Source organism: Mustelus asterias, chromosome 20 (genome assembly GCF_964213995.1).
Source record: "Mustelus asterias chromosome 20, sMusAst1.hap1.1, whole genome shotgun sequence".
NCBI lineage: Eukaryota > Metazoa > Chordata > Chondrichthyes > Carcharhiniformes > Triakidae > Mustelus > Mustelus asterias.
In genome coordinates this window covers 220,430-282,471 of record NC_135820.1, presented here as the reverse complement: position 1 = coordinate 282,471, position 62,042 = coordinate 220,430, and the positions used below count along the sequence as shown (strand labels likewise).

At 48.9% G+C, this 62,042-nt stretch overlaps 2 protein-coding genes across 2 annotated transcripts in view; both read right to left on the bottom strand.

Annotated features, from left to right (window-relative positions):
* Positions 1–11,043, bottom strand: part of LOC144508703 (uncharacterized) — a 66,700-nt gene extending 55,657 nt beyond the window's left edge. Inside the window, exons 1-5 of the mRNA XM_078237013.1 lie at positions 10,960–11,043; positions 7,274–7,364; positions 6,190–6,290; positions 1,951–2,183; positions 1,674–1,695 (exon numbers count right to left, since the gene is read on the bottom strand). Of these exons, the coding sequence (XP_078093139.1) occupies positions 1,674–1,695; positions 1,951–2,183; positions 6,190–6,290; positions 7,274–7,364; positions 10,960–11,043 (531 nt within the window). The remainder of the gene's footprint in view (positions 1–1,673; positions 1,696–1,950; positions 2,184–6,189; positions 6,291–7,273; positions 7,365–10,959) is intronic.
* Positions 11,044–23,038: 11,995 nt separating this feature from the next.
* On the bottom strand, positions 23,039–44,983 carry LOC144508348 (myeloid cell surface antigen CD33-like). Its single transcript, XM_078236188.1, has 7 exons — positions 44,944–44,983; positions 39,212–39,577; positions 37,771–38,064; positions 34,656–34,752; positions 34,394–34,466; positions 26,590–26,700; positions 23,039–23,371 (listed from the first exon to the last, which is right to left on the bottom strand). The coding sequence occupies exons 1-7, from the start codon at positions 44,981–44,983 to the stop codon at positions 23,039–23,041; spliced, it is 1,314 nt and encodes a 437-aa protein (XP_078092314.1).
* Between the last annotated feature and the right edge of the window lie 17,059 nt (positions 44,984–62,042).

Here is a 62,042-nt window from a genome sequence, read left to right as displayed (position 1 = left end):
CCCATCCCCATCCCCCCCGCCCCCCCCACCCCCCATCCCCGGACCCCCCCCCCTCTCCCCCCTCCCCACCCCCGCCCCCATCCCCCCCCCATCCCCCCCGCCCCACCCCCATCCCCCCGCCCCAGCCCCACCCCGCCCCCATCCCCCCCCCGCCCCACCCCCACCGCCCCCATCCCCCACCCCCATCCCCTCCGCCCCCCCACCCCCATCCCCCTCCCCCCCCCCCATCCCCCCCGCCCCACCCCATCCCCCCGCCCCACCCCCACCGCCCCGCCCCCCGCCCCCATCCCCACCCCCCCCCCGCCCACCCATCCCACCCCCATCCTCCCCCCCCCCCCCCCCGCACCCCCATCCCACCCCCATCCCTCCCCCCCCCCCCCCCCCCCCCCCCGCAGCAGTCTCCCATCTCCTTCTATTCCACTCTCCCTCATGTGTTTATCCAGCTTCCCCTTGAACACATCGATACTGTTCACCTCAACCACTCTCCGTGGGAGCGACTTCCACATTCTCCCCACTCCCCGTGGGAGTGAGTCCCACATTCTCCCCACATTCTCCCCACTCCCCGTGGGAGCGAGTCCCACATTCTCCCCACTCCCCGTGGGAGCGACTTCCACATCTTCCCCACTCCCCGCGGGAGTGAGTCCCACATTCTCCCCACTTCCGTGGGAGTGAGTCCCACATTCTCCCCCACTCCCCGTGGGAGCGAGTCCCACATTCTCCCCCACTCCCTGTGGGAGCGAGTCCCACATTCTTCCCACTCCCCTTGGGAGCGAGTCCCACATTCACCCCACTCCCCGTGGGAGTGAGTCCCACATTCTCCCCACTTCCCGTGGGAGTGAGTCCCACATTCTCCCCACTTCCCCGTGGGAGCGAGTCCCACATTCTCCCCACTCCCTGTGGGAGCGAGTCCCACATTCTCCCCACTCCCCTTGGGAGCGAGTCCCACATTCACCCCACTCCCCGTGGGAGCGAGTCCCACATTCTCCCCACTCCCCGTGGGAGCGAGTCCCACATTCTCCCCACTCCCCGTGGGAGGGAGTCCCACATTCTCCCCACTCCCCGTGGGAGTGAGTCCCACATTCTCCCCACTCCCCATGGGAGCGAGTCCCACATTCTCCCCACTCCCCGTGGGAGCGAGTCCCACATTCTCCCCACTCCCCGCGGGAGCGAGTCCCACATTCTTCCCCACTCCCCGCGGGAGCGAGTCCCACATTCTCCCCCACTCCCCGCGGGAGTGAGTCCCACATTCTTCCCACTCCCTGTGGGAGAGAGTCCCCACATTCTCCCCACTCCCCGTGGGAGCGAGTCCCACATTTCCCCCACTCCCCTTGGGAGCGAGTCCCACATTCTCCCCACTCCCCGTGGGAGAGAGTCCCACATTCTCCCCACTCCCCGTGGGAGCGAGTCCCACATTCACCCCACTCCCCGTGGGAGTGAGTCCCACATTCTCCCCACTCCCTGTGGGAGCGAGTCCCACATTCTCTCCACTCCCCGTGGGAGCGAATCCCACATTCTCCCCACTCCCTGTGGGAGCGAGTCCCACATTCTCCCCACTCCCCGTGGGAGCGAGTCCCACATTCTCCCCACTCCCTGGGTAAAGAAGTTTCTCCTGAATCCCCGGTTGGATTGATTAGTGAGTGTCACATATCGATGGTTCCAAGTTCTGCTCTGACGTCTGGATCTGGGTTTCGCTTCCTACGTTAGAGCAATCACGATGCCCCGTGGCTGCTCAGAAGCATTTTGGGAAACCCTTCGGTGCCAGTAGGCGCTAGAGTAATGCAGATCTATCTTTATATTGAACGTCTCGAAGCGGCGTCCCGATCCTCAGCCGGAGCGGTGGGTGGATTTGGCCTTCAGAAAACAGTCCCACACGGACACAACCCCCTGCCCCCGCCGCACGGCCCCGATGTCTCCTGCACCTGCTCGCGCTGCTCAGTGTGCCATACTCACAGCCTCAGCTCTGCCTTGACCGGGTTGGGGACTCGCTGGTAACACACGCTGAAGAGGCCGCACGCCGATGTCCGCGAGGTGAACCAGTCGCCGCTGGCCAAGCGCTTCACCAGCGGCACAAAGTGTCGCTCCAGGTCGGGTGCCGAGTGCTCCTTGGAGATGGCACGCAGTGACTCCACCGCCTTCTCCCTCACCACTGTCTCCTCCACCGTGGCCAGACTTTCCAGCGGAGGCTGATTCCGGGAGGTGGGGGGAGGGTGGGAAATACAGCCGGTTACACAGAAACATTGCCGCAGCGCATCCGACAATTCCACTGTCTGAACGGTGCAGAGACAAACCCGAGGGGGGCTGAATGGGGCCTCCTCCTGTTCCTGTGTAACAGGCTCGAGGGGCTGAATGGCCTCCTCCTGTTCCTGTGTAACAGGCTCGAGGGGCTGAATGGGGTCTCCTCCTGTTCCTGTGTAACAGGCTCGAGGGGGGCTGAATGGGGCCTCCTCCTGTTCCTGTGTCACAGGCTCGAGGGGCTGAATGGCCTCCTCCTGTTCCTGTGTAACAGGCTCGAGGGGCTGAATGGGGTCTCCTCCTGTTCCTGTGTAACAGGCTCGAGGGGGGCTGAATGGGGCCTCCTCCTGTTCCTGTGTCACAGGCTCAAGGGGCTGAAGGGCCTCCTCCTGTTCCTGTGTAACAGGCTCGAGGGGGGCTGAATGGGGCCTCCTCCTGTTCCTGTGTCACAGGCTCGAGGGGGCTGAATGGGGCCTCCTCCTGTTCCTGTGTAACAGGCTCGAGGGGCTGAATAGGGCCTCCTCCTGTTCCTGTGTAACAGGCTCAAGGGGCTGAATGGGGCCTCCTCCTATTCCTGTGTAACAGGCTCAAGGGCCTGAATGGGGCCTCCTCCTGTTCCTGTGTAACAGGCTCGAGGGGGCTGAATGGGGCCTCCTCCTGTTCCTGTGTAACAGGCTCGAGGGGGCTGAATGGGGCCTCCTCCTATTCCTGTGTAACAGGCTCAAGGGGCTGAATGGGGCCTCCTCCTATTCCTGTGTAACAGGCTCGAGGGGCTGAATGGGGCCTCCTCCTGTTCCTGTGTAACAGGCTCGAGGGGGCTGAATGGGGCCTCCTCCTATTCCTGTGTAACAGGCTCGAGGGGGCTGAATGGGGCCTCCTCCTATTCCTGTGTAACAGGCTCGAGGGGGCTGAATGGGGCCTCCTCCTATTCCTGTGTAACAGGCTCGAGGGGGCTGAATGGGGACTCCTCCTGTTCCTGTGTAGCTTTTGAAAAGCATCAAGTTAGATAAGTCACCAGGACCGGATGGGATGTACCCCAGGTTACTGTGGGAGGCGAGGGAGGAAATTGCTGAGCCTCTGGCGATGATCTTTGCATCATCAATGGAGATGGGAGAGGTTCCGGAGGATTGGAGATGTTGTTCCCTTATTCAAGAAAGGGAGTAGAGATCGCCCTGGAAATTATAGACCAGTGAGTCTAACCTCAGTGGTTGGTAAGTTGATGGAGAAGATCCTGAGAGGCAGGATTTATGAACATTTGGAGAGGTATAATATGATTAAGAATAGTCAGCATGGCTTTGTCAAAGGCAGATCATGCATTACGAGCCTGATTGAATTTTTTGAGGATGTGACTAAACACATTGATGAAGGAAGAGCAGTAGATGTAGTATATATGGACTTCAGCAAGGCATTTGATAAGGTGCCCCATGCAAGACTTATTGAGAAAGTGAGGGGGCATGGGATCCAAGGGGACATTGCTTTGTGAATCCAGAACTGGTTTGCCCACAGAAGGCAAAGAGTGGTTATAGATGGGTCATATTCTGCATGGAGGTCGGTCACCAGTGGAGTGCCCCAGGGATCTGTACTGGGACCCTTACTCTTTGTGATTTTTATAAATGACCTGGATGAGGAAGAGGAGGGATGGGTTGGTAAGTTTGCCGATGACACAAAAGTTGGAGGTGTTGTGGGTAGTGTGGAGGGATGTCAGAAGTTGCAGCGAGACATTGATAGGATGCAAGACTGGGCGGAGAAGTGGCAGATGGAGTTCAACCCAAATAAGTGTGAGGTGGTTCATTTTGGCAGGTCAAATAGGATGGCGGAACATAATATTAATGGTAGGACTCTTGGCAGACTGGAAGATCAGAAGGATCTTGGGGTCCGAGTTCATAGGACACTCAAAGCAGCTGTGCAGGTTGAGGCTGTGGTTAAGAAGGCGTATGGTGTACTGGCCTTCATCAGTCGAGGAATTAAGTTTCGGAGTCGTGAGATAATGTTGCAGCTATATAGGACCCTGGTCAGACCCCACTTGGAGTACTGTGCTCAGTTCTGGTCGCCTCATTACAGGAAGGATGTGGAAGCCATAGAAAGGGTGCAGAGGAGATTTACAAGGATGTTGCCTGGGTTGAGGAGCATGCCTTATGAGGATAGGTTGAGTGAGCTCGGCCTTTTCTCCTTGGAGTGACGAAGGATGAGGGGTGACCTGATAGAGGTGTATAAGATGTTGAGAGGTATTGATCGAGTGGATACTCAGAGGCTTTTTCCCAGGGCTGAAATGGTTGCCACAGGAGGACACAGGTTTAAGGTGCTGGGGAGTAGGTACAGAGGAGATGTCAGGGATAAGTTTTTCACTCAGAGGGTGGTGGGTGTGTGGAATGGGCTGCCAGCAACGGTGGTGGAGGCGGATTCGATAGGTTCTTTTAAGAAACTTTTAGATAAGTACATGGAACTTAGTAAGATAGAGGGTTATAGGTAAGCCGAGTAATCGCTAAGGTAGGGACATGTTCGGCACAACTTTGTGGGCTGAAGGGCCTGTATTGTGCTGTAGTTTTTCTATGTTTCTATGTAACAGGCTCGAGGTGCTGAATGGGGCCTCCTCCTGTTCCTGTGTAGCAGGCTCGAGGGGCTGAATGGGGCCTCCTCCTGTTCCTGTGTAACAGGCTCGAGGAGCTGAATGGGGCCTCCTCCTGTTCCTGTGTAACAGGCTCAAGAGGAGCTGAATGGCCTCCTCCTGTTCCTGTGTAACAGGCACAAGGGGCTGAATGGACCTCCTCCTGTTCCTGTGTAACAGGCTCAAGGGGCTGAATGGGGCCTCCTCCTGTTCCTGTGTAGCAGGCTCGAGGGGCTGAATGGGGCCTCCTCCTGTTCCTGTGTAGCAGGCTCGAGGGGCTGAATGGCCTCCACCTGTTCCTGTGTAACAGGCTCAAGAGGAGCTGAATGGCCTCCTCCTGTTCCTGTGTAACAGGCTCGAGGGGGCTGAATGGGGCCTCCTCCTGTTCCTGTGTAACAGGCTCGAGGGGGCTGAATGGCCTCCTCCTGTTCCTGTGTAACAGACTCGAGGGGGCTGAATGGGGCCTCCTCCTGTTCCTGTGTAACAGGCTCGAGGAGGCTGAATGGGGCCTCCTCCTGTTCCTGTGTAACAGGCTCGAGGGGGCTGAATGGCCTCCTCCTGTTCCTGTGTAACAGACTCGAGGGGGGGCTGAATGGGGCCTCCTCCTGTTCCTGTGTAACAGGCTCGAGGGGGGGCTGAATGGGGCCTCCTCCTGTTCCTGTGTAACAGGCTCGTATATAAGATTTTGAAGGGTATAGATAGAGTGAATGCAAGCAGGCTTTTTCCGCTGAGGCTAGGGAAGAAAAAAACCAGAGGGCATGGGTTAAGGGTGAAAGGAGAAAAGTTTAAAGGGAATATTAGGGGGGGCTTCTTCACGCAGAAAGTGGTGGGAGTGTGGAATGAGCTGCCGGATAAAGTGGTAAATGCGGGGTCACTTTTAACATTTAAGAAAAACTTGGACGGGTTCATGGATGAGAGGGGTGTGGAGGGATATGGTCCAAGTGCAGGTCAGTGGGACGAGGCATAAAATGGTTCGGCACAGACAAGAAGGGCCAAAAGGCCTGTTTCTGAGCTGTAATTTTCTATGGTTCTATGGTTCTATGGGGGCTGAATGGGGCCTCCTCCTGTTCCTGTGTAACAGGCTCGAGGGGAATCCTTCCTGTCTAGATGGCTCTGAACAAAGTGCAGTAGAATTGAAGCATTTCTTGTACGGGATTGGAACCCAGCCTGCTCGAGATAAGGGCCAACATTCCAATAGACTTTGAGTAAAAGTTTGTGTTGTATTGTCCACCTGGGTTTAGCAATCTGGCTGAGTTTTCTGCAGTTCTACCCCACACTGATTCATTCAAACCAGACAGGGAACGTCACCCACTCCCTGAGCCCCGTACCGCACAGCAGAGATCTCAACTCACCAGCAAACAGTTTACAAAGGCTGGGCCTCCCACCAGGGCTGTGAATGATCCCAGCTGTTCAGCCAGGGCCAGCAGCACCTCATCTTCATCGTATATCGTGTCTGCAACATAAAAAGACACAAAAACCCACCCAGCATGAAAATCGAGCACTGGCATCTGTTTCTACGGGAAACTGATTCAAACCTTATCGGACCACACTCGGAGCACTGTGCACAGTTCCAGTCTCCATATCACTCGGCGAGACCACACTCGGAGCACTGTGCACAGTTCCAGTCTCCATATCCCTCGGTTAGACCCACACTCGGAGCACTGTGCACAGTTCCGGTCTCCATATCCCTCGGTTAGACCACACTGGGAGCACTGCGCACAGTTCCGGTCTCCATATCCCTCGGTTAGACCACACTTGGAGCACTGTGCACAGTTCCGGTCTCCATATCCCTCGGTTAGACCCACACACGGAGCACTGTGCACAGTTCCAGTCTCCGTATCCCTCGGTTAGACCCACACTCGGAACACTGTGCACAGTTCCAGTCTCCATATCCCTCGGTTAGACCCACACTCGGCGTACTGTGCACAGTTCCAGTCTCCATATCCCTTGGTTAGACCACACTTGGAGCACTGTGCACAGTTCCGGTCTCCGTATCACTTGGTTAGACCACACTGGGAGAACTGTGCACAGTTCCGGTCTCCATATCACTTGGTTAGACCACACTGGGAGCACTGTGCACAGTTCCGGTCTCCGTATCCCTTGGTTAGACCACACTGGGAGCATTGTGCAGTCTTGGTCTTGTAAAATGTAGAAATAGAGGCACTTGAGAAGGTGCAAAAATTATTTTAAAAGATGATTCCCGTATTGCAGACTGATTTTAGGCTGCGGTTTATTCCTCGTGAAAGGAGAAGGCTTAGGGGTTGACCTGATAGGGGTCTTAAAAATGATGAGAGGGTTTCATTTGGGTCGATGTCGAGAAGATGTTTCCATAAGATGGAGTACTGAAGTAGCAGCGATCAAATAAGATCATCACAAATGAATCCATCAGGGAATTCGGGAGAAACGTTTTTCTCTCTCTTTCTGCCTCGCACTCACCTGTTAGGAACGGGAGGAGCTCAGTGCGAGTCCGTTCCACACCTAGAGCCAGAGCAATGGTGCTCAGCTTCTTGATGCTGTTGAGCCGGAGCTGGAACAGAGACAGAAAGGTTAAGGAACAGCGCCGACTCTGAACAATTTAATGACAACACGTCTCAGTCATGAGGGAAGAGGAGACCTGTCTCTGTGAAACCTCTCCTCAAAACCTCACCCAGTTTTAATCCTGCTATCATTCTCAGGAAGACTGCTGCCCCCACTTCCCCCAGGGCAATACATTCAGCACGCTGTGTAACATCTTTCACACACATCTGTCCTCGCCATTACCCACCAACTCGCCATGAACAACATCAGAACCAGGAGGAGGCCGTTCAGCCCCTCAACCCTCTTCCCCCATTCATCAAGATGGCGGCAAATCCGCTTCATAGAATCCCCGTATCGCCCGCATTGACCCCTCACTGACTCGTCCCCTCACTGACCCACCCCTTCACTGACCCCTCCCCCACATTGACCTCTCCCCAGGCCCCACTCACTGAACCCCCCTCACTGACCCCTCCCCCTCACTGACCCCTCCTCTCACTGACCCCTCCCCCTCACTGACCCCTCCTCTCACTGACCCCTCCCCCTCACTGACCCCTCCCCCTCACTGACCCCTCCCTGCCCCCTCCCCCTCACTGACCCCTCCCCCTCACTGATCCCTCCCCCTCACTGACCCCTCCCCCTCACTGACCCCTCCCTGCCCCCTCCCCCTCACTGACCCCTCCCCCTCACTGACCCCTCCCCCTCACTGATCACTCCCCCTCACTGACCCCTCCCCCACATTGACCACTCCCCCTCACTGACCCTGCCCCCTCACTGAATCCTCCCCCTCACTAACTCCTCCCCACACTGACCCCCCCTCACTGACACCTCCCCCTCACTGACACCTCCACCTCACTGACCCCTCCCCCTCACTGACCCCTCCCCCTCATTGACCCCGCCCCATCACTGACCCCTCCCCCTAACTGACCCCTCCCCCTCATTGACTCCTCCCCTCACTGACCTCGCTCCCTCACTGACCCCTCCCCCTCACTGACCCCGCTCACTCACTGACCCCTCCCCCTCACTGACCCCTCCCCCTCACTGACCCTGCCCCCTCACTGACCCCTCCCCCTCACTGACCCCTCCCCCACACTGACCCCTCCCACTCACTGACCCCTCGCCCTCACTGAGCCCTCCCCCTCATTGACACCTCCACCTCACTGACCCCTCCCCCTCACTGACCCCGCCCCCTCACTGACCCCTCCCCCTCGCTGACCCCTCCCCCTCACTGACTCCTCCCCCACACTGAACCCTCCCCCTCACTGACCCCTCCCCCTCACTGACACCTCCCCCACACTGACCCCTCCCCCTCACTGACCCCTCCCCCTCACTGACTCCTCCCCCTCACTGACTCCTCCCCTCACTGACCCCTCCCCCTCACTGACCCCCCCTCACTGACCCCTCCCCCTCACTGACCCCTCCCCTCACTGACCCATTCCCCTCACTGACCCCTCCTCTCACTGACCCCTCCCTCTCTCTGACCGATCCCCTCACTGTCCCCGCCCCCTCACTGACACCTCCACCTCACTGACCCCTCCCCCTCACTGACCCCTCCCCCTCACTGACCACTCCCCCTCACTGACCCCTCCCCCTCACTGACACCCCACCCTCACTGACCCCTCCCCCTCACTGACCCCTCCCCCTCACTGACCCCTTCCCCTCGCTGACCCCTCCCCCTCACTGACCCCTCCCCCTCACTGACACCCCACCCTCACTGACCCCTCCCCTCACTGACACCTCCCCCTCACTGACCCCTCCCCCTCACTGACCCCTCCCCCTCACTGACCCCTCCCCCTCACTGACACCTCCCCCTCACTGACCCCTCCCCATCACTGACACCTCTCACACACTGACCCCTCCCCCTCACTGACCCCGCACCCTCAGTGGCCCCTCCCCTCACTGACCCCTCCCCCTCACTGACCCCTCCCCCTCACTGTCCCCTCCCCCTCACTGACACCTCCCCCTCACTGTCCCCTCCCCTCACTTTCCCATACCCCTCACAGACCCCTCCCCCTCACTGAACCCCTCACTGACCTCTCCCCCTTACTGACCCCTCCCCCACACTGACCTCTCTCCCTCACTGACCCCTCCCCCTCACTGACCCCTCCCCCTCACTGAACCACTCACTGACCCCTCCCCCTCACTGACCCCTACCGCTCACTGACCCCTCTCCCACACTGACCCCTCCCCCTCACTGACCTCTCCCCCTTACTGACCCCTCCCCCACACTGACCTCTCTACCTCACTGACCCCTCTCCCACACTGACCCCTCCCCCTCACTGACCCCTCCCCCTCAGTGACCCCTGCCCCACACTGACCTCTCTCCCTCACTGACCCCTCCCCTCCTTGACTCATCCCCACCCGACTCCTCCCCCTCACTGACTCCTCCCCCTCACTGACTACTCCCCCTCACTGACCTTCCCCCTCACTGATGCCCCTCACTGACCCTCCCCCTCACTGACCCTCCCCCTCACTGACCATCCCCCTCACTGACTCCTCCCCCTCATTGACCCCTCCCCCACACCGACCCTCCCCCTCAGACTCCTCCCCCTCACTGACCCCTCCCACTCCCCCTCACTGACTCTTCCCCTCACTGACCCCTGCCCCTCACTGACACCTCCCCATCACTGACCCTCCCACTCACTGACCCCACCCCTCATCGACACTGTGTCTCACTGACCCCTTCCCCTCATTCCCCACCCCCTCACTGACCCCGCCCCCTGACTGACCCCACCCACTGACTGACCCCGCCCCCTGACTGACACCGCCCCAACTGACCCCACCCGCTGACTGGCCCCGCCCCCTGACTGACACCGCCCCGACTGACCCCGCCCCCTGACTGACCCCACCCCCTCACTGACCCCACCCGCTGACTGACCCCGCCCCGACTGACACCGCCCTGACTGACACCACCCGCTGACTGACCCCGCCCCCTGACTGACACCACCCCAACTGACCCCACCCGCTGACTGGCCCCGCCCCCTGACTGACACCGCCCCGACTGGCCCCGCCCCCTGACTGACCCCGCCCCCTGAGTGACCCCACCTGCTGACTGACCCCGCCCCCTGACTGACCCTACCCCCTGACTGACCCCGCCCCCTGACTGACACCGCCCCCTCACTGACGCCGACTCCTCACTGACATCACCCCCTCACTGTTACTGTCCTCTGGCTGACACCACCCCCACTGACCCCTCCGCCTCACTGACCCCTCCCCCACTGATCCCTCCCCCTCACTGACCCCACCCCCTCACTGACCCTTCCCCCTCACTGACCCCTCCCCCTCACTGACCCCTCCCCTCACTGACCCCTCCCCCTCACTGACTCCTCCCCCCACTGACCTCTCCCCCTCACTGACCCATCCCCTCACTGACCCCTCCCCTCACTGAACCCTCCCCTCACTGACCCCTCCCCCTCACTGACCTCTCCCCTCACTGATCCCTCCCCCTCACTGATCCCTCCCCCTCACAGACCCCTCCCCCTCACTGACCCCTCCCTCTGCAGGCCCCTCCCTCTCTGAGTGGGTCAATGATGATTATTTTGTGTATTTGATGTTTATTTGTGGATTTATTTGAGGTTCTGATGTGTTTATTTCTCTCTCCCGCTCACCTGCACATCTTCATTCCGCAGCTCGTCGATCAGCACGGCGATGGGGTAGAGAGACTCATCACCAACCGCCGAGGAGGCGGCCATGGCGAGGGTGGGGCTTGGAGAGGGGCGGGGCCTGGGCAGGGGGCGGGGCCTGGAGAGGGGTGGGGTCTGGGCAGGGGGCGGAGCTTGGGGTGGGGCTGGTCCTGGAGAGGGGCGGGGCCTGGAGAAGGCGGGGCCTGGGCAGGGGCGGGGCCGGGACCTGGAGAGGGACTTGACCTGGACAGGGGGCGGGGCTTGGGGTGGGTCTTGCCCTGGAGGGGGGCGGGGCCTGGAGAGGGGCGGGGCTTGGGGTGGGGCGTGTCCTGGGCAGAGGGCGTGACCTGAAGAGGGGGCGGAACCGAGTGCCGGGCCTGCAGTGAATGGGCGGGGACTGGAGAGAAGGGGCGTGGTCTGGAGAGAGGGGCGAGGCTTCGAAGAAGGAGGCGGGACCTGGAGAGTTGCGGAGCGTGGAGAAAGGGGGCGGAGCGTGGAGAGAAGGGGCGGGGCTTGGGGGCCAGCGGGAGCGAGGTGTCAATCATGGACAGGGGCGGCTCTTCACGCAGCGGCCATGGCCCCACCCCCTCCCTGTCCTGCCGCGTCTGCGCATTTGCTCCGCGCAGAAGCACGTGCTGTCTCCTCGTGCCGCTTCACCGGCGACGTGCGCATGCGCGCGTCAGGCTCGTGCGTCTCGCGGGACAGCCGTTGGGGTGGTTTGTTGTCGGCGCGTGCGCACTCGGGGCTGAACCGTCCGGATGGTGAACCGTTCCCGCCCAAACTGGTTGCCAACCCTCCCGGAATCTCCACTGGCACCGATTGCAACTGGAATTTCCTGAGCCAAACCCTGACTGGGCTCAACCCAACTCCACAAAAAAGGCAAACATGTCCCTTCAACACTCTCCTTTTGTCAATTATCAATGTACTGGAGGCGCCCAGATGTTGACCAGCAGGTGGGCAGCGTCCAGTGGTCATGGCCTGGCCTCCCTGAGGGCACTCACCTCCAGTGACCACAATAATCTCTCCCTCAATGTCAACAAAACGAAGGAGATTGTCATCGACTTCAGGAAGCGTAGAGGAGAACATGCCTCTGTCTACATCAATAGGGATGCAGTAGAAAGGGTCGAGAGCTTCAAGTTTTTAAGTGTCCAGATCACCAACAACCTGTCCTGGTCCCCCCATGCCGACACTATAGTTAAGAAAGCCCCACCAATGCCTCTACTTTCTCAGAAGACTAAGGAAATTTGGCATGTCAGCTACGACCCTCACCAACTTTTACAGATGCTCCATAGAAAGCAATCTTTCTGGCTGTATCACAGCTTGGTATGGCTCCTGCTCTGCCCAAAACTGCAAGAAACTGCAAAAGGTTGTGAATGTAGCCCAATCCATAACGCAAACCAGCCTCCCATCCATTGACTCTGTCTACACTTCCCGCTGCCTCAGGAAAAGTAGTTAGCATAATTAAGGACCCCACACACCCCGGACATTCTCTCTTCCACCTTCTTCCGTCAGGAAAAAGATACAAAAGTCTGAGGTCACGTACCAACCGACTCAAGAACAGCTTCTTCCCTGCTGCTGTCAGACTTTTGAATGGACCTACCTCGCATTAAGTTGATCTTTCTCTAAACCCTAGCTATGACTCTAACACTACATTCTGCACCCTCTCCTTTCCTACTCCCTCATGTACTCTATGAACAGTATGCTTTGTATAGCGTGCAAGAAACAATATTTTTTACTGTATCCCAAAACATGACAATAATAGATTAAATCAAAAGGAGGAGAGCTGGGGGATCGGGGGAGCTGGTGGTTCAGGACGCAAAGTTTGGATGTATCAGCTCCAGGAATGTGGCCAACTGGAGTTGGCAACATGATTCACTCAGAACAGGGTGGTCCATGGGACTATTTTGTCATTTAGATCAAAGTCTAAATGAGTCAGTGAGGAAGACCGGGGGAGTGGGGGGGAGGATGGATGGGGGGGGGGGGTGCGGGGTGCAGGGTGATAGGAAGTCTGCTGTTGTCTGAGGGAGACTTGAAGACGTTTGTGGCAGGAAAATTGACCAGATTCAATTTTTGAAGTTTCGAAAAAGAATGGGGATGGAGAAAATAGCGGGATGGAAGCAGGCTCGAGAGTCAGAATGGAATACTCCTGCACCATTTCACAACACCGCAATCGCTTTGTGTTGCCGCTTCTCGTTGGGTTGACGTTCAGGCCCCCAATGATGTCATTCTGAATCAAGCTCGCGTAGAGGAGTTCCATTCGATTCGATGGTTTCTTCGTTCAAAAGCTCTGAAACAAGCTCTTCTGAGAAGAATATCCAAAACGGATAGGAATTTTGTAAATTGTTTCCAGGAGGAAGTTGAAGGTGATGCTGCCCGTGAAGGAAAGACTCCGTTTCTTGACTCAGCGAGCTGATTTGAGGCCCGCCTGCTGGATGTGTGGCTTTACATTGGGTGAGGCAGGGGTAGGCCATTTTAAAGTCTCTGAGAGAGAGAGAGATGCAACTGCTGTATTGTGGACAGGTAACATCGCTCACCTTGTCTCAGATGACTATAATACAAAATCTCCTTCATCACATCCTCAAAGCATCCCTGAAGAGATCATGCCTCTCCACCAACTCCTGAGGGTCAAAAATGGGAGAAGATTTTTACGATCCCAGTTGATGTGAATACTGGGTAGTCAAATCCCAGAATGTAACCCTGGCTCGATGGACAGTAAAATTTCTTTGTTTTGTTTAGAGACATGGATGAAGAGAGTCACAAGACTGCCAATTAATTTCTAACAAAAGAATAAAACTTGTATTCTAGTCATCTTTTCATGTTTAAAGAAGGCTCCTTCATCCCATCTATATCTTCACAGATGTACACAGATTTTTAATGTTCTCAGTAAGTACACAGTCTGTGTAAACCAACAGGGTAACTGTGGTCTGATCACACTCTGAAATCAAGTGGCAAGTGCCACTCAATATATCTTCTCATCAAATCCCCACAGCTGGACTCACTGGAACTCCGACTTCAACACGTGTGTTTCCAAATACCATCCTCAAAAATTTTCCTTAAACTCTGTTTGTTTTTACATCGTAAACCCTTTCATTACCATGTCGGCACAGTTTAAAATGAAACGAAAGCCCACAGATATGTTTAACATGAGCTAACTGAAGTTTTAACCCTTCCTTATACAGAATCACAAGATAAAACTTACTTAGAGCCATACCTTGATTCCAATACCCACTAATACAAATTACTTAAAATTACCCCTTTGATTGCTGAGAAGGTTTACCTGGGAAGTCACCAAGCCAGAGAGAGACTTCACTGGGAACAAGCAGAGGCAAAGTCAGAGAGAGTGCAAACAAACTCTCCCAACCCTCCAAACACCTCCTGCCCCCCCCACGGGACAGAGTCTGCAGATGATGCATTGGACTGAAGCAGCTATCCCGGAATCCATCCAACAGGAGTGGAAACAAGTCACCCTCGATCCCGAGGAACTGCCTGAGAAGACCAGAGACTGGTGCGTGTTACCGATTCTGAATTGATATAGTATTTATTTTATATTTGCTGGTGTATTTTATATTGCAGGTTATTGCAGCTGGGATTACACAGAGCTGCACGTGTATGGTACAGTGTTTCAATGTGAACGTTGTATTTTCCGGTGAGAAACGTCTGCAGGAACAGACTCTGGTTTTAACACAGATTCCTGCGGGAACCCATGATTCACTTAAAGTTGTTTCACTTAAAGTCACCATTTTCAGGAATGTGACCGCAACTTTATGTGAGGACTTACTTTACCTGTGATCAGTTCTGGACCTTGAACCATAGGAAGGATTCAGCAGAATGATCCCGAGGCTAAAAGGGTTAAATTCAGAGGACAGGTTAGGTGGGAGAGCTGCCAAAACGTGTACGGATTCAGGGTCCATGGTAACGTTGAGGGCAGTCATTCTGCTGCACCACACCCGGAGCACCCGGAGGAGAGCTCTGTTTACAATGTCAGGGCCACATAGCAACTGGAAAATGTTCTCTCCTGCACTTTACTCTCCATGTGATTAGATGTGTATCCATTCCCAGTGTCTGCCGCAGTAGCCATTCTATTTCTGTGTCAATCGTAGTTAATGTTAGTATTCTCCAGCCCTTCAGGCAGTGATTGATACTGGGGTCTAGTTGAACAGCTGCAGCATCGTACATGGCCTGTCCCATTCTTGGCTGTGCCTGTGGACAAGCATGGGGGTACCACACCTGAACACAATTTAGTCCTGAGACAACCCTTGCTTCAGAAACTGGGCGGGGGTGGGGGGGGTGGCGGAGGGGGGGGGGGAGGGGGGGGAGTGGATCCAGCAAGAGTTGAAGGGCAGTAATTTACGTTCCCAATCCATAACCCAAGAGTTTGGGGAAATCTTTCAACCCAATACAGACCAGGATCAATATCCGTGTATGGTGTAGCACAGTTCCACCTCAACCCTCAGCCATCAGGGCAAATGGGAATTGAACATCCAACCAATGAAAGGTTGTGAATTCTCACTGTAATTCACTCTATTATCAAAGCTTTTTCATCCTGCTATGACACACAAAACATCCGCAAGCAAACTGTTATAAAGGGGAGGTTGATTTCCCCCCCCCCCCCCCACTGGGAACTAACACCTAACCACTCAACGAGGAGTACCTCGCCCGATAATCTGTTAAAGTGAGTGTGAGAAATAGTGCGATCTGCTCTTCAGCAACTTTTTGTGGTTAATCAAATAAAACTACCTGAGACTCTCTCTTTAAAATCAACAAGTAACACTTTATTTATCTAAATAACAGTGAACAGATTAATTAAACTATTAACAAACCAAATAAAACATGATTCTAATGGAATGCTGTTTAGATAAATACAATTCCCACTCATTAACAACAAAAATAGAATTTTTAATCTCTCTAAATTACAACTAGGTTTTACCTTCTGGAATCTTCTGTCTTCTTTCTTCTGTCTGGAATCTCTGTCTTCTTTTGGGACCTTTGCTATTCAGACGAGACTTTGCGCTAAAAACTATTAGCTGTAGCGGAGAGCAGTTGCGGAGTCTCTCTGGAGCTGACTGCTGTCCCTCTCTAAAGCTGTGAGCTGAAGCAGGTGCTCTTCTCTCGTTTGTGCCCCCTTCTCTTATACCCCTGATGACATACCAACATCCCCACAATAGGATTGGTTCTCAGGTTACCAAAACATCAAATTTAAATCTAATAGGCTGCTGGTAGTTAAGTGCCAAGTTTAAACTGATTGGCTAAATTCAAAAGCAGCCTGTTATCTTGGTAACACGACTGTTTGGCCTTTAATACAATGTTTCAGTCTGTGTACTCCATATGCACCTGCATCCTTTTTAAAAAACTCTAAGTACAGGAAAAGCACTACCTTTTTAACGGACAGTTTTACACTCACCAACTTCATAAAAAACATTCCCAGCATAACTTGCAGTGGTCACCATGACATTGAATCGCCTTTTTATCAATCAACCCCTGACCAGGCTGTACATTCTTTTGCACCTCTTTAGCTTCAGTTGGGCTTTCCTTTACCACTTTAACAAACCCCACTGGCTTATCCTGTTTTACCATGTCAGTGCTTTTCTTAAACCACCAACACTGCGACTTTGTGTGTCCTACTTTATTACAGTGAAAACACCTTCCACCATCATGGGCGTCCTTTTTAACCTGAGGTAAACAATCTTTACCATCTCCAACCAGAACGCCTTTGCCCCTTCCACTTGAGTATTTTCTTTTCCCCAGTTCCTACCCCTCACAGGCTGAAACCTGATGTTGGAAACCAAACTTTTGATTCATGAACTAACTCATAATCATCTCCCGTTTCTGCTGTTAATCTCACAGTTTTAATTCTTTACTCTTCCACCTGAGTTTTCACTACATTGGGAAGTGAATTTTTAAACTCCTCCAAAATAACCGCTTCCCTAAGAGTGTCTTACGCCTGATCTATTCTCATTGATCTTATCCACCTGTACAAGTTACTCTGACCCTTTCAAATTCTGTGTATGGAGTCATTATCATACAGATTAACAGCATAGAAACAGGCCCTTCGGCTCAACTTGTCCATGCCGCCCTTTTTTTAAACCCCTAAGCTAGTCCCAATTGCCCGCATTTGCCCATATTCCTCTATACCCATCTTACCCATGTAACTGTCTAAATGCTTTTTAAAAGACAAATTGTACCCCCTCTACTATTACCTCTGGCAGCTCGTTCCAGACACTCACCACCCTCTGTGTGAAAAAGTTGCCCCTCTGGACACTTTTGTATCTCTCCCCGCTCACCTTAAACCTATGCCCTCTAGTTTTAGACTCCCCTACCTCTGGGAAAAGATGTTGACTATCTAGCTGATCTGTGCCCCTCATTATTTTATAGACCTCTATAAGATCATCCCTCAACCTGCTACGCTCAGAGAAAAAAGCCCCAGTCTATCCAGCCTCTCCTTATAGAAACATAGAAAACTACAGCACAAAACAGGCCCTTCGACCCCACAAGTTGTGCCAAACATATCCCTACCTTTTAGGCCTACCTATAACCCTCCATCCTATTAAGTCCCATGTACTCATCCAGGAGTCTCTTAAAAGACCCTATTGAGTTTGCCTCCACCACCACTGACGGCAGCCGATTCCACTGGCCCACCACCCTCTGTGTGAAAAACTTACCCCTAACATTTCCCCTGTACCTACACCCCAGCACCTTAAACCTGTGTCCTCTTGTAGCAGCCATTTCCACCCTGGGAAAAAGCCTCTGAGAGTCCACCCGATCTATGCCTCTCAACATCTTATATACCTCTATTGGGTCTCCTCTCATCCTACGTCTGTCCAAGGAGAAAAGACCGAGCTCCCTCAGCTTATCCTCACAAGGCATGCCACTCAATCCAGGCAACATCCTTGTAAATCACCTCTGCACTCTTTCAATCTTTTCCACATCCTTCCTGTAATGAGGCGACCAGAACTGAGCACAGTACTCCAAGTGGGGTCTGACGAGGGTCTTATATAGCTGTATCATTATCCCCGGACTCCTAAACTCAATCCCTCGATTGATAAAGGCCAGCACACCATACGCCTTCTTAACCACCTCCTCCACCTGCAGGGCCGATTTTTGAGTCCTATAGACCCGGACCCCAAGGTCCTTCTGATCCTCGACAGTACTAAGAGTCTTTCCCTTTATATTGTACTCCTTCATCCCATTTGACCTGCCAAAATGGACCACTACACATTTATCTGGGTTGAAGTCCATCTGCCACTTCTCCGCCCAGTCTTGCATCCTATCTATGTCCCTCTGTAACTTCTGACATCCCCCCAGACTATCCACAACCCCACCAACCTTCGTGTCGTCGGCAAACTTACCAACCCATCCCTCCACTTCCTCATCCAGGTCATTCATGAAAATGACAAACAGCAAGGGTCCCAGAACAGATCCCTAGGGCACACCACTGGTGACCGACCTCCATTTAGAAAAAGACCCATCTATACCCACTCTCTGCCTCCTTTGGGCAAGCCAGTTCTGGATCCACAGGGCAGCAGATCCTTGGATCCCATGCCCTCTCACTTTTTCTAGAAGCCTTGCATGGGGCACCTTATCGAACGCCTTGCTCAAATCCATATCAACCACATCTACCACCTTCCCTTCGTCAATGTGTTTGGTCACATTTTCGAAGAACTCCACCAGGCTCATAAGGCACGATCTGCCTTTGACAAAGCCATTCTTGAGCATATTAAACCTCTCTAAATGCTCATAAATCTTGTCCCTCAGGATCTTCTCCATCAGCTTACCAACCACTGTGGTTAGACTCACCGGTCGGTAATTTCCTGGGCTATCCCTATTCCCCTTCTTGAAAATAGGAAAATAGATCAAGTACAGCCTCTCCTCTTGTAGGCTTGTCCACATGCTGTGTCAGGAAACCCTCCTGAACACACCTAACGAACTCCTCCCCATCCAATCCCTTTACCCTCGGGATATTCCAATCTATGTTTGGGAAAGTAAAGTCTCCCATCACAACAACTCTGCTATTATTGCAACTCTCCAGGATCTGTTTCCCTATCCGCTCCTCTATCTCCCTGTCACTATTGGGCGACCAATAGAAAACTCCCAGCAAAGTGATCGACCCCTTCCCACTCCGAACTTCCACCCACAGAGACTCTGTAGACAATCCCTCCACAGCATACACCTTCTCTACAGCTGTGACACTATTCCTGATCAGCAGTGCCACTCCACCCCCTCTCTTGCCTCCCTCCCTGTCCTTCCTGAAACATCTGAATCCCGGCACCTTTTATGTATTTGGAGAAGCTCTTTGGATTCTCCTTTGCTTTATCTGCCAAAACAATCTCATGTCCCTTTTTTGCCCTCTGATTTCTCTCTTAACTCTACTCCTACACCCTCTATACTCTTCAAGGGATTCACTTGGTCCCAGCTGCCTATGCAGGTCATGTGCCTCCTTCTTCTTCTTAACCAGGGCCTCAATATCCCGAGTCATCCAGGGTTCCCTACTTCTACCAGCCTTGCCCTTCACTCTAAGAGGTGCTTGCCCTGAACCCTGGTTAACACAGTTTTGAAAGCGTGCCACTTACCAGACGTCCCTTTGCCTTCCCACAGACTCCCCCAATTAACTTTTGAAAGTTCCTGCCTGATACCATCAAAATTGGCCCCAATTTAGAATTTTAACGTTTGAGCCAAACCTATCATTCTCCATAGCTATCTTAAAACTAATAGAATTATGGTCACTGGTCCCAAAGTGATCCCTCACTAACACTTCTGTCATCTGCCCTTCCTTATTTCCCAAGAGGAGGTTGAGTTTTGCCCCCCCTCTAGTCGGGCCATCCACATATTGAATGAGAAATTCCTCCTGAATACACTCAACAAATTTCTCTCCATACAACCCTCTGTCAAATGTTTGACCAGTTTTCTTCCTTAGATTTCTAAACCATTGTCTGTAGGTTTCTGGCACTAGTTCATATGCACCAAAGATTATTTTTTTCCTCATGACTGCACCATAATCCACAGATACCTCCTCTGATAGTGACGCAAACACCTCACTATCTCTACCTACTAACTTTTTTTGAATCAGTAATATCCAAATGATCTGTGGATATTTCATTTGTTGAGCTACTTTCTCAAATAAAATGAAAAATACTTCTACATCCTTCTCATCAAATATTGGCAGTGCTTAAGTTTAAGTTGATTTATTAGTCACAAGTAGGTTAACACTACAATGAAGTTACTGTGAAAACCCCCGAGTCGCCACACTCCGGCGCCTGTTCGAGTACACTGAGGGAGAATTGAGTATGGCCAATGAACCTAACCAGCGTGTCTTGCGATCTTGCATTTAGGGATCCTCTTGGAAGAAGCAACCACATTATGGTTGAATTTAAATTACAGATGGAGCGTGAGAAGGTAAAATCCAAGACCAGCGTCTTGTGCTTAAACAAAAGAGACTATAAAGGGATGAGGGACGACTTGGCTAAGGTAGACTGGGAGCAAAAGCTTTATGGTGGGACAATTGAGGAACAGTGGAGGACTTTCAAAGCGACTTTTCACAGTGCTCAGCAAAAGTATTTAACAGTGATAAGGAAGGACTGTAGAAAAAGAGATAATCAGCCATGGATATCTAAGGAAATAAAGGAGGGGATCAAATTGAAAGAAAATGCATACAAAGTGGCAAAGATTGGTGGGAAACTAGAGGATTGGGAAATCTTTAAAGGTCAGCAGAAAGCCAGGAAAAAAGCTATAAAGAAAAGTAAGATGGATTATGAGAGTAAACTCGCTCAGAATATAAAAACAGATCGCAAAAGTTTCTACAAATATATAAAACGAAAAAGAGTGGCTAAAGTAAACATTGGTCCTTTAGAGGATGAGAAAGGGGATGTAATAACTGGAAAGGAGAAAATGGCTGAGGCATTGAACGGGTATTTTGTGTCGGTCTTCACAGTGGAAGACACAAATAACATGCCAAAAATTGATGACAGGAAGGCTATGGCAGGTGACGACCTAGAAACTATCATTATCATGAAAGAGGGAGTGTTGGGCAAGTTAATGGGGCTAAAGGTAGACAAGTCTCCAGGCCCTGATGGAATGCATCCCAGGGTACTAAAAGAGATGGTGGGAGAAATAGCAAATGCACTGGTGGTAATTTACCAAAATTCGCTGGACTCTGGGGTGGTTCCCGCAAATTGGAAAATAGCAAATGTGACTCCACTGTTTAAAAAAGGAAATAGACAAAAGGCGGGTAACTATAGGCCGGTTAGCTTAACTTCTGTACTGGGGAAAATGCTTGAATCTATCATCAAGGAAGAAATAATGAGACATCTGGATATAAATTGTCCCATTGGTAAGACGCAGCATGGATTCATGAAGGACAGGTCATGTTTGACTAATTTGGTGGAATTCTTTGAGAACATTACATGTGCAGTGAACAATGGGGAACCTGTGGATGTGGTGTATCTGGATTTCCAGAAGGCATTTGACAAGGTGCTGCACCAAAGACTGCTACATAAGATAAAGGTGTACGGTGTTACAGGTAATGTATTAGCATGGATAGAGGATTAGTTATCCAACAGAAAGCAAAGAGTGGGGGTAAATGGGTGTTTTTCTGGTTGGCGATCATTGACTAGTGGTGTGCCTCAGGGACCAGTGTTGGGACCGCAATTGTTTACGATTTACATAGATGATTTGGAGTTGGGGACCAAGTGTAGTGTGTCAAAATTCGCAGATGACACTAAGATGGGTGAAAGAGCAAAGTGTGCAGAGGACGCTGAAAGTCTGCAAAGGGATATAGATAGTCTAAGTGAGTGGGCAAGGGTCTGGCAGATGGAGTACAATGTTGGTAAATGTGAGGTCATCAGTTTTGGTAGGAATAACAGCAAAATGGACTATTATTTAAATGGTAAAAAATTGCAGCATGCTGCTGTGCAGAGGGACCTGGGTGTCCTTGTGCAGGAATCTCAAGGAGTTGGTTTGCAGGTACAGCAGGTAATTAAGAAGGCAAATGGAATTTTGTCCTTCATTGCTGGAGGGATGGAGTTTAAAAACAGCGAGGTTATGTTGCAGCTGTATAAGGTGCTGGTGAGGCCACACCTGGAGTACTGTGTACAGTTTTGGTCACCTTGAGAAAGGATATACTGGCACTGGAGGGGGTGCAGAGGAGATTCACTGGGTTGATTCTGGAGTTGAGAAGGTTGGCTGAAAGGAGAGACTGAGTAGACTGGGCTATACTCATTGGAATTCAGAAGAATGAGGGGAGATCTTATAGAAACATATAAGATTATGAAGGGAATAGATAAGACAGAAGCAGGGAAGTTGTTTCCACTGGCGGGAGAAACTAGAACTAGGGGGCATGGCCTCAAAATAAGGGGAAGCAGATTGAGGACTGAGTTGAGGAGGAACTTCTTCACACAAAGGGTCGTGAATCTGTGGAACTCCCTGCCCAGTGAAGCAGGTGAGGCTGCCTCATTGAATGTTTTTAAGGCAAGGATAGATAAATTTTTGAACAGTAAAGGAATTAAGGGTTATGGTGAGCAGGCGGGTAAGTGGAGCTGAGTCCACAAAAAGATCAGCCATGATCTTATTGAATGGCAGAGCAAGCTCGAGGGGCCAGATGGCCTACTCCTGCTCCTAGTTCTTATGTTCTTATGTCTTTCATGTGTGGGAGGAAACCGGAGCACCCGGAGGAAACCCATGCAGAAATGGGGAGAATGTACAAACTCCACACAGACAGTGACCCAAGCTGGGAATCAAACCCGGGTCCCTGGCGCTGTGAGGTAGCAGTGCTAACCACTGTGCCACCGTGCCACCCCAAAGACATGTTTAAACAGATTCCTACCAGTCCTTTGAGTCTCAGGTGTTCACTCTTCCTCACTGTCCTCATCACTGCTCCCAACTTTTACCTTTACCTTTGTCATTTTAAGTAGACGTTCACTTTTCAGTTCCAGTTTCCGAAGTTCAAATTCTCTCTCTTTTTCCCTTTCCTCTCTCTCTTTCACTTTTTGTTCTGCCACGGCTCCCCTTTCTTTTTCCATTGACTGTAGCTCAAGCAGTTTTATTTCTTTTTCTTGTTGCAATTCCAACTGTTTCAGTTCTCTTGCTCTTTGTTCTGCTGCAATTGTCTCTCTCTCTTTTGCTTCTCTCTTTCTTTTGCTTCTAATTCAATCTTTTTCTTTCGTAACTGAATCCGAGCCATTTCTAATGATTCTGACTGTGTCGAATGCTGAGCTATCGCTGCAATTATCTTTCTCTTCCGTCCCCCTTCAGGTAATGTCAAATGCACCTTATTTGCCGATTCCAAAATTTTTGCTTTAACCACCTTTTGTAGACCACCCCGAGTGACTTCCACATCCAGGAAGCTTTTGGCCACTGAAAGAGCCATTATTCCACAAGGCACATTTAAACTAACCGAATGCAACACCTGAAAAGAAAACACAAATACTCACCACTCACTGTCTTTGAGTCCAATAACCTTAATCCCAACAGGGAATTATACATTTTAATCCCACAGAAGCTCCCAATTTGTTAGGGACATGATCAGAAACTCCAAGGTACATTATGAAGTTAGCCTCGACCCCAACTCTTTTATGATTTGGCATTAGTGTGAGGATCAGGTGTTTCACTCCAGCTATGATTCAATTGACCCACGAGGAAGCTTTTACTCAAACAAACTTCATTAAACAAAACAGTTAAAATATAATGAAAATAGTTAAGATAACTTTTACCAATTGAAATACTTCAACATGATGAGGTACAATTCTTTACTGCTAACTATCTCTATAGTTCCAATTTAAGCAATATCCCCACAAATATAAATCACTCATCAGAATCAGTTAGCACAAACATTTAGGCTTACGTTGATGTGAGACTTCTAGCCTTTTAACACCTTTGGACAGAGATGCAGAATGACACATCTCTTCTGACGCCTATCTGACAGCCATCATGGAAAGATCTATCTTCTAACAGCAGATCTTCAGAGAAAGAGACCTATTTTCCGGCAGGTCCTAGACTCCAATCGCCAGAGAGAGAAAGAGAGAGACAGAGAGCTATTTCTCTCTGAAGATCCCAAGTAGCAAATGTGCTTATTTCTCTCTTAGAGCCTCGCCTTGCCCAGTCACATTATTTTTCCTGTCAATTAACCTAATCAAACCCCACTCTGAAAAACCCCAGGGGAAATTACTAAAATAGGAACATTGCATTAACCCAGATTCAAACAAACCCTCCAGCAATTAGGATCAATTATGCTTCTAAAGTATCAACATGTGGGTTGTTGGTTATAGACAAAGCGGCACCGGGCCAATCAACCTGCCTTCCAGATAGAACTCTGCACAGGAAACATAACACAAATACATTTGCGAAAGGCAAAGTATCGATGCATAAACAAGACTGAGAATTAGGGATCAAAAGTATTTTATGAAAAATTGGAGCAACACATGATAAAATGTAAAATGGTGAGGAAATTGTTTCGACCTGGACTAATTATGCTCCAAGCATGCTTTCCCTGAACTCTATAACGTGCAAGGATCTTTCTGTAAATATTCACTTTGAATGACAGAGTAAGAATTGACTCAAGTACGCAGACAGCAACATGAAAATTTTTATTTAATATCTGAGCATTGTAAAACATCAAAAGAGGCTTCAAAGACACAGGATAAAGAAAACTTAATTAATGCTGACAGTCAGTACTGAGGGAGTGCTGCTCGGCCAGAGGGTCAGTACTGAGGGAGTGCCGCACTGTCAGAGGGTCAGTACTGAGGGAGTGCCATACTGTCAGAGGGTCAGTACTGAGGGAGTGCCGCACTGTCAGAGGGTCAGTACTGGGGGAGTGCTGCTCGGTCAGAGGGTCAGTACTGAGGGAATGCCGCACTGTCAGAGGGTCAGGACTGTGGGAGTGCCGCACTATCACAGGGGCAGTACTGGGGGAGTTCTGCACTGTCAGTGAGTCAATACTGAGTGAGTGCTACACTGTAAGAGCATTAGTAATGAGGGAGTGCTGCACTATCAGAGGGTCAGTACTGAGGGAGTGCTGCACTGTCAGAGGGTCAGTACTGAGGGAGGGCTACACGTCAGAGGATTATAATTGAGGGAGTGCTGCATTGTCAGAGGGTCAGTGCTGAGGGAGCACCCCACTGTCAGAGGGTCAGTACTGAGGGAGTGCCGCACTGTCAGTGGGTCAGTACTGAGGGAGTGCCGCACTGTCAGTGGGTCAGTGCTGAGGAGTGCCGCACTGTAAGTGGGTCAGTACTGAGGGAGTGCCGCACTGTCAGAGGGTCAGTACTGAGGGAGTGCCGCATTGTCAGAGGGTCAGTGCTGAGGGAGCACCCCACTGTCAGAGGGTCAGTACTGGGGGAGTGCCGCACTGTCAGAGGGTCAGTACTGAGGGAGTGCCGCACTGTCAGAGGGTCAGTACTGAGGGAGTGCCGCACTGTCAGAGGGTCAGTACTGGGGGAGTACCGCACTGTCAGAGGGTCAGTACTGAGGGAGTGCCGCACTGTCAGAGGGTCAGTACTGGGGGAGTACCGCACTGTCAGAGGGTCAGTACTGAGGGAGTGCTGCACTGTCAGAGGGTCAGTACTGAGGGAGTGCCGCACTGTCAGAGGGTCAGTACTGAGGGAGTGCCGCACTGTCAGAGGGTCAGTACTGGGGGAGTGCCGCACTGTCAGAGGGTCAGTACTGAGGGAGTGCCGCACTGTCAGAGGGTCAGTGCTGCGGGAGTGCTGCACTGTCAGAGGGTCAGTACTGAGATAGTTCTGTACTCTCAGAGGGTCACAGCGACCACAATTCACGAGCCCTTCATTGGCTGTGAAGCACTTTGGGATGTACTGAGGTGGTGGAAAAGGCGAGGAAGATGCAAATCTTGCTTTTTTATAAATCAGGCAACTGAATGTGTTCTAAGAGCAAATGCCCTAAAATTCAGTCAAAGAGGGAGGTTCCCAAGGAGCCTCTGAATGGAAGGGGGAAGTGAGAGAGGTTCAGGGTGTAAAGGTTTTTTTTGAGGGGAGGATCGATGAAAGTTGATCTGAAAGAGAGAGGGATGACACGCAAAGAGAAAGAGAGTGCCTTTAACAATATCGGCTGACTTGGAAACCAGGAGGCGAAGTTGTGCAGTCAACAGTTTACTGGGAAAAGGGTGGAGGGAACAGGAGTCGGCCCTCATGGACAAGCTGTGTTCAGAGAGCGAATGGAGTTGGCCTTCATGGACAAGCTGTGTTCAGAGAGTGAATGAGAGGAGATTGGAGAGAGGTTGTGGAAAGATGAGAGTTCAGGGCTCGGGCCGGGGTGGGGTGGGGAGGGGGAGGTTTAGCCCAGTGGGCTCGTGAATGGGAGGGAATGGAATTGAATTTGTCCGTTCTGTCCTGGTGGATCATCGATCAATACCGAAAGACATTTCCAATCAGAATAGAGAGAAGGAGTTTTCCAGCAGTGAGGGACAACCTGAAGGAGGGGGGACAAACTGAAAGACAGAGAATCATCTCAGAGAGATCATTTCAAAGATATCAGATTATAACAAGAGCTTTAAAGCTGGTTCATGGGACTGAGACCCTGTGGAGTTTTGGAAAGTAAATGGGAGTTTTGAATGATTCTCACGCTCTGTGTTCTCCCCACACTGCGGGTGTCTCTTTCTCGCTCAGTTTATACATTCCCATAAATAGCATCCTCAGAAAAGTCACAGTTTGCATAAAGATCACCTTCTGGATCAGGATTGAGGCCGTGTTTAGATTCCATTTCCAGAACCTTCCCATCTTTCTTCTGTAATAGAAACAGAAATGATCAGAGAGATAATCAGAGTGATCTGTGTTTAGTATAATTGATCCAAATTGAAACTTCCACCCACACAAGACATTAATTATTGATACTGATCGGAGTTTGATTATTGACACTGAACGGGGTTTGATTATTGATACTGAACGGGGTTTGATTATTGACACTGAATGGAATTTGATTATTGATACTGAACAGGGTTTGATTATTGACACTGAACGGGGTTTGATAATTGATACTGAATGGAGTTTGATTATTGATACTGAACGGGGTTTGATTATTGATACTGAACAGGGTTTGATTATTGATACTGAACGGTGTTTCATTTTTGATACTGAACGGGGTTTGATTATTGACACTGAACGGGGTTTGATTATTGATACTGAATGGAGTTTGATTATTGATACTGAATGGAGTTTGATTATTGATACTGAATGGAGTTTGATTATTGATACTGAATGGAGTTTGATTATTGATACTGAACCGGGTTTGATTATTGATACTGAACGGGGTTTGATTATTGACACTGAACGGGGTTTGATTATTGACACTGAACCGGGATTGATTATTGATACTGAACGGAGTTTGATTATTGATACTGAACGGAGTTTGATTATTGATACTGAACGGGGTTTGATTATTGATACTGAATGGGGTTTGATTATTGATACTGAGTGGGGTTTGATTATCGATACTGATCAGGGTTTGATTTATGATGTTAGTGTACCTTTAAGAGGTTTTTTTTAACTCATGGTCACAGCTTTAAGTGATGTCACTGCTGGAAGAAAAATACACTTTGGGCAGGTCAGGTGTTAGGAGTTTTTTCAGCTTTCAGTTTGAGTTCTGGGCTGCAGGGTTAGAAGCATAGCTGAACGAAGTCTCTCTGTTGTTATTGTGAAGATTTTACCAGTTAGCTGAAAGCACAGCTTATTGTCATCATGGAGTAAAGAATCTGTGTTTTCGTGTTTTGGGGAGCTGATCTAACTGCAAACTGCTCTGAGTTTTCAAGATCATTTGAAATCAGCTTTCAACCCATGAGACTGAATTCCAGTATCATGTGAGCCTGAGCCTGTGCAGGGATAAATCTGTTTAAAGGGTTGAGTAGATTGGATCTTGGTTTTGATTGGAACATCTGATATATATTATTTTGGATTATACATTGGTGTGATTGTTTTGTTTTTGTTTGTAACTGATTAAAGTTATTGCTCATTTTCTTACTGTACTGTTAACTATATTCTTAAATAGATTTTGTTTGATAAATGCTCCCTCGTGGGTCTTTGACAGTGCTGCACCGTCAGAGGGTCAGTACTGAGGCAGTGCCGCACTGTCAGAGGGTTAATACTGGGGAGTGCAGCAATATCAGAGAGTCAGTGCTGAGTGAGTGCCGCACTGTCAGAGGGTCAGTGCTGAGGGAGTGCCGCACTGTCAGAGGATCAGTACTGAGGGAATGCCGCACTGTCAAAGGGTCAGTACTGAGGAAGTGCTGCACTGTCAGAGGGTCAGTAGTGAGGGAGTGCCGCACTGTCAGAGGGTAAATTCTGAGGGAGTGCCGCACTGTTGGAGGGTCAGTACTGAGGGAGTGCCGCACTGTCAGAGGGTCAGTACTGAGGGAGTGCCGCACTGTTGGTGGGTCAGTACTGAGGGAGTGCCGCACTGTCAAAGGGTCAGTACTGAGGAAGTGCTGCACTGTCAAAGGGTCAGTACTGAGGAAGTGCTGCACTGTCAGAGGTTCAGTACTGAGGGAGTGCCGCACTGTCAAAGGGTCAGTACTGAGGAAGTGCTGCACTGTCAGAGGGTCAGTACTGAGGGAGTGCCACACTATCAGAGAGTCAGTGCTGAGTGAGTGCCGCACTGTCAGAGGGTCAGTACTGAGGGAGTGCCGCACTGTCAGAGGGTAAATTCTGAGGGAATGCCGCACTGTCAGAGGGTCAGTGCTGAGGGAGTGTCGCACTGTCAGAGGGTCAGTACTGAGGGAGTGCCGCACTGTCAAAGGGTCAGTACTGAGGAAGTGCTGCACTGTCAGCGGGTCAGTACTGAGGGAGGGCCGCACTGTCAGAGGGTCAGTACTGAGGGAGGGCCGCACTGTCAGAGGGTCAGTACTGAGGGAGTGCCGCACTGTCAGGGGGGTCAGTACTGTGGGAGTGCCGCACTGTCAGAGGGTCAGTGCTGAGGGAGTGCCGCACTGTCAGAGGGTCAGTGCTGAGGGAGTGCCGCACTGTCAGAGGGTCAGTATTGAGGGAGTGCCGCACTGTCAGAGGGTCAGTACTGAGGGAGTGCCGCACTGTCAGAGGGTCAGTGCTGAGGGAGTGCCGCACTGTCAGAGGGTCAGTGCTGAGGGAGTGCCGCACTGTCAGAGGGTCAGTACTGAGGGAGTGCTGCACTGAAGTGGAACAAATCACGCTCATCCTAGCCAAATTCAGTGTAAAAAACCTATGCTTCATAAAACACTTTGACATTTCTGCCCTGTCCCATAAGCCTAAATGGGGTTGGTTTTGATTATTTGTTCTGTTAGGGAATGATTCCTGACATCACCCTGAACAACTCAGTGCTAATTTTAAATTTCGGCCACTTTCAGCTGGACTCCCCGCTCCACAGGAAATGTTCTCTATCTATTTTCACAGTTTTTGAGGAAGTGAATTCCAGTCAGTATATTACTCACCGAGGAGTTGTCCAGCTGTTTGCTTGGGGAGGATCGACTGACACCCTTTTCTTGGGCTGAATGGCCTCTTCCTGGGCTGGTCCCTCTGTATGTTTAATTAGAAAGGCTTTATATGTCACTGTGAGTGAAACTGGCATAGAGGAACAAGTGGGGAAACATCACCCCGCTGAATGGAAAGCTTTTATATTTTTTTAATGGATAAACTGTTAACCCTTTGTGTCCTGATGTGGTGTGGCAATTCCAGTGCAAAGCTGGGCAGTCGTTGATGGAGTTTCTGTTCAGTCTCACTCCAGAGGCTGAAGTGGATCTGCTGAAGGAGCAGATGTTGCTCAGAATCCTTCGAAAATGTCAGGGATTGGAGATCGTGCAAGAAGGTTGGAAGAAAGCGGATGAGAGGGAGAGGTGGGGGGAGGCGGTGGGGGTGGGAGAAGGAGAGAATGAACGACACAGAAAAAGAGAAAGGGAAAGAATGAGACAAGAGGGAGAGTGTGAAATTCTAATACCAGGATTACCACCATAATAAATCATGTCAGAAATCTCTGTGTTCTCACTTGGCAAAGTGTAGCTTGGAATTGTGTTAGTAGTGTGACTGCATGTACAAGTTACAGTACTCTATTTGTTATAGGTACCTTCTCTGGTTTGGTTTAGAAGCTGGGTGTTGGGATAAGTGGGACATTCTCAATTGGCAAGCTTTGACTGTAGTGGCACATCGATCAGCGCTGGGGCCTCAGCTATTTAAAGTCTATAATAGTGTCTCAGATGAAGAGTCAGAGAGCAATGTATCTAGGTTTGCTGATGATACAAAACTAGGTGGGAATGTGGGGTTGGTGTTTATGGCCTTGCTCGTCCTGAAACCATAATATCCCACCCAAATCAATGGATCTTTCCATTGTCCACCCCTTGCCCGCTCCGATTCCTGTGGCGGGCAGGGCGGTAAAATTCCGTCCGTAAACTCTGGGGAGGACACAGAGAGGCTGCAGGCAACTTCAAAGCAGCTAAGTGCTCTCAGTTCCTCTTTTGCATAAATATGGCAGTTAGGAACAATGGGAGGCAATTCAGATGCTTTGAACCGTGAAGGGGAAGATCAATGCTGCAAGCTGTGCAAAAACCAATAGGCTATCAATTGAAGGCTTGTTAGCATACAATGTGAAATTGAATGAAAACAAAGGACGTCAAAGGATTTCCATGGATTTGTGATTTCTAGGAAGGTTCAGACTCTGGGAATATATGCATGTTACAAAAATGAGACTGAGTGAGCAGCAGGGGAGACAGAAATTTCCGCACAGTGAGAGTGAGTGACTTCTCCTGTCAGTGAGAGGACTTGAACAGGGTTTTCTCATACCTGCAGAATGGAATGCTACTGTGATTTGGAAGCCTACCAGGTGCCCAGGGAACATAGAGATTAAAGTGACCAGGCCACTTCAAAATTTTCACAGTCCACGGAGCGGATTGGAGACTTTGATCAGAGAGATGCCTGAAATCACCATGCCAGGAGCGATGTTCAGGGTTAGATGGGGCAGTCTAGCTGAGAGACCCTAACCCCGAGGGAGAGTGCTGAGGTCAACCTCTTGCCCCCCAACCCAAGCCCACACACAACCATTAGAACTCTTTGGGGACCCTCCCCCTGCAGCCTGGCAGTAGCAGAGGGGCACATGGGGCACTGCACTTACTTCCTTGACCCCCCCCCCCCCTCAGAGTACAAGGTGCCAAGTCAGGAAGTCACCGCTGGGGTGCCAGGGGCTAGTGAAAGGTTGACACAAGAGGTTCTGAGGTGGGTCAGGAGGGGAATCATGATGGGGGATCATTAGGGGAGTCATAAGGGGGATCCATCTGGCAGTGTATCTCTTGTGGGGGTGGCCTTTTAGGCCTTTGGTCCAGTGTGGGGGGAGGTGTGCGGTGGTCATGTCACCCTCATGACTGCATGTTGGGGAGGGGGTTGACTCACTCTTTCTGTGGTGGGGGAGCGGATGCCCTCTGTGATGAGGGGTTGGTGGTCGGGCGGGGGGGGGGGGGGGGGGGGTCACCATTTCCAATGTGGGAGGTGTGGTGTTAGTGTGCCTTTAAGAAAGGTTTTTTTTAATCATGATTCCTGCAGCTCTCACAGCTTCAGTGTTTTTCATTGTGGCACCGGGTTGTCTCGAGGAGTCCTTCTATTGCGACGTAAATGGGGGTTGTTGATTTTTACTGTGGGATTTTTTATCATCCTGCATTGTTAAGAAGAAGACTGGTTAGAAGGTCAGGTGACAAGAGCCCTTTTGTTTTCAGTTTTGAGCTGCTGTTTAATTTACTTGTAGAAGGGGAATCAAGCTGGAAAGAAGTGCCCCTCTCTCTCTCTCTCTCCCTGGCTTTGGAAATTCGGCTGGTTAGCTAAAAGCAAGGCTTATTGTCTTCCTGGAGGAAAGAATCTGCTCCTGGTGGCTTGACCACAGTCTCTCCCTGGTGTTCTGGGAAACTTTAAACTGTTAGTATGTGGCTGCAGCCAGCAATTAGGAAGACAATTGGCATGTTGGCCTTTATTGCGAGAGGATTGGAGTACAGAAATAAAGTCCTGCCACAATCGTACAGAATTTTGATCAGACCACATCTGTCTGAAAGCACTGCACAGATTTGGTCTCCACATTTAAAAAAGGATATACTTATATTGGAGGCGATACACTGAAGTCTCACCAGGTTGGACCCTGGGATGCGGGTGTTGCCCTATGTTGAGAGGCTGAGTGAATTGGGTTCATATTCTCTGGAATTTAGAACAATGAGAGGCGATGTCATTGAAATGTGCAAGATTCTGAAGGGGCTTGATAGGGTGGATACTGAGTGATTGCTCCTAATCTAAATAACCGGGGTGGCGGGGGTGTGGAGGGGGGTGGGCACAGTCTCAGGGGAAAGGATCAATCATTGATGACCTGAGCTGTAGAGATGTTACTTTAATCACAGGGTTGTGGAGCACAGTGGTTAGCACCGCTGCTTCACAGCTCCAGGGACCTGGGTTCGATTCGCGGCTTGGGTCACTGTCTGTGTGGAGTTTGCACATTCTCCTCGTGTCTTCATGGGTTAATTGGCCATGCTGAAATTGCCCTTAGTGTCCTGAGATGCGTAGGTTAGAGGGATTAGTGGGTAAATATGTAGGGATATGGGGGGTAGGGCCTGGGTGGGATTGTGGTCGGTACAGACTCGATGGGCCGAATGGCATCTTTCTGTACTGTAGGGATTCTATGATTCTATGATCTCTGGAGTTTACCCAGAGGGTTGTGGATGTTCTATCATTGAATACGTGTCGCAACAGTTTTCTGATCTCTCAGGGCATCAAGGCCCATGGGGGATGGTCAGAAAGTGGAGTGCGGCCATTGAATGGCAGAGCTGGCTTAACGGGCCACTTGATCGAGTCCTCCTGTTTCTTGTGTTCTGGCTCTCACCCTCTGAAAGGTTGGCCCTACCCCTAAGTGCACATTATTTGGGATGGGGTTTGGAATCTGCTCAGGAATTTGATTTTGATTTGATTTGATTTATTATTGTCCCATGTATTAGTGTACAGCGAAACAAAAATATTGTTTCTTGTGCACTATACAGACAGAGCATACTGTTCATAGAGAAGGAAAGGAGAGAGTGCAGAATGTAATGTTACAGTCATAGCTAGGGTGTGGAGAAAGATTAACTTAATGCGAGGTAGGTCCATTCAAAAGTCTGACGGCAGCAGGGAAGAAGCTGTTCTTGAGTCAGTTGGTACGAGATCTCAGACTTTTGTATCTTTTTCTCGACTGAGGAAGGTGGAAGAGAGAATGTCTGGGGTGCGTGGGGTCCTTAATTATGCTGGCTGCTTTTCCAAGGCAGCGGGAAGTCAATGGATGGGAGGCTGGTTTGCGTGATGGATTGGGCTACATTTACAACCTTTTGTAGTTCCTTGCGGTCTTGGGCAGAGCAGGAGCCATACCAAGCTGTGATACAACCAGAAAGAATGCTTCCTATGCTGCGTCTGTAAAAGTTGGTGAGAGTTATAGTGGACATGCCAAATTTCCTTAGTCTCCTGAGAAAATAGAGGCGTTGGTGGGTTTTCCTGACTATAGTGTCGGCATGGGGGGACCAGGACAGGTTGTTGGTGATCTGGACACCTAAAAACATAAAGCTTTCGACGCTTTCTACTTCGTCCCCGTTGATGTAGACAGGGGCATGTTCTCCACTACGCTTCCTGAAGTTGATGACAATCTCCTTTGTTTTGTTGACATTGAGGGAGAGATTATTGTTGCCGCACGAGTTCACCAGATTCTCTATCTCATTCCTGTACTCTGTCTCGTCATTGTTTGAGATCCGACCCACTATGGTGGTGTTGTCAGCAAACTTGAAAATCGAGTTGGAGGGGAATTTGGCCACACAGTCATAGGTGTATAAGGAGTATAGTAGGGGGCTGAGAACACAGCCTTGTGGGGCACCAGTGTTGAGGATGATCGTGGAGGAGGTGTTGTTGCCTATCCTTACTGATTGTGGTCTGTGGGTTAGGAAGTTCAGGATCCAGTCGCAGAGGAAGGAGCCGAGGCCCAGGCCACAGAGTTTGGAGATGAGTTTCGTAGGAATAATGGTGTTGAAGGTTGAGCTGTAGTCAATAAATAGGAGTCTGACATAGGTGTCTTTGTTATCTAGGTGTTCCAGAGTTGAGTGCAGGGCCAGGGAGATGGCGTCTGCTGTGGACCTGTTGCGGCGCTAGGTGAACTGAAAGGAATAAAGACTTGCATTTGTATAGCACCTTTCACAACCTCAGTTCTAAAGCACTGTACAATCCAGGAGTGCTGCACTGTCGGACCAGACACTGAACCGAGGCCCAGTCTGCCCTCTCTGGTAGATGTCGGGATATGGGGGTAGGGCCTGGGTGGGATTGTGGTCGGTGCAGACTCGATGGGCCGAATGGCCTCTTTCTGTACTGTAGGGTTTCTATGATTTCTATGATTTCTATATGAAGATCCCCTGGACACTTGGAGGAAGAGCAAGGGCAATTCTCCAGAGTGTCCTGGAACCAATCTCTATCCTTCAGAATACCAACCCGGCCAAGGACAGATTATCTGTTGGCTGTTTGTGGAAGCTTGCTGTGCTCAGCCAAGCTGCCCCATTTCTAATGTGACAACACTTTCAGAGTATTTAGTTCACTCTGAATTGTGTATGGCCGGGGTGGGGGGGGGGGGGGGGGGGGGCGGTCACAAGCTGTGAAAGGTGCCGTATAATTTCAAGATTTCTTTAGGGAGAGAGGTGTGAGGTAAGAGATGACTGAGGTAACAATAACAAATTAGATCCTCGCACTTACTTTCTTACGCACTTGAAGATGATGAATCCACTCAGTTCAACACACAAAGTGATTCCAGCTCCAAGCAATCCTACTTTCCACTGATTGGAGACTGCACCTGTAACAGTCAAAGAACAACTGTGGTTCAGTGTTTTAAAATGGGATTGGGGGTCGGGGGGTTGTCACTGAGTGAGCACTATCGGTCAGTACTGAGGAAATGCTGCTTTGTCAGTGGGTCAGTACCGAGGGAATGCTGCACTGTTGCAGCGTCAGTACCAAGGGAATGCTGCATTATTGTAGGGTTAGTACTGAGGGAGTGCCGCACTGTCAGAGGGTCAGTACTGAGGGAGTGCCGCACTGTCAGAGGGTCAGTACTGAGGGAGTGCCGCACTGTCAGAGGGTCAGTGCTGAGGGAGTGCCGCACTGTCAGAGGGTCAGTACTGAGGGAGTGCCGCACTGTCAGAGGGTCAGTACTGAGGGAGTGCCGCACTGTCAGAGGGTCAGTGCTGAGGCAGTGCCACACTGTCAGAGAGTCAGTACTGAGGGAGTGCTGCACTGTCAGAGGGTCAGTACTGAGGGAGTGCCGCACTGTCAGAGGGTCAGTACTGAGGGAGTGCCGCACTGTCAGAGGGTCAGTACTGAGGGAGTGTCGCACTGTCAGAGGGTCAGTGCTGAGGCAGTGCCGCACTGTCAGAGAGTCAGTACTGAGGGAGTGCTGCACTGTCAGAGGGTCAGTACTGAGGGAGTGCTGCACTGTTGCAGGGTCAGTACTGAGCGAGTGTTGCACAGTCGAAAGGTCAGTACTGAGTGAGTGCCGCACTATTGCACATCAGTACTGAGGGAGTGCTGCACTGTCGTGGGGTCAGTACTGAAGGAGTGCCGCACTGTCAGAGGGTCAGTACTGAGGGAGTGCCGCACTGTCAGAGGGTCAGTACTGAGGGAGTGCCGCACTGTCAGAGGGTCAGTACTGAGGGAGTGCCGCACTGTCAGAGGGTCAGTACTGAGGGAGTGCCGCACTGTCAGAGGATCAGTGCTGAGGGAGTGCCGCACTGTCAGAGGGTCAGTACTGCGGGAGTGCCGCACTGTCAGAGGATCAGTACTGAGGGAGTGCCGCACTGTCAGAGGGTCAGTACTGAGGGAGTGCCGCACTGTCAGAGGATCAGTGCTGAGGGAGTGCCGCACTGTCAGAGGGTCAGTACTGCGGGAGTGCCGCACTGTCAGAGGGTCAGTACTGAGGGAGTGCCGCACTGTCAGAGGGTCAGTGCTGAGGGAGTGCCGCACTGTCAGAGGGTCAGTACTGAGGGAGTGCCGCACTGTCAGAGGGTCAGTACTGTGGGAGTGCTGCACTGTCAGAGGGTCAGTACTGAGGGAGTGCTGCACTGTCAGAGATGCCATCTTTCACAATGGGCATTAAAATGTGGCTGCAGCTAATCTGTGAGGTGACAGGAAAGGTTATTTGATTCAAGCCAAAGCAGATGCTCGTTCCAGTTCTTACCTGTATTCATCAGGAAAAAGAGATTGTACACAGCCTGATTTTCCACAACACCAGTGGTATAACGTGTCGGTCCATACATCTGAACCAATGTGGCGTGCAGCAGCCACGACCTACCTGAAGAAAGCCTGGGGCTGCCTTCGGCGTTCAGGATGGATGCTGGAATGCCACAGTGGGTTAGGGCATGTCTATTAGGTGGATCGCCCAGGTTCAGTGACACCAAGGATGTCCATATTCCAGCCTCAAAATGTTTCTGGAAATCCATTGTCTTTCCTCAGCGATGGGTTGGTGATGTCGATCATCCCTTCAATCTGGCACTTGGGTATGATGGCGCAAAGCTATTCCCCGCCATGGAAGATGACACAAAGCCCCCGGATACATAATTACACCAAGGACAGCCTCTGTTGGATAATACTCCCCATCCCTGATCCATATCATAAAAGTTTATCCCAGATGGGAAAGTTCAACCTGAGGTAGACTGTTGCGGCTTAATGTATAATAAACAATGTCCATAGTTTGAGGCTTTATGAGTGGAAAATAATGTCTTATAAATTTGATTGAGTTTTTTGTTGGGGTAACCAAGAAGATAGATGAGAGCAGTGCAGTTTATGTTGTCTGCATGGACTTTAGCAAGGTCTTTGACGAGATACTGCAGGATAGGTTGTTGCATAAGGTTAAATCTCACGGGATACAAAATTGGCCAGAAGACAGAGAGTGGTTGCAGAGGGTTGTTTATTCAAGCTGGTGGACAGTGAAGAAAGTTATCTAGGATTGCAACAGGATCTTGATCAATTGGGCCATTGGGCTGATGAATGGCAGATGGAGTTTAATTTAGATAATTGTGAGGTGATTCATTTTGGTAGATTAAACCAGGGCAGGACTTACTCAGTTAATGGTAGGGCATTGGGGAGAATTATAGAACCGAGATCTAGGAGCACAGGTTCATAGCTCCTTGAAGATGGAGTCACAGGTGGACAGAGTGGTGAAGAAGGCATTCGGCATGCTTGGTTTCATTGGTCAGAACATTGAATTCAGGAGTTGGGACATCTTGTTGAAGTTGTACAAGACATTGGTAAGGCCACACTTGGAATATTGTGTACAGTTCTGGTCACCCTATTATAGAAAGGATATTATTAAACTAGAAAGAGTGCAGAAAAGATTTACTAGGATGCTACCGGGAATTGATGGTTTGAGTTATAAGAAGAGGCTGGATAGACTGGGACATTTTTCCCTGGAACGTAGGAGGCTTAGGGGTGACCTTATAGAGGTCTATAAAATAATGAGGGGCATAGATCAGCGAGATAGTCAACATCTTGTCCAAAAGGTAAGGGAGTCTAAAACTAGAGGGCATAGGTTTAAGGTGACAGGGAAGAGATACAAAAGGGTTCAGAGGGACAATGTTTTCACACAGAGGGTGGTGAGTGTCTGGAACGAGCTGCCAGAGGTAGTAGTAGAGGCGGGTACAATTTTGTCTTTTAAAAGGCATTTAGACTGTTACATGGGCAAGATGAGTACAGAGGGATCTGGGCCAAACATGGGCAATTGGAACCAGCTTAGTGGAAAAAAAAGGGCGGCATGAACAGGTTGGGCCAAAGGGCCTGTTTCCATGTTGTAAAGCTCTATGACTCTATGACTATGACTCACCTGGCACAGACAGTACGAGGATCTGCTCCGATGAAACAGATGGATATCTCACTCTACAGGTGAGATTGTGTCCGTGGTGTTTGAGTGATGGGATCAGGGTCAGAACAGAAGTATAGGTCAGAGTGACACCATGCTGAGTTACAGTGTTTGAGACTGACCCAGGTACGTCAGTGGGAGTGTCCCAGGTTAAGACAGGTGCTGTTCCATTGCACATTGTGTTGAAGGTGCAGCTTATGTCCACACGCTTTCCTGCAATAATTTCAGCAGGGAATATCGTGGGTTTATCTGTGAAATCTAACACACAGAGAATGGATCCTTTTAGATAAATATAACATGAAGCATCAGTTCAAATAGAAATCACAGCCCCACAAGAGAAAGCATTGTTACAAGGATGAAATCTGAACTGAGAGATTAGAATGATCATTCAAGAATTTCCTATTTTCTGAGTTAGCAGTGTGTCAGTGACTCAGCTTAATACTCTTTCACACAGTGAGCCTTGAATTGACAATATTAGCATCAAGGTGGAGGAGCAACTCGCAGGGAACTCGCTCAGAAATCTATCCCAAATTTAAATTAATTCCTGTGCCCAGCAGGACAGAAACACTTTGAAACAATCACTGAACCAGCATCTAAAACAAATGATCAGTTATTTATCTGCAGTCTGTGGGAGCTTGCTGTTCACAAATTGGCTTCTTTGTTTCCTACGTTACAGCAGTGACGGCACGGTGACACAGTGGTTAGCACTGCTGCCTCACAGCGTCTGAGACCCAGGTTTAATTCTGGCCTTGAGTGACTGTCTGTGTTGAGTTTGCACATTCTCCCCATGTCTGCATTGGGCTTCCTCCGAGGACTCCAGCTTCCTCCCACACTCCAAAGATGTGCAGGTTAGGTGGATTGCCATGATTACAATTGCCCCATATTGTCCCCAAGATTTAAAGGTTAGGTGGATTAGCGCAGTAAGTGTGTGGAGTTATGGGGATAGGGCGGGGAGAGGGCCTGTATGAGATATTTTGTTAGAGAATTGGTGCAGACTCAATGGGCTGAATAGCCTCCTTCTGCATTGTGTGAATTGTATGATGACTACACATCAAACAATGACTGTGAATTGATTTGGGATGTTCTGAGATGGTGAAAGGCGCTATAGAAATGTGAGTCTTTCTTTTGTCAACAGGTAAGATTATTAAATGGGATTAAAGAGATCGATGGGATTGGATAACCTGATAACATTGATGGACGCAGTCAGTACATTTAATCATTGATATTAAAGTGAGTATTAGAGGCTGTTTTAGGACTGCACTGGAAGCTATCACCAGGTTATTGATAATCAGACACTGTGTTATAATAAGTTGTGTTTTGTGTTAATTTGTAAACATCACAGTTTGTGTTATTTCCCATTGAGTGTTGAATGTGAATTGTTGAGTAATTATAACACAGCACTTACTAGAAACGTGAAGCTGGGTTACAGGGTAGTAGCTGTAACGATTCCTTCCGTCAAATTCTATTCTGAAATAATAAGGTCCTGCATCTTCCCGTCTGAGGTTGTTTATAATCAGGGAACAGTCGCCATCTTTCAGGTCTCCAGACAGCCGGGTCCGATTGCGGAACCATGGCAATACGCGATTGTATCCCTTGGAGTGAAAGGCTATAGATGATCCTCCCCATTCCTCGTTATTAAACCAGAGTCCATCTCGCGATTGGTTTACCAAATGTGTTGGATAACTGTAATGACATGGAATCTGTACACACGAACCTTCCTGCGCTGTCACCTTTTGTGGTATGTCGACTTTCCACTTCTGTGACAGTCCAACTGGGGAGAGAAATATCAATATTTAACACTGGCATTCACCAGGGTTACCTTGAAAGGGCTTCTGTCCCCTTTGACCTTTCCTGGGGCATCAATGTACTGGAATGCCCACCACCTCATGCTCAGACCGCATTCTCTCTCAGACATATATAACCACTAAAACAAAATCTCTGGGTCACTATCTTAGAACTCACCACGTAATCATTGTGGGAGTGCCTTCAGCATACAGACTGCAGCTTTTCAAACAGATAGCCCACCATTGCCACTTACTAAAGGCAAACAACAATGACTGAATATCCAAGTATATCACCATCACCACATCACTATTCCAATAACTATTCCTGCTATTCTACTGCTTCAAATAATTCATTTATCAGTCATGTATCAATCACATTCACAGAATTATGTTCTTACAATTGTTGGAAGCAACATTCATTCACACAGTGCCCTGTCCATGCAGACAGAAGGAGCATTCATCTTTTTTTATGGAAACAAAAGCTTGGGGACAGCCATTCGTTAGACATTGAGGATCCAATGAGATTCCTTAGACAATGAGGATCCAATGAGATTCCTGAGACAATGAGGAGCCAATGAGATTCCTTAAACAATGAGGATCCAAAGATATTCCTGAGACAAGGAGGATCCAACAAGATTCCCTTGACAAGGAGGATCCAACAAGATTCCTTAGACAAGGAGGATCGAACAAGATTCCTTAGATAAGGAGGATCCAACAAGATTCCTTCGGCAATGAGGATCCAGTGTGATTCCTTTGACAATGAAGATCCAATGAGATTCCTTAGACAATGAAGATCCAATGAGTTTCCTTAGACAAGGAGGATCCAACAAGATTCCTTAGACAAGGAGGATCCAACAAGATTCCTTAGACTAGGAGGATCCAACAAGGTTCCTTAGACACTGAGGATCCAGTGTGATTCTTTAGACAATGACGATCCAATGAGATTCCTGAGACAATGAGGAGCCAATGAGATTCCTTAAACAATGAGGATCCAAAGATATTCCTGAGACAAGGAGGATCCAACAAGATTCCTTAGACAAGGAGGATCCAACAAGATTCCTTAGACAAGGAGGATCGAACAAGATTCCTTTGACAAGGAGGATTGAACAAGATTCCTTAGACAAGGAGGATCCAACAAGACTCCTTAGGCAATGAGGATCCAGTGTGATTCCTTAGACAATGAAGATCCAGTGTGATTCCTTAGACAATGAAGTTCCAATGAGATTCCTTAGACAAGGAGGATCCAACAAGATTCCTCAGACAAGGAGGGTCCAACAAGATTCCTTAGACAAGGAGGATCCAACAAGATTCCTTAGACACTGAGGATCCAGTGTGATTCCTTAGACAATGACGATCCAATGAGATTCCTTAGACAATGAAGATCCAATGAGATTCCTTAGACAATGAGGGTCCAATGAGATTCCTTAGACAATGAGGATCCAACAAGATTCCTTGGACAATGAAGATCTAATGAGATTCCTTAAACAAGGAGGATCCATCGAGGTTCCTTAGACAATGAGGACATAAACTGCACCAATTAGATTGATTCAGACTAACCATCCTGAGGTGGTGAATTCTAAGAAAGCGATCCATTCCCAGGGTAATGCCTTGACCAATCAGAGTTGACCTGCCCAATTTGAATTTAAGCAAAAGCTGGGCAGTAAACTGTTTCCTGATACACTCTCCATGGCAATGCCTCCCTCAATTGGTGTCCATTTGCCAATCAATCAGCATTCTCTACTTACACAGTATAAATTGTTGTTACTTTCCAGTTGGTCTTCTTGCAAAAGGTCATAATGAGAGCCAGATGAAAAGCTTCAAGAGCATGTCTGTTTTTCAGCAATACTCACAGCTTTCTCAAGCGATGACTTTGCTGACTGTTCTCCATTATATTTTCAGTTTGGGAATATAATTGTATTTCGTATTTAAGTAAATTACATTGTCTTTCCGAGACCCCACATTAACCTCACCCTACTCCAGCAGGCACTGTCAAACACACAAGCAAAGCACCTCTAGCAGGAGCTCTGTGTGTGTCGGAGGTGTTGCTATGTTGGCTTCACAGCCTTCACAGAAGGTATTACTTCGTTTTGGTTAAGTCTGAACTGAAACCCATGTGAAAGGCTGATGATTCCGCCCATATCCCCTGCAGTATTTATGCGTTGATGCAGCAATGATAAGTGCTCACTGGCAAGGAACTTATTTCACAGAACCATAAAATGAGACAGCACAGAAAAAGGCCTTTTGGTCCATTTTGCCTTTGCCAGCTCCTTGAAGGAGCAAATTCAATAGCAACTTTACACAGCGACTGGGAAAAGATCTTCACTGGGAAAAAATCAAGGCGGGGGGAGGTGAGCGAGTTTGATAAATTGCATAGATCTACCAAAGAGCCAGCATAGGCACAATGGGCCGAATGGTCTATTACTGTGTTGGATCATTCTGTGGTTCCATGAATTTTATCTGTATTGCAGTTAAGTACTAATACAGAAGAAGACAGGGGCACAGTGATAATGAGCTAGTGATTCAGAGGTCCAGGCTAATATTCTGGGCATATGGGTTAAACTGCTACCCATGATAGCTGGTAGAAACTGAATTCAATCTGGAATTGAAAGCTAATCTCTGTAATTGTGACCCTGAAATGACTGACATTAAAAACATCTGGTTCACTAATGTCCCCTTTAGAAAAGAAATGACTGAGGGAGACACTCAGTTCGAGGGACAATGAGGGATGTGCAACAAATGTTGGTGCAGCCCGCGACACCCACAAGCCATGAAAAAAATATGAGAGATAAGCTGAAAGCTTTTTATCAAACTGACGGTCTTGTTGCCTTTTTAATCTTTGCTTGGCTGGCTGCTATGATGACAGGAAGTGTGAAGGTAGATCTGCCTGTCTATTCTAAGCTCTGCTGCCCTGCAATCATGTGACTTCTCAGTAAAATTCTTATTTCAGAGCGTCTCCAATTCTGACCTGCTGTCCATCCCCGAGGTTTAGGAAGAGAATTGCAGAGGTTAGGGTTGAGGCAGCTGAAGGCACGGCTGCCAGTGGTGGAATGATGGGAATTGGAGAAACACAGGAGGCTGGGTTAGTGGCCACAGAAACCACAGAGGGTTGGAGGGCCTGGGGGAGGAAATAGAGGTAGGGAGGGTTATAGGGGCTAGAGGAGATTACAGAGATAGAGAGGGGCGTAAGGGCTGGAACGGTTATAATGGTAGGGAGGGCTATATGGGATGGAGGAGGTTAAAGACAGAAGAAGGGTTAACATAGAAACACAGAAACTAGAAGCAGGAGTAGGTCAACCGGCCCTTCGAGCCTGCTCTGCCATTCATTTTGATCATGGCTGGTCGTCGAATTCAATATCCTGATCGCCCTTCCTCCCATATCCCTTGATCCCTTTCGCCCCAATAGCTATATCTATTTTCTCCCTGAAATCAGACAATGTTTTGGCCTCAACTACTATCTGCGGGAGTGAATTCCACACATTCACCACCCTCTGGGTGAAGAAATTTCTCCTCACCTCAGTCCCAAAAGGTTTACCTCTTATCCTCAAACTATGACCCCTAGTTCTGGACACCCCACCATTGGGAACATTCTTTCTGAATCTAGCCTGTCTAACCCTATTAGAATTTTATAAGTTTCTATGAGATCCCCTCTCACTCTTCTGAGCTCCAGTGAAGATATCCTAACCGATTTAGTCACTTCTCATATGACAGATCTGCCATCCCGGGAATCAACCTGGTAAGCTTTCGCTGCGCTCCCTCTACAGCAAGGACATCCTTCCTCAGATAAGGACAACAAAACTACACACAGTATTCCTGGCGTGGCCTCACCAATGCCCTATACAATTGCAGCAGAACATCCGTATCCCTGTACCCAAATCCTCTCGCTATGAAGTCCAATACCATTTGCTTTCTTTACTGCCTGCTGTACCTGCGTGCTTATTTTCAGCGACTGATGCACGAGGACACCAAGATCTCATTGAGTATCCACCTCTGTCAACTTACACTGATTCAAGTAATAATCTGTCTTCCTATTACTGCTACCAAAGTGGATAACCTCACATTTATCCACATTATACTGCATCTGCCATGCAGATGCCTACACATTCAGCCTGTCCAAATCACGCTGAAGCATCTCTGCATCCTCCTCACAGCTCACCCTCCCACCCAACTTTGTATCATCTGCAAATTTGGCGATAGTACATTCAGTTCCCTCTTCCAAATCATTAATATATAATCTGAACAGTTGGGGTCCTAGCACAGATCCCTGCAGAACCCCACTAGTCACTGACTGCCAATCAGAAAAAGATCCATCTATGCCAACTCTTTGCTTCCTATCTGCTGACCAGATTTCTATCCATCTCAGGACATTACCCACAATCCCATGTGCTTAAACTTTACATAGTAGTCTGTTATATGAGACCTTGTCGAAAGCCTTCTGAAAGTCTAAATAAACCACATCCACTGGTTTTCCTCGGTCAACTCTACCAGTTACATCCTCACAAAATTCCAATAGATTTATCAAGCATGATTTCTCTTTTGTAAATCCATGCTGACTTTGACCACTGCCTTCCAAATGCGAGTTATGAAATCCTTGATAATAGACTCGAGCAACTTCCCAGTACCGACGATAGGTTAATTGGTCTTTAGTTCCCTGTTTTCTCTCTACCTCTCTTTTTGAATAGCCAGCTTACATTAGCTACCCTCCAATCTGTAGGAACTATTCCAGAGTCCAAAGAATTTTGGAAAATAACCACCAATGGATCTACTATTGTAGTTGCTGGAGGAGGTTACAGAGATAGGGAGGGTCATGGGAGTTGGAGGAGGTTAGAGAGATAGGGAGGGGATAGGGAGGAGTGTAGAGGCTGGAGGAGATTACAGAGGATGGGAGCTTTGTTGGGACTGGAGGAGGTTACAGAGATGGTGAGGATTTTAGGTTCTGGAGGAGGTTACAGAGATAATGAGGGTTGTAGGTTCTGGAGGAGGTTACAGAGATAATGAGGGTTGTAGGTTCTGGAGGAGGTTACAGAGATAGGGAGGGGTAAAGAGGTTGGTGGAAGTTACATGGATAGGGAGAGTCCTGGTGAAGTTAAAAGAGAAAGCGAGCATTGTGGGGGCTCAAGGAGGATACAGAGATAATGGAGAGCTTTTAACATGAGGGCCTGAATTTGAATTTTGAGGTGTTCTCTGACGGGGAGTCGGTGTGTATCAGTGAGCGCAGGGGTGATGGGTGAATGGGACTTGGTGTGAGTTTGTACACTGGGTCACTGCTGAATAGGTTCCCAATCAGAGCTCAATAAGAATGATCTTTTACAAAGACTATTAACCATAAATCTGTCCGAGCTGTCGATGATATTACCTTGGAGAAGTGACAGGAGGAAGTAAGATTTCCCGATCATTGTCCACTCCCAGATATTTCACCAGCTCCTCACTCTCAAGCTCTGAAAGAGAAAGGAGTGAATGAGACCTCACCTCTTGTCCGACAGCTCTCGAGAGATCAGAAGCTGCTTTCAGACAATGTCTTTTGATTTGATTTATTATTGTCACATGCATTAGCATACAGTGAAAAGTATTGTTTCTTGCGCACTATACAGACAAAGCATACCGTTCATAGAGAAGGAAACGAGAGAGTGCGGAATGTAGTGTCACAGTTGTAGCTAGGGTGTAGAGAAAGATCAATTTAATGCAAGGTAGGGCCATTGAAAGGTCTGACGGCCAAGGGAAGGAGCTGTTCTTGAGTCGGTTGGTACGTGGCCTCAGACTTTTGTATCTTTTTCCCGATGGAAGAAGGTGAAAGAGAGAATCTCCGGGGTGTGTGGGGTCTTTAATTATACTGGCTGCTTTGCCAAGGCAGTGGGAAATGTAGACAGAGTCAATGGATGGGAGGCTAGTTTGTGTGATGGATTGGCCTACATTCACGACCTTTTGTAGGTTCTTGCGGTCTTGGGTAGAGCAGGAGCCATACCACACTGTGATACAACCAGAAAGAATGCTTTCTATGGTGCATCTGTAAAAATTGGTGAGAGTCGTAGCTGACATGCCAAATTTCCTTAGTCTTCTGATAAAGTAGAGGCTTTGATGGGCTTTCTTAACTATAGTGTCGGCATGGAGGGACCAGGACAGGTTGTTAGTGATCTGGACACCTAAAAACTTGAAGCTCTCGACTCTTTCTACTTCATTCCCATTGATGTAGACAGGGGCATGTTCTCCTTTACGCTTCCTGAAGACGATGACAATCTCCTTCGTTTTGTTGACATTGAGGGAGAAACATAGAAACATAGAAAACTACAGCACAAAACAGGCCCTTCGGCCCCACAAGTTGTGCCGAACATATCCCTACCTTTTCGGCCTACCTATAACCCTCCATCCTATTAAGTTCCATGTATTCATCCAGGAGTCTCTTAAAAGACCCTATTGAGTTTGCCGCCACCACCACTGACGGCAGCCGATTCCACTCGCCCACCACCCTCTGTGTGAAAAACTTACCCCTAACATTTCCCCTGTACCTACACCCCAGCACCTTAAACCTGTGTCCTCTTGTAGCAGCCATTTCCACCCTGGGAAAAAGCCTCTGAGAGTCCACCCGATCTATGCCTCTCAACATCTTATATATCTCTATTAGGTCTCCTCTCATCCTACATCTCTCCAAGGAGAAAAGACCGAGCTCCCTCAGCCTATCCTCATAAGGCATGCCACTCAATCCAGGCAACATCCTTGTAAATCTCCTCCGCACCCTTTCAATCTTTTCCACATCCTTCCTGTAATGAGGCGACCAGAACTGAGCACAGTACTCCAAGCGGGGTCTGACGAGGGTCTTATATAGCTGCATCATTATCCCCGGACTCCTAAACTCAATCCCTCGATTGATAAAGGCCAGCACACCATACGCCTTCTTAACCACCTCCTCCACCTGCGGGGCCGATTTTAGAGTCCTATAGACCCGGACCCCAAGGTCCTTCTGATCCTCTACAGTACTAAGAGTCTTTCCCTGAATATTGTACTCCTTCATCCCATTTGACCTGCCAAAATGTACCACTACGCATTTACCTGGGTTGAAGTCCATCTGCCACTTCTCCGCCCAGTCTTGCATCCTATCTATGTCCCTCTGTAACTTCTGACATCCCTCCAGACTATCCACAACCCCACCAACCTTCGTGTCGTCGGCAAACTTACCAACCCATCCCTCCACTTCCTCATCCAGGTCATTTATGAAAATGACAAACAGCAAGGGTCCCAGAACAGATCCCTGGGGCACACCACTGGTGACCGACCTCCAATTAGAAAAAGACCCATCTATACACACTCTTTGCCTCCTTTGGGCAAGCCAGTTCTGGATCCACCGGGCAGCAGATCCTTGGATCCCATGCCCTCTCACTTTTTCTAGAAGCCTTGCATGGGGGACCTTATCGAACACCTTGCTAAAATCCATATAAACCACATCTAGCGCTTTCCCTTCGTCAATGTGTTTGGTCACATTTTCGAAGAACTCCACCAGGCTCGTAAGGCACGATCTGCCTTTGACAAAGCCATGCTGAGTATTCTTGAGCATACTAAACCTCTCTAAATGCTCATATATCCTGTCCCTCAGGATCTTCTCCATCAGTTTACCAACCACTGAGGTTAGACTCACTGGTCGATAATTTCCTGGGCTATCCCTATTCCCCTTCTTGAAAATAGGAACCACATCTGCACCAGTTCACCAGATTCTCTATTTCATTCCTGTGCTCTGTCTCGTCATTGTTTGAGATCCGACCCACTACGGTGGTGTCGTCAGCAAACTTGAAAATCGAATTGGAGGGGAATTTGGCCACACAGTCATAGGTGTATAAGGAGTATAGTAGGGGGCTGAGAACACAGCCTTGTGGGGCATCGGTGTTGAGGATGATTGTGGAGGAGATGTTGCCGATCCTTACTGATTGTGGTCTGTGAGTTAGGAAGTTCAGGATCCAGTCGCAGAGGGAGGAGCTGAGGCCCAGGCCACGGAGTTTGGAGATGGGTTTCGTGGGAATAATGGTATTGAAAGCTGAGCTGTATTCAATAAATAGGAGTCTGACATAGGTGTCCTTGTTATCTAGGTGTTCCAGGGCTGAGTGCAGGGCCAGGGAGATGGTGTCTGTTGTGGACCTGTTGCGGCGGTAGGTGAACTGTCATGGATCCAGGCAGCCTGGGAGGCTGGAATTGATTTGTGCCATGACTAGCATTTCGAAGCACTCCATAACGACCGATGTCAGAGCCATCGGACGATGGTCATTAAGACACGCTGCTTGGCTTTTCTTTGGTACCGGGATGATGGTCGTCTTCTTGAAGCAGATAGGGACCTCAGATTGTTATGAAGAGAGGTTGAAGATGTCTGTGAATACCCCCACCAGCTGGTCCGCGCAGGATCTGAGTGCTCGTCCGAGTACCCCATCCGGGCCAGTCGCTTTCCACGGGTTGACCGTCGAGAAAGCTGCTCTGACATCTGCAATGGTGACCCCAGATATAGGTTCATCCAGGGCTTCCAGGGTGGAGGCCATGCTCTCACTGACCTCTTGCTCAATACGGGCAAAGAATGCATTGAGCTCATCAGGGAGGGGTGCGTTGGAGCCGGCGATTTTACATGCCTTCATCTTGTAGCCTGTTATGTCTTGCAGACCTTGCCATAGTCGGCGGGGGTCTGTGTGGTCAGCCTGGGACTCACTTATTGGATTTTGTGTGGGATGATAGGTGCTCTGCAGAGTGTTGCAAGGCTATATGAATGAAAGACTTTACCATAACACCGATCAACCCTTCAGGTCTGCTCCGCCATTCAAGAGCATGATGTAGTTCTCAACTACATCAACTCTCAACTACACTTTCCCGTCTTATCCCCAAATCCCTCGATTCGCTTTCTGATTAAAAATCTGTCTGTCTCAGCCTTGAACATATTTAACTACCCTGTCTCGACAGCCCTCTGTGGTAAAGAATTCCACAGATACACCCCGCTCTGAGAGAAGAAATTCCTCCTCATCTCTGTCTTCAATGAGGCAAATTCTTACTCTGAGATTATCCCTCTGGTCCTAGACTCTCCCACAAGAGGGAGCAACCTCTCAGCATCTACCCTGTCAAACCCCCTGACAATCCAATACATTTCAATAAGGTCGCCTTTCAGTCTTATAAACTCCAATGAGTCCAATCTACTCAACCTCTCCTCATAAGAAAATCCCTCCATACCCGGAATCAACCTAATGAACCTTCTCTGGGCTGCCTCCAATGCCAGTACATCTTTCCTTAGATCAGGGGACCACAGTATTCCAGGTGCGGTCTAACCAGTGCCTTGTATCATTTTTGCATCATTTCCCTCTTTTTATACTCCATTCTCTGTGAAATAAAGGCCAACATTCCATTTGCCTTCCCAATTACCTGCTGATCTTGCATGCTGGCTTTTTGTGGTGAAAATACAAGGGCCCCAAGTCCCTCAGTGCTGCAGCTTTCTGCAGTCTTTCCCCAGTGAAGTAATATTCAACTCCTTTCATCTTCCTATCAAAGTGCATCTCTTCACATTTCCCTGCTTTATATTTCATCTGCCCAGTTTTTGCCCACTCACCCAGCCTGTCTGTATTTCTCTGTGGACTCTGGGGAGATTTTCTGGCCCCAGGCGAATCGGATGCAGATCCCGTTATGACGCTAACTCTCACGCGAGGACCAGAAGGGGATTGGTGCTGGGGAGATCTCAGTTTGAGATTTTCCCTGCTCCACACCAGTGATATGATCAGGTTCAGGACCTGCAAGAGCACAAACCATATCACCATGAATTTATGTGGATTTAAATGTGTAGAAAAGCCTTTCTGCCTTTTTTTCTGAGTTCCCGGATTTTCCCCTCCGCTGGCTTGATGTCACGCTGATGTCACGCTGATGTTCCTGAAGCCAGTTGTGACGACCATGCCGGGGACCAGAAGATGTGCATAGCCCCTGGATGTTGAATCAAACGGTTGGTCACTGCCCCCTGACACACTGGCACTGCCAATCTGACAGTGCCAGATTGGCAGTTCCAGGGATGGGGCCTCTCAGGAGCCCCATTGGGGAATTCCCATCATGTGGGATGGGTAGCGATGGTCGGAAGGAGGGGAGGGGGGATGGTGATGCATGCAATCTTTCGAGGTGCAGACAATGTGAGTGGAGAGAGGGTTAAGTGCAAGTTAAAGAGGTGTGAATTGTCTCAAACCAGGACAGTTAGTGAGATTTTGCAAGCCCAGGCAAGGCGTAGGGATTACAGATAGTGTGACATGAACCTCAATGTTGGATGCAGGATGATTGGAAACATAACGTTTAATTGGAATTGGAATTCCTTTTGTTTTTGGAGGCAACGTTGTCAGGTTAACTATCTGCTGCGTTCTTGGTCCAAACCTTTGTGTTAGGATTGTTAATGCTTTGGTCATTAGCACCATTAACGCTGGACCAGACTTCCTGTCCCTGTGACCATTGTTACTCAGCTGGAAAAATGTGGTTAGCTCAGTAATTTTCCATTTTTAACAGCATAGAAAAAAAAATTACTTCATAGATAGTCCAGTTGATGTATATATATAGATATATTTATATCTTTCACATCTCGACTGTGGCGTGATTGTTATTGTATTTATTTTCTCACCCCAATTTGCTCCTCGATTATTTGGTATTTTTGGAGATGTTGACATTTATTGCAAAATGACTGGAGTACAAAAGTAGAGAAGTGTTGTTGCAATTGTATAGGGTGTTGGTGGGACCACATCTGGAGTATTGTGTCCAGTTTTGGTCTCCTTATTTGAGAAAGGGTGTGGTGGCATTGGAGGCAGTTCAGACGAGGTTCACCAGATTGATTCTGGGGATGAAAGGGTTGACGTACGAGGAGAGATTAAACAGTTTGGGTTTGTACTCGCTGGAGTTTAGAAGGATGACAGAGAATCTTATCAAAGTATATAAAGTTTTAAAAGGGATTGATAAAGTAAACGTAGACCAAATGTTTCCTCTTAAGGGGCAATCCCCAACAAGAGGTCACAGGTATAGGTTGCGAGGCGGTAGAGTTGACACAGAGATGAGGAGGAACGACTTCTCCCAGAGGGTGGTGGATTTATGGAATTCGCTGCCCCATAGCGCGGGGGAGTGTGAATGGTTTCAAAAAGGAGATAGATATATTTCTAATTTTACAAACGGGATATGGGGAATAGGTAGGAGGTGGATTTGAGCCCAGGGAGAGATCAGCCATGATCTGATTGAATGGCTGAGCAGGCTCGAAGGGTTGAATTACCTTCTCCTGCTCCTCATTCCCATGTTCCGATGGTCCTATGTAAAATATTTATTTAACTCCTCTGGCATTCCCCATTCTTTCCCCAGTCTCGCTCTTTAAGGGCCGAGATTCACTTTGGTCTCTCTCTTCCTTTTTACATATTTACAGAAGCCCTGACTGTCCATTTTGTCTTTACTTGCTAGTTTACCCTCATCGTTTATCTCCTCCCTCTTTATTGTTTTTGATCATCTATTGTTGGCTTTTAAAGCTTTCCCAATCCTCTTTCTTACCACCAATCTTTGCCACATTATCTAGAGTCATAGAGGTTTTCAGCCCAACTTGTCCATGCTGCCCTTTTTGTTTAAAACCCCTAAGGTAATCCCAATTACCCACATTTTGCCCACTATCCTTGCATTCCTTGGGTAACCATCTTTGATTTTCCTCTTCCTAGAATCCTACTTCCTCACTGGGATATATCCTTGTTATGAGTCATTAACTATTTTCTGCCCTCATTCCTTTTAATTACCTTTATTTAAGTTGAGCACAGTTATTTCTGATGCAAATTTCTCACTCTCACACTGAATGCTAAATTCTACAATGTTTTGATCACTGTTCCTCGGGATCTTTTACTCTGAGATTGCTTATTACACTTATTACACTTCCAACATTACAAATTCCCAGATCCAAAATGTCCTGAATGTGCTCTGAATTCTACCTCTGCCAATTTGTTCTTCCCAATCCACATGAAGTCATCCAGGATTTAATGTTCTGCCCTCATTATCTCCTGATATATTTTCCATCTTACAGTACAGCTACTGTTAGGGGCCCTATAGACTACTCCCAGCTGTGTCTTCTTCCCTATATCTTTTCTTACCTCCATCTGTATGGATTCTACATCTTCCCATTTTCGATAGTTTCTTGCTTTTTTTTCTATTCATTCGTGGGACATGGGCGTTGCTGGCTGGCCAGCATTTATTGCTTATCCCTAGTTGCCCTTGAACTGAATGGCTTGCTTGGCCATTTCAGAGGGCAGTTGAGAGTCAACCACATTGCAGTGGCTCTGGAGTCACATGCAGGCCAGACCGGGTGAGGACGGCAGATTACCTTCCCTAAAGGACATTAGTGAACCAATGGATTTTTCCGACAATCGTCAATGGTTTCATGGTGATCAGTAGATCCAGATATTTTCGTTGAATTCAAGTTCCACCATGTACCGTGGCGTGATTCGAACCCAGGTCCCCAGAACATTAGCAATTGTACTTATTCTCGTATTTACAATGTTAACCCACCACCTTTTCCTTCCTGCCTATCCTTAAGAAAAGTCTTATAGCCCTGGATACTTGGTTCACAGCTTTGGTCTCCTTGTAACCACATCTCTGCGGTAGTTACATGATCATATCCATGAACCCCAATTTGAGCCGTTAATTCATTTATTTTGTGCCGAATACTATGTGCATTTAAGTAAAACCATTAATATTGTCTTGTTCCCATTTTTCCCCCTTGGATCCTATTTTCTGGTATATTTTATGTTTATATACTCTGTGCCTTCCTGTCACAGTCTGGAAATCATCACCCAAATAGTTGCCTTGCAATGCTGCCATATTCTTTTGTTTTGTAATCCAAAGTATCCCCTCTCCAGAACCTTTCACCACCACAGGATGTCCTAAAGCTCATGTCTCTGCACTTCCCTCGTCCCTTGAACGAGAACAATGTTCTGTACGACAGACTTGAGCCTCACAGCCAGATCTCAATAACCAGTGGAAACCTTTCAAAGGCATCAATCATTGGAATCTGTCTTTATAAAGTCACAACTTCAACAAAGGACAATGTTGGTCGTGGAAGTGAATTGCAATCGTTCTGTTACTTACCCAGGACCTGTCCGTCTGCTCGCCTGGGGAGTAACTGCTGACCCGCTCTGCTTGGGCTGAATGCCCTCTTCATGTGCTGCTACCTCTGTGTGTTTAATTAGAAAGGGTTGATGTGTCACTGTGAGTCAAAATAGGGAAGTGGTCACAAGGTGAGAAAACAACTACCATTTTGAATTGTTGATAAACTGCTAACTGTTATTTAGAAAGAGTTGGTGTGCCAAAGTAGGAAGAAAACACTACCTTGGCTACAATTACCTGCAAACTTTTAAATCTTTATGTGCGGACCCTGTGTCGTCATTTCTGCTCACAGCTGGAAACTCATTGACGCAAATCAACTGTGTGATTGTTCTGCTGTTTCTGTGTAACAGGCTCGAGGGGCTGAATGATCTCCTCCTGTTCCTGTGTAACAGACTCAAGGGGCTGAATGGGGCCTACTCCTGTTCCTGCGTAACAGGCTGGAGGGGCTGAATGGGGCCTCCTCCTGCTCCTATAACAGGCTCAAGGGGGCTGAATGGGGTCTCCTCTTGCTCCTGTGTAACAGGCTCGAGGGGCTGAATGGGGCCTCCTCCTGTCCTGTGTAACAGGCTCGAAGGGGCTGAATGGGCCTCCTCCTGTTCCTGTGTGACATGCTCGAGAGGGGCTGGATGGGGCCTCCTCCTGTTCCTGTGTAACAGGCTCGAGGGGGCTGAATGGGGCCTCCTCCTGTTCCTGTGTAACAGGCTCGAGGGGGCTGAATGGGCCTCCTCCTGTTCCTGTGTGACATGCTCGAGAGGGGCTGGATGGGGCCTCCTCCTGTTCCTGTGTAACAGGCTCGAGGGGGCTGAATGGGGCCTCCTCCTGTTCCTGTGTAACAGGCTCGAGGGGGCTGAATGGGGCCCCCTCCTGTTCCTGTGTAAGAGGCTCAAGGGGGTCTAAATGGGCTTAATCCTGTTGCTGTATTACAAGCACACAAGGATTGAATGGCCTCGTCCGGTTAGTATACAACAGGCTCATTGGAGCTGACTGGGCCTCTTCCTGTTCCTGTTGGTGTACCAAGGTAGTGAGAAAACAGCATTTTTGGCTGCATTTACCTGCAAACTTTTAAATCTTTATGTGCGGATCCTGTAATGTTATGTCTGCTCACAGCTGGAGAGTCATTGACACGAATCAAATGTTTTATTGTTCTTCTTCTGTTCCTGTGTAACAGACTCGAGGGGGCAGAATGGAGCCTTCTACTGTTGCTGTGTAACAGGCTCGAGGGGGCTGAATGTGGTATCCTCCTGTTACCCTGTAACAGGCTCGAGGGGGCTGAATGGGGCCTCCTCCTGTTCCTGCGTAACAGGCTGGAGGGGCTGAATGGGGCCTCCTCCTGTTCCTGTGTAACAGGCTGGAGGGAAGCTGAATGCAGTCTCCTCCTTCAAGACATGAGGGGGTTAGCTTATGAGGAGAGATTGAGTAGATTGGGCCTGTACTCGTTGGAGTTTAGAAGGCTGAGGGGAGATCTTATAGAGACATATAAGATAATGAAGGGGCTAGACAGGGTAGAGGCAGAGAGATTCTTTCCACGCAGAACGGAAACAAGAACTAGAGGACACAGCCTCAAAATAAGGGGGAGTCAGTTTAGAACAGAGTTGAGGAGGAACTTCTTCTCTCAGAGGGTAGTGAATCTCTGCAATTCTCTGCCCATTGAAGCAGTGGAGGCTACCTCGTTAAATATGTTTAAGTCACAGGTAGATAGTTTTCTGATCAATAAGGGAATTAAGGGTTACGGGGAGCGGGCGGGTAAGTGGAACTAAACCACTATCAGATCAGCCATGATCTTATTGAATGGCAGGGTAGGCTCGAGGGGCTAGATGGCCTACTCCTGCTCCTATTTCGTATGTTCTTATGTTCTCCTGTTCCTGCGTAACGGTCTTGAGGGGCTGAATGGGGCCTCCTCCTGTTCCTGTGGAACAAGCTCGAGACGGGCTGAATGGGCCTCCTCCTGTTCCTGTGTAACAGGCTTGAGGGGCTGAATGGGGCCTCCTCCTGTTCCTGCGTAACGGGCTTGAGGGGCTGAATGGGGCCTCCTCCTGTTCCTGTGTAACAGGCTCGAGGGGTCTGTATGGGGCCTCCTCCTGTTCCTGTGTAACAAGCTCGAGAGGCTGAATGGGGCCTCCTCCTGTTCCTGCGTAACGGGCTTGAGGGGCTGAATGGGGCCTCCTCCTGTTCCTGTGTAACAGGCTCGAGGGGGCTGAATGGGGCCTCCTCCTGTTCCTGTGTAACAGGCTCGAGGGGGCTGAATGGGGCCTCCTCCTGTTCCTGTGTAACAGGCTCGAGGGGGTTGAATGGGGCCTCCTCCTGTTCCTGTGTAACAGGCTCGAGGGGCTGAATGGGGCCTCCTCCTGTTCCTGTGTAACAGGCTCTAGGGGCTGAATGGGGCCTCCTCCTGTTCCTGTGTAACAGGCTCGAGGGGGCTGAATGGGGCCTCCTCCTGTTCCTGTATAACAAGCTCGTGGGGTGAATGGGGTCTCCTCCTGTTCCTGTGTAACAGGCTCGAGGGGGCTGAATGGGGCCTCCTCCTGTTCCTGTGTAACAGGCTCGAGGGGGTTGACTGGGGCCTCCTCCTGTTCCTGTGTAACAGGCTCGAGGGGCTGAATGGGGCCTCCTCCTGTTCCTGTGTAACAGGCTCTAGGGGCTGAATGGGGCCTCCTCCTGTTCCTGTGTAACAGGCTCGAGGGGGCTGAATGGGGCCTCCTCCTGTTCCTGTGTAACAAGCTCGTGGGGTGAATGGGGTCTCCTCCTGTTCCTGTGTGACAGGCTCGAGGGGGCTGAATGGGGCCTCCTCCTGTTCCTGTGTAAGAGGCTCGAGAGGGGGTGGATGGGGCCTCCTCCTCTTCCTGTGTAAGAGGCTCGTGGGGGTCTGAATAGGCTTAATCCTGTTGCTGTATTACAAGCACACAAGGATTGAATGGCCTCGTCCGGTCATTATATGTTGTGGGAAAAATCCACTAGTAGTCAGACTTCGAGATTCAGAAAATACGATTTATTAAACGGAGCCCCGGGAGATAAGGCACATGTTCGTAGAACACCTTTTCTCACTAGTATGTCGAGAGCGGTTCATTTTTATACCCTTTACACAATGGGTAAACCGGTCATTCGAACATTATCACATCGTTTAAGTGAGTACAAGTATTTAACATTTTATGAATGGGTACATTTCCTCATGTTTACAAAAGTACAAACAGGTATAAACATTTAACATTTTATGAATGGGTACATCTCCTTATGTCTGTATCTATCAATGGCTAGTTTCGTCTCGTTCAGGTGCTAATCGGTTCCCTCGCATTCATATTTCCCGCGTTCCTCTAACGTTAATCTAAGCTCATTGTTTCGGGTTTTCCTTATCTTAAAAGATGTTTTGACCCTTGGCTTGGCTTCCTGAGGTGTTTGTTTGCAATGAGTCACTGTCTGTAATTTGGAAATGGCTTGTCTGTTAGGTTTTGACTTGACGTGATTTCTGAACAGCGGGAGCCTGTGTCTGCTTTTCTGGCTTCTTTCCCAGTTAACCCGTTATGTGCCAGGCAGCCATTTCAGAGTGTGCTTTCTTGTATTGCCATTTTGAAGTGTGCCTCCCTTGTATTTTTCCCTTTACAGTCTCTCCTTTTGGTCGGATTATAGCTTGGACAATCCTCAGACCAACAATCATACATTCACATATACAGGTCTTCGTTCTTCTCTCCTTCTTTGCTTCTTTTGATGTCTTTACTTCTTCCAGTATCTTCATTTCTTCTGACGTCTTCGGGGATCTTCATTAGGGGCTCTTCTTCGATGTACACACTGGCTCCTGGCACAATTCTTGTCAACATTATCTTAAAACAGACTTTAAGGCATCCCACAGTCAGACAACAGACAAGTATAATGACAATGAGTATGATCAATCCATGTAACAGGTACGATTCCCAGGATTCTCCCACCAGCCATGCCAGCCAACTACCTCCTCTTTTGGGTCCCTGTCTAAAGTTATCAAGTTGCTTCCTGATGTCATTGATGACCTGTGTAATATTGTAAGACTCATCTGTGACATGGGTTATGCATTTGTTGCCTATGATTGCACACACTCCCCCTTGTTGTGCTAACTGGTAGTCCACTGCGTATCTTGTCTGCTGAGCATACAATCTTAGTTCAGCCATTTCTTGGTTGACAGCCTCCAATGCTTTTGAAGTGCTGTTTCCCAGGATTGTTAGTCCACAAACAATATGGTTTCTATTCTTTGCTCCAATTACCCCGGCTGACCCCCCTAGAGATAAAGCTCTGAGGAACCCATACCCCAGTGAGAATCCCAGTGTACCCGGGGCTTCCCAGTCAGCGCAGAATTCCCTGCTAATAGCCCGGGTTACTATCCTCCTCCGAATGTACCCCTTCTGAGGGCATGGAACAGTCAGTGGCCTGATTGTTCCTACCGCAAAACGGTTTGGGAGGTTTGGTGTTTCTGTCATGTAGGTACCATTGAAGAGGAATACATACCCCTTCTTAGCCCGGTAACATTTAGTGTCCCGATTGTGAGTTTGCTCATACTGCCAATTGTTCAGTTTATTTGGCTTCCCGTTTGATCCCACCACCTGGTAAGTATCAAAGGGGTATGTCCATTTGGCTGAGCTTACGTGAGTTCCATTACATTGCCCGCAAATAAGCTGTCTTCCCGCGGTTATATTTAAACATTTCCATTCGTCACAAATACAAGTAATCTGTCCCTTGTTAATCCGACAATGTTGACGGACACACTGTGTCTGTACACAAGGATCATTCTTAGGGACTAAGGCATAGGCACATCCCCATCCCTGCCCGTGAAACAAAGCGGATAGCTTGCAGTATCTGGGCAAGCTTTTCCTCCCTCCTTTTGGGACCCCTCGCATGTAGGATTTGTGGGGTTTACAAGTCCCACACATCTCCCCTGTAAACCTCTTTTATATTTGCCAATTTGTCCCTTACAGGGGGTCTCTGATGTATCTACAGTATATAAGTCATGAGGGGTCCACCCAGGGGTGGCTACAAATAGGGCTTCTACAGATTGGGTTAACGGGTAACATACGGTCCGATTCCCATGTAAATGTATGTGAGCTTTGTAAAACAAGTTATCTTCTAGCCCAGTCAGATTTACAGTTGCCACAACACAAAATAATACAATTACATACGCGATTACATACATATTCGCAACAGTTATAAAACTTAACACTACAATTCAATTTTTTTTTACAGTTATTTTATTTATTAACCCGCGCATGCCGGCTCTTGCTTGCAGTCTTTGCCTGTTTTGAGGAAAGCAGTTCTGTTAGTTCATTGATTTAGCTACTTATCTCCTTTGTATAATTTCAGCTGCGTCCAGTGCTTCCAGACACCTTTCCCTCTTATGTCTATACAGGCACAGGTATCCCCACTAATTATGATTTCATATGGGCCATTCCACTTTGGTGCAAACCCTGGTTTGTCGGGTAGTGTTTTCACTAGGACGCGACTTCCCACTGTTGGGACGTCAGGGAGCATTTCCAGCTCTCTCTCTGCATCTTTTATTTCCTGATTATCTCTTACCAATTTGCGCATCCCTTTTAGCTGGGTGCTCAGGTCCAGAACGTATCTTTTGATTTTATCTTTTAGTGGACCGACATCGGTCCCACCTGTTATGATGCTTTCTGGTAACTGCATCGCCCGTCCTGTCATTAGTTCATAAGGGGTTAATCCGGTTGTCCGGTTTGTGGTAGCCCTTAATTTCATTAGTATGGTGGGCAATACCTCTGTCCACCTTCTCCCTGATGTCTGCATGGCCTTAGCAAGTGCATTTTTTAGTGTTCTGTTCATGCGCTCCACCATTCCAGAGCTCTGCGGGTGGTAGGGGATGTGAAATTTTTGTTTTATCCCCATTAATTGGCATACTGTTTTTATCACCTTTCCGGTGAATTGCGTTCCCTGGTCCGAATCAATTTGTAGGGGTACCCCCCATCTTGGGATTACCTCCTCTGCCAATATCCTGGCCACTGTGGTAGCAGTGCAGTTTGAAGTCGGGAACGCTTCCACCCACCTGGTGAACTGGTCTATGATGACCAGACAGTAAGTTTTGCCATGGGACTGTGGCAGTGGTCCTGTAAAATCTAGTTGTAGATGTTCCCAGGGTCCCTTGGGTCTCGGCTGGTGTCCCATTTTAATTTTTATGGGTCTACCAGGGTTGTGTTGCGTGCACGTCACGCATCGGTGACAGTGTCGGGCAATATCCTTTCCCATTCCCTTCCACCGCCACTCCTTCCCGATATTAGTTATCATGGCCTCTCTACCCACATGTGAGAGTCCATGATAATAATAACAAATGGGATTACTATCTCAATGGAAACAAATTAAAACATGCTACCGTGCAACGGGACCTGGGGGTCCTTGTGCATGAGACGCAAAAGCCCAGTCTGCAGGTTCAACAGGTGATCAAGAAGGCAAATGGGATGTTGGCCTATATCGCGAGGGGGATAGAATATAAAAGCAGGGATGTCTTGATGCACCTGTACAGGGCATTGGTGAGGCCGCAGCTGGAATACTGTGTGCAGTATTGGTCCCCTTATATGAGGAAGGATATATTGGCATTGGAGGGAGTACAGAGAAGGTTCACCAGGTTGATACCGGAGATGAGGGGTTTGGATTATGAGGAGAGGCTGAGGAGATTGGGTTTGTACTCGTTGGAGTTTAGAAGGATGAGGGGGGATCTTATGGAGACTTATAAGATAATGCGGGGGCTGGATAGGGTGGAGGCGGAGAGATTCTTTCCACTTAGTAAGGAAGTTAAAACTAGAGGACACAGCCTCAAAATAAAGGGGGGTCGGTTTAAGGCAGAGTTGAGGAGGAACTTCTTCTCCCAGAGGGTGGTGAATCTCTGGAATTCTCTGCCCACTGAGGTGGTGGAGGCTACCTCGCTGAATATGTTTAAAGCGCGGATGGATGGATTCCTGATCGGTAAGGGAATTAAGGGTTATGGGGATCAGGCGGGTAAGTGGTACTGATCCACGTCAGATCAGCCATGATCTTATTGAATGGCGGGGCAGGCTCGAGGGGCTAGATGGCCTACTCCTGCTCCTATTTCTTATGTTCTTATGTTCTTATGATGTAATCCCAATAGGGTGTTTTGTATGCACTCTGGTGCTATTACCTTATCTTCTCGTCTCCAAATGTTATCGGTCCCCTTGACTGCTCCCTGAGCTTCCCACTTCTCCTTTTCTTCCTTTGGGGTATCCTCATGCAAACCCTGAATGTCTACTTCGGCTTCTGTTGGTTCTATTGCTGCTATTGGCAATTCATTAATCATTTCCTGCTCTAGGGCTAACTGTGCTGCCCTATCTGCGGCTTGGTTCCTTTTGAAATTTAACCAGTCGGGGCTATCTCTTCCGGGCTCTTTCTGGTGCGCTTTAATTTTTATTACTGCGGCTTCTCTAGGTCTCTCGCTCGCTCTCAATAATGCCTCAATTCTCTGCTGGTGCTTGATAGGGGTTCCCCCTGTGGTTATGAACCCTCTCCTTCCCCAAGCTGTCATATAATTATGTATGACTCCGAAGGCATAGCGACTGTCTGAATAAATGTTTACCGCTTTACCCTCGGATAACTCAAGTGCCTGGGTGAGTGCCACCAGTTCTGCCACTTGTGCGGACAAGCTTCCGTCAATTCTTCCTGACCTCACTGTTTCTAGTTTATTATTTACGACTGCCCATCCTGTCCGGGGTGATCCTTCCACATAGTTGCGTGACCCATCCACAAAGAGGGTCTCTTCCGCCGTTGCCAGGGGCATGTCCTTTATCCTTCCTTCCCCTTCTCCCACATCCACATCCCCACAATTGTGGGGTTCTCCTCCATCTAAGATTCCTTCTGCTGGGTTATTTCCCGTATCCCTTATTATTGTTACGGACTTACTGGGAGGTAGGAGGACAGCTTCCCATTTAGCCCTTCTCATGTTGGAGACTGACTTTAGTTTTCCTGTTTTCAACATTTCCACCAAGGTGTGTTTGGTGTGGAGGATTATATTCCCTGCCATGATTACTGGCTCGCTAACCTTTACAGCCCAGGCGGCGCAATCCAAGGCGGCTATGCACCTTGGCAGTCCGGTGACTACCGGCCCCTCTGCGGTGGAATAATACCCTATGGGTCTCTTTCTGTCGCCATGGTCCTGTGTTACTATTGCGGAATAGAACCCTTCCTCATTATTACAATAAATGTGGAAGTCTTTGTTAAGATCGGGTAAGCCTAGTCCGGGGGCTGATATTAGTTCTGTTTTTAATTTAGTGTAAGCTTCTTCTTAGACTGGAATTCGCTGAGGGCAGGGACTCTGGATGGGGAGGCATTTGTAAAATGTGTACAGGAGGGTTCGTTGGAACAATATGTGGACAGCCCAACTAGAGAGGGGGCTATACTGGACCTGGTGCTGGGGAATGAGCCCGGTCAGGTCTTCAAAGTTTTGGTCGGGGAACATGTGGCAAATAGTGACCACAATTCTGTTAGCTTTAGGATAGTGATGGAAAAGGATGAGTGGTGTCCCAAGGGTAAGGTGTTGGATTGGGGGAAGGCTAACTTTATTGGGATCAGGCAGAAATTGGCAGCTCTTGATTGGGAGAGGCTGTTTGAGGGTAAATCCACATCTGGTATGTGGCAGTCTTTTAAGGAACGGTTGTTAGGGCTACAGGACAAGCATGTGCCTGTAAAAAAGAAGGATAGGAAGGGTAGGATTAGAGAACCGTGGATAACCAGGGAAATTGAGGGACTGGTCAAAAGGAAAAGAGAGGCGTATGTTAGGTCCAAGCAGCTAAAAACGGAGGGAGCTCTGGAGGAGTATAATGAAAGTAGGAAAATACTCAAACGGGGAATTAGAAGAGCAAAAAGGGGTCACGAAATGTTCTTGGCGGACAGGATTAAGGAGAATCCCAAGGCATTTTATTCATACGTTAGGAACAAAAGGGTTGTAAGGGAAAAAATCGGACCTCTCAGGGACAAAAGTGGGGACTTATGCTTGGAGCCCAAAGAGGTAGGGGAGATCCTAAATGAATACTTTGCGTCGGTATTCACTAAGGAGAGGGATGTGTTGACTGGGAGTGTCTCGGAGGGGAGTGTTGAACCGTTGGAGAAAATCTCCATTACAAAGGAGGAAGTGTTAGGTTTGTTAGAGAATATAAAGACTGACAAATCCCCAGGGCCTGATGGAATCTTTCCAAGGCTGCTCAGGGAGACGAGAGGTGAAATCGTTGGGCCTCTGACGCAAATCTTTGTCTCGTCACTGGACACAGGTGAGGTCCCAGAGGATTGGAGGATAGCTAATGTGGTCCCGTTATTTAAGAAGGGTAGGAAGGATAACCCGGGTAATTATAGGCCGGTGAGCTTGACGTCCGTGGTGGG

What these genes read in the sequence shown, in the direction of transcription:
- LOC144508348 (XM_078236188.1), bottom strand. Translation starts at nt 44,983, where the DNA reads ATGATCGGGAAATCTTACTTCCTCCTGTCACTTCTCCAAG. An exon ending in AACCCAGCTTCACGTTTCTA is followed by an intron (nt 38,065 to 39,211) that starts GTAAGTGCTGTG and finishes TCTGTGTGTTAG; the next exon opens with ATTTCACAGATAAACCCACG. An exon ending in CCTCGTACTGTCTGTGCCAG is followed by an intron (nt 34,753 to 37,770) that starts GTGAGTCATAGT and finishes TGACTGTTACAG; the next exon opens with GTGCAGTCTCCAATCAGTGG.